This window comes from Papaver somniferum, chromosome 4, assembly GCF_003573695.1.
Source record: "Papaver somniferum cultivar HN1 chromosome 4, ASM357369v1, whole genome shotgun sequence".
Lineage (NCBI taxonomy): Eukaryota > Viridiplantae > Streptophyta > Magnoliopsida > Ranunculales > Papaveraceae > Papaver > Papaver somniferum.
In genome coordinates, this window is record NC_039361.1 from 145344719 (window position 1) to 145416807 (window position 72089).

The window sequence follows — 72089 nt, forward strand, 5'->3', positions numbered from 1 at the left end:
ATCACAGGTTGTGAGTTGTATCGATCAATTGATAAATCCAACCTTTGGTTATTGATTGAAATTGATTGATCCTTGAACATTGGTCTTTGGTACCGTTCAGGGTATTTCTCTTGTATTTAATCAGTCTCGCAGATTTCTATTTGTTTGAGTAAGGATTGAATCGAGAAATTGAGATATAACTCTTTGATATACTTTTTATTAAGATTGAGTCTGACTGTCTAGTTGATTCTCTTAAAAGTATATTGGAGTTAGTCTATACAGATTGCTAAAGGAAATATTGGGTGAGGTTGTTGTACCCCCACCTTTTCAGGTTTATATATTTCAATTGCTGATGAGATATATGTGTGTTTATACAAATATGGATAAAAAGATAAAATGAACATGGCAAAAATTCCGCAGTATTGATCTTTTTCTGATCCACTTCTATGTGAAAGCACTGTAAAGCTCCGTTAGTTTTCTTATGTAGATCGTTTCCTAATGAATTAATCTAAAGACCTCTTTTTGGTTAATCTATTTGAGTTTTCCGGATACAAATCCATGTGATTTGTTAATGTCCAAAGAAATCCTTCTTTTCTGGTAGAAGTAAGGTCGCTCTTGTTGTTCTCTTGGGAATGACATCAAATGGGGGAGAGTTCTTAAATGAACTTGTGCATAATTGCCAAATCTTTGTAGGGAGTGCGCCTGTAGAATATTGTAGGAGTTATTTTGTATCTTTATAAACTCCTTGATGAATACACTAAGTTTCGACTATGTGAAATCATCGAAACAAAGTTGATATGTTCTCTTTTAGTCATGAATTATCTCGTTGATAATTTCATTATGATCCCGTAGTTTCCGTACCTTTTCCAATTTATATTGACAAAAAGGAGAGAATTATTTAGTAGTTCACACTATATACATATGGTTTATGGATCATCATGTAAGGGGGACTGGTTTTCATTGTGAGATGGAAATATTGACTTAGGGGGAGTGATACATATCACCATGGTATAATTTCAAAGTTGTGATGCAATTGGACTTTGACTCTGTATCATAATACTATGACATTGTATTAAAATGATTGAGAAATTTTGATTTCTTATTGTTATGGCTACGGATCTTCAACAACAATGATGCTGAGTTGAACATGTTCAAAATCGCTAGAGTACTTGGAGTAGCGAAGAATTCGAGGAATGTTGTAGAGACAAGGAAATCAAGCATGATGGATGAGAAGCTACAAAGTTTATTTATTTTGTAATCCATATGTATTGATAGTTTTGTCACTAAAATTTACAAAGGGGGAGATTGTTAGAGCACTGCTCGGTCGAACTCGCAAGCGTTGCTATCTCAAGCTTGTTTTTCAAGTTTAGTTGATCAAAACCATATAATTGATTTCTAGTCTACTTATAGTTATGTCTCGGATTAGGATAGAAGGTGTAGTTGAGATTTAGACTTCACGAAGTTCACCAATTGAATACGAAGATCTACTGAGGAGCTTGGAGGAACTTCATCAACAAAATGTGGAGACTAAAACTTATGTATTGCTCAGAAGTCAATTCTATTCTATCTACTAATGAGACTAAGTCGTATATCTATATAGACTTTTACATTATACACATTTGATATTTCGAGTTGAGTGTATCTTGCTTATCTATTTCTCGAAATATGTGTTGGAAGCTTTTTGCTTTAGCTATGTTCACCATATTCTTGACGAGCGTACTTGGAAACAATTTATTGTTGGAAACTAAATATTAAGTCAAAAGAGGATCATGTGAAAATTACCTTGAACATCTTATATGATTTGTGTGAGACATTTGATGTTAGATTGGTAAGTTTCATATTGATCATTTGAAAATTACTTGAAGCTAACGGTATGTGTGACATTGCCATTGTTGTCTTCTAAGGATGTTTCAATGATTAAAATGAGAGTTTAGAACAATTAACTATGTCTGGATACAACACGGTATGCATACCTAGTATGCGAACTGTATTGTTATGATTCAGGAACACTTGTTTTCGTACCTAGTATGCGAAAGGATTTACCTGAGAAGGTCCAAAACTCCTGTTTGCGTACCTGGTATGCAAACAAATTTACCTGAATTGGGTCCAGAATAGTTGTTCGCTAACTGGGTTTGCGAACGGCTTGACTAGGTCAAGGTACGGAGCTGATGTTCGCATACCAAGTTTGCGAACACAGTGGTTAAGTTCTAAAATAGGTCATGTATGATTTTCATACTCTTGAACTAAAACATTTATGAATTAAGTAATGCAATATTTGCAAACCATGGGTTAATATGTTCATGAACTGGTTCTTGTATAAGTACTTTGTACGATTACGAATCAAACCGATTTTGTTTCAATTGGTTCATATACATTTCTATTCAATGATGAATAATTGAACAACTTTATTGGAAACATAATTAGATTCATTTGATTATCTATCATGATTGATTGATCTTCATATTTGATCTAGAAGTGTTGGATGAACAAGGCTAAGACAAAAGTATTCATATGGATAACTTCGGTTAACTATTATTGAGCCAGCTCAATATTTACGTTTAGGTACGGTTGCTCATATCTAAATATAGGTATATTTCATTGGCGTGTAACAATCTAAGACCGTCTAACAGTGGAGAGATATTTCTTAGTATCTAAGCAGACTTAGCTTGAATCTTAAATCAGGATTTCATCTAACGGTGAATATTGAATGCTTTGTTATCAAGCTAAACCTAGCTTTGATTGTAAGCAACCCTGATTTGAAAGACTATATAAGGGAGAACTCTAGCAACTGAAAGACCTAATCCCGACACTTTCATGTGTCCTAGTTACAAACTAGATTCGATTCTCCTTTAACCTAGGGTTTTCCTAAACCTCTACTAGGTTAAAGACTTGAAGACTTCATTTGGGATTCGTGAAGCCAAATCCAATTATTTTCTCTGTAGTTGTGTATTCTGATCTTACTTGTTTTATGTATTGAGTTTTATCTTCTCTAAGATTTACTCGAGATTTATCTCCGATAGGTAAGATATATAAAAGTAATCACATAAGTTCTTCGTCTCAGACTTTTGTGATTCCACAATAACTTTTCATATTAATCAGTTAGGTTATTGTTAGGTGATTGATATTTATAGGCTGCTATTCGGGATTATAAGACCGGATTATCAATTGGTTCATGTTCACCTTGATTTATCAAAAGACGGAAAAAAAAGAATAAAAGACAGACATATCTGTGGGAGACAGATTTGTCTATAAGTCTTCGACTTTGGGTCGTAGCAACTCTTAGTTTTGGGTAAGGTCATCTAAGAGAATCAAATGCGCAGAATCCAGCATGGTTCTGGAGGCGTAAGGAACACGCGGTTGTACCTTTATTGGTGTGAGACTTGGTTAGGGACCAACTACTTTCCAATCCGAAGTTAACTTGTAGTAGGCTAGTGTTTGTAACGGCTTAATACAGTGTGGTGTTTCAATATGGACTAGGTTCCGAGGGTTTTCTACTTTTGCGGTCTCCTCATTAACAAAACTTCTGGTATCTGTGTTATCTCTTTTCTGCATTATATTTGTTTATATAATTGAAATATCACTGGTTGTGCGTATTTCAATCACATTTGATAAATCCGACCTTGTTTGTTGGATATAACTTGATTGACACTTGGGCATTGGTCTTTGGTACCGTCCAAGTATTTCTTATATCAATCAGGCTCGTAGATTTCTATACGTTTGATTTGATAATTGTTTTGAGAAAAGAGATATAACTCTTTTATATCTTTCTTGATAGAGCTCGCTTTATAAGTTGGTGCTCTGGGAATAATATTGGAGTTAGTCCATACATATTGCCGAACGAAATATTGGGTGTAGTTGTTATACCCCCTCGTTTTGGGAACTATTATGTAAAGGTATATAATATCCCAAGATTCATCAATTACACTCATATTGGTAAGCTAAGAATCTAAAGTAACATGATATTGGAGCATAATAGCAATCTTCCGATAAGAGTTTTATTGGCAGCGGATGTTGGTGTCGAATGTCGAAAGGCTCTCGGTAAATGCTTCCCACAAGAAAAGATGTATTTTTGATAGACACGGCAGTGTCCATAGAAATTCAGGTGGAGTTACAGGTATCTGATGCAATTAATTGAAGTTTCCAGTCATGTCTTTGTATCTTGATGTTGCGGTTAACTTCCCGAATGATACGTGTTTACTCCTTTGTTTTTTGGCTTCATCCATAACATCAAAAGAGTCTTTAATTTTGATTGAGTCTTGAATTAGACTTCACCCTCTGCCTTTTAAGAAAGAAATGTTAAAGCTTTGCTATCACAAAAGCTACTAAAATTATAACTAAGAGATAAACTGTAATTTAATGTGTTTTATAACATAGCACTTACAACTAAAACAATAAAATGTTTTTTATAAGATAGCACTTACAAACACAAATGAAAAACTTGTAAAAATACCTTATGTTTCTTAAGCGAACTTAGGGGAGCTTAGGAAGGAATTACAGACACTACAAGTACTACTGTACCTAGGACTAGGAATGAATAACAACGCTGAAAGAAAAATTACAAAAAAATACAAAGGCACCAAGTGAAAATAAAAAAACACAGCAGAGGAGGATTATCCACTGGCTCATGAAGACATTCTTATAAGTTACACAGCTATATAGTTAAAGTGGTGGTACTAGAACTCAAAATCTTCTACCAGAATTCAGTCTTCATAATCATGTTTCTAAAGTGACAGAATGTCCTCTTGTTGATGCTGATGATCATGAGTATTTGAAGTGGTAGCCAGTCTCAATAATATGAAATTTTCATGTGTGTATTTGGTAGAATGTACCCCAGACCTCGAAGATTGCAGAACATCAGCTCAATAATTCATCATCAACGAACACAGACCAAAGGAAACCCGATAGATTATTGAAGGGTGCCACTTTGGATGGTCATACGACCCCCGATGTCATTACATCTATGAAGGATTGGAAGTTTAATTGGGGAGATGAAAGACTTAGTCGAATATGGAATAACATCTCGGTTGTTATATGCTGGTTTATATGGAAAGAGCAAAGTGCAAGAACTTTCGATAACAAAAAGAAAACTTTAGCAAGCCTCATTAGAGATATCAGATTACAAGTGTTCTTTTGGGCCGAATCGAATACAAGAATGTTAGGGCTTACGACAAATATGGTGCTTTCTATGTGATTCAATATACTGGCCTACGTAATTTTTGTGATTTTTAATTGGGTATCCAAATCCCCTTTCGGTTTCTCTTCATTTTGTTCGGTTGTAATCACTGGGTTAAAGTACCCCTTAAGTGCCTTTTTTTCAGATAAGATTTCTATTTGACCAACCAATAAAATAAAAAAGAATATACTATCTATGAACTAATTTGCTACACTTATTATAAATACAATCTTGGAGTGTATAACTTTTTTGCTTAGAAACCATGAATCCAAATTTATTCACACTCCTATATATTTCACATATGTTTATGATTGGTTGATTATTTAACTGATGGCCCCATCATCCTGTATATTTAGAATCATAACTTATGCTACATCCCTAAATTAAATCAAGGGTATAAATTGAAATGTTACGTGCACACTTGTTAAGGAGTGTGCACAAATTCGGACTCAACAACCATCTTGGTGCATATGTACACGTAGTTCAACACTTCAGTGAAGTATGAAACATTGGATGCTGAAATAGCGAAATTTATTAAAAGGATACATGACAGACGCAACGACGAAGTGACTAAATAAATGGCTAAAAGAAACATACTGATCATGGATAGATGCCATTACGACAATAGCTAATGGTTTGAGAAACAAATATTTTATTTTCTATGCTCGGTCAGAAACAAATATTCGTTCTTCTAAGAATTTGATGCATCCAAAAAAACATTCTTTCAGAATTGACTGTACGCAACATTAAGCAACAACGGAAAACTTGAGTTAAAATCTAATAAATCATACTACCTCCGTCTCAAAACGATAAGGCTTATTACATGTATAATTTGTACATGAAACGGGCCAATCTTTTTGAGACGGAAGGGTAACTAATAAATTATGGGTATCGAGACGGATCATCGATTATAGAAAACAAAATCAAAGAAATAAGAACACAAGATCTTAACGTGGTTCGGCACTAACGCCTACGTCCACGGACAAATCCCCGAGGGGAGAATTATTATTGATCTCCAGATGTTTGATCAGTCTGGGATAATTACATTTTGATTAAACTCTCTTATTTATAGTGATAAGAGATAAGAGATAAGAAGATAAACTATTCACTAATCGAATGATAAGCATATCTAGATAGATTGCACAATATCCTCCGACCCATTCTACACTTATCTTGAACGAGTCCTTCATGGTTACAAACATGACTTGGTCCTCTCTTCACGTACACACAATAACCTTGCACGAACACTTTGGTACCTTAACTCACGTAATATTCCAAGACCCCCCCCCCCCCCCCCCCCCCCCCCCCCCCCCCCCCACCCACACCCACACACACACACACAAGTTGGACACGGAGAGAATTTGAAGTGTTCAACTTGGACGATGTCTTTAAAACAACCCTGTAACATAAATCAACCATGGTTGTTTGATCTTCCATCAGATCCTCATAAGAGAGAAACGACAACAGCAAAATGATCTTCATAACTGATGCAGTCTTGATTACATCCGAGTGGACTCAAAAGGGTGAAATGAGTTCTATTAATCACAACCCACAACCTATGTTTCCTCGAACACAAAATGAGGTGATATTGGACCATATCTTTGATTTTTCTTGAAAATCCAGTAAACTGCGACAGAATCAAATAAGAAAACTAGGTAGATCAACTAGTTGTTCTCAATGTGAAACAAATGAATAGTATTGAACAACCGCAATCCATTTGTCGAAAATTGTAGAAGTACCGTAACAAAATCAAAAGTAGTTGTCACCTAGAATGAAAAACAACTAACATGACGAGATGTATGGAAATTAAGTGATGAGGCATCCTGAATTAAATGCCAAAACAGGAAAATATTTTCATAAGAGATGAGATATTCTCAAAAAAGAATGATATTCCGGAATTGATTGGATATTTCTCAGAAAATATGGAAAGATTAATGACTCAGTTGCACAAAGTTCAAAAGATTAATTACAAGGTTGTGAACCGGAGATGAATACCATTCGATTTAGGTATTGATAAATAATGAAATCTTGCAGTGAACAATATTGACAAGACAGTTTGATAGAAAAATGTTGCGGCTGGTAGTTGATAAAACACACCAACATAAACTGAATTGTTGACGATCACACTGAAGGTGAACTTTAATTTATTTTTTTTGCAGTGGTTCTAAAAAAAATGATAACTGGTAATGCCAAAACGTAAGTAAAGCCTGAATTATTTGAGAAAACAAAAAAAAAATAACTGATTTGCCATGATGTTATACGGCAACAGTTGATAGAGGAAACCTAAGTAAAGGTCTTCCATGAGAACAAAAACTGATTTGTAAATGATCAGTTTGACAATGAATGGAGGCTGATTGATCAGTTTAACAACGAAGGGAAACTGATTTGCCTATGAACCAAAGATGAGGTCTTATAGGCTAACAGTTGATAGATCATTAAAGAAGTTTTATAAGCGATCATCTGGAAAAATGAGTCAAAAAGACATTCATTGTGGAAACAAGACTTGTTCTTTGAACAGTCCACACAAATGATTATGTAGATGAGAACCATGTGGTTGAGTGAAGTAACACCACAAATAAAAGGGACGGTAAATTGTTATTGTGATTCTGCAGTACAAAATAATAACAATAACAATCGATGATATATAGTTTGATAAAATATTTGAGTCATGAAGATTATAGAAATCACGGAAATCGTGAATACTATACAACTCTCTTCACTGCTGATACCCACAATACTGATAACAAGGAAATAAAATTTTCTGAACTTCCCGTGATTCAAGATACTAACCCTAAGAAATCTGGGTAGTAGAGAAAGAATGAGCACCATGTAAACATCTCATTGACTTCAATGAATGGATAAAAACATCAAACTTAAAACAAGAAAAATGTTGATAGGTGCAAACGACTTTAATTTTGTAGCGGAAGCAAATATGAGCGGATCTCCCCGCTCTGATACCATAATAAATTATGGGTATCGAGACGGATCATCGATTATAGAAAACAAAATCAAAGAAATAAGAATACAAGATCTTAACGTAGTTCGGCACTAACGCCTACGTCCACGGACAAATCCCTGAGGGGAGAATTATTATTGATCTCCAGATATTTGATCATTCCGGGATAATTACATTTTGATTAAACTCTCTTATTTATAGTGATAAGAGATAAGAGATAAGAAGATAAACTATTCACTGACCGAATGATAAGCATATCTAGATAGATTGCACAGTATCCTCCGACCCATTCTACACTTATGTTGAACGAGTCCTTCATGATTACAAACATGACTTGGTCCTCTCTTCAGTACACACAATAACCTTAGCACGAACACTTTGGTACCTTAACTCACGTAATATTCCAAGAGTAACTAAAGTACATAGTGGATTTTAGCAGAAGCTAATAAAGTAATTAAAATCTCCCAACTTAACCAACTAGAGAGCCTAGTTGATAAGGGTTCAGAATGTTTGGAGTCGGCAAGCTAAATGTGGTGGAATTCTTCTCGTTGTATAAACCCTCATAACGTAGCGACATACCGGGCTACTACCAACTTTGTTGAACCAAGGTATTAAGCATCTAGAATGAAACGCATGCTTGCAATGTAACCTGAGAATATCGTTGCCCTTAGAAAACCCATTCATACATACTGCGCAAGTTTGTCCACGAAAGTGATTGAAATCATCCGTAAATACCATACTCCCATGAACGGCACTGAAAAGAAAAGCTCCTTTTGGGAGAAGGGTGGCCCCGTAAGGACTTTCTTCCCTCAAAATACAACTCTTACCACAAACTCTTAATGAACGCTCTGCTTCACAATCATCATCCAGATCAAATACAGATACGGTGGTGATACGTGCAAGGATGACGACTACTTTCGGCTTCGTCTCAATAAGGCTTGCTGCAATTTTTTTTGCAATACAATGATACTCGACGTTTAAAGAAATTCACAAACCTGGCAGCAAAGTGGTCGCTTTCACTGATGTACATAGATAACAGAGACTTGGCATCACAACAACGGTAGAAGACATCCTTGGCAAGTAGATCGTCAAAGTCAATCTGAAACAATCTCCATGACGATAGAAATTTGTTAATTGGTCCGGCTTTAGACGGAGATGAACCGGGAAGGTGGTTCAGAAGTAAACCACTCTTAGTGCGATACACTCGTTTTGTTGCAACCTGAACCTCGATGAAAACTTTAGTAACGGTAGAAGGATCTTCTACTTTTCCTTTGCTTAAATGTCGAATAGGATCCTTGAGATCCTTGAAATCCATACAAGGATAGATTCTCGAGAATGGCATCGTGATTTGAACCAAGATAAAGGGATGTCACTCCTAGCTAAGAAAAAAAAGTAAGAGAACAAAGCTTACAAGAAAACCAACTAGCTTGGACAAAAGGACTGCGACCAGCTTATATTTATAGCTTAACATACGGATTCAATTAGGATTATTGATGGAAAAGGAAACCGCTCATATAATTCCAATTTCGGAAACTCTTGATTACCTATGCGGGAGACCGATTCCTAAAGTGATTAAGCTTTTTCTTCCTGATTCCAAAACCCCTTTTAAGGACAAGCTTACCATATTTTACTAATCTCATTATAGCAAGATGGTACCCGTTTGCTAGTAAAGATTACAGAAGCCTAATAATCTACACTTTAATCCCTCGGCCTTATCTTCAGTACTCAATTTTACGAAAATCCAAATATCAAGCTGACTCCTAACTCTCAACAACTCTACCACTGATTCATCAAATCATCATCGAGCATATAAAAAAAAAAATAATCAAGTGCCCTGATTTAACCCAAATCGTTGGGTCACCCATTACTGATTCTAAAAACCTTAAATAAAGTAGTAATTACAGATCAGAAATCTTCTTTGATAATCAAAACCAGGTAGATGAATCTAGGATTTGTAGATGAATTGGATGCTCCTGAAAAGGGGACTAATCGTTTAAATTGAGAAATTCTAAAAATAATGAATTGAAAATTTATAGATATAGGAAACGCCAAGCAAGACGACGCCATTAATCTTGGGCAGTAAGTGGCGGAGCATGGTGGTGGTGATTGAGGATAAAAATGTTGCTGTTGGCGGCGGCTTTCGTTGGGTATTTATCAGCTTGGGAGAAGGAAATGTGATTGTTAACCATTGATTATTTGATTTTAGTTACAGCCGTTGGATTATATGAGAATATGAGAACATGTGGTGTCCTTCTCCAGAGTAGGTTGATTCTGACTTTCCAGAAGAAAGATGTAAATAAGCTTCGTATACAAGATGAGAATCAAGAAATCCTTTCAGTTTTGGGTGGATCCAAAGTAAAGATGCGACTGACCTGTAAGTTTGGCCTTCTTGCTGATAAGCGTCCAGTTTCAGTGTTGATATTTAAAGAGCAATGGATAGGACCATCCTTGCCAGATATTGAGCTGCTCTGCGAACATTAGCAAGCAATATAAATGTTCAAGTATTGGGTGAGAACATTCACGAGGAAAGCAAACCTTTTATAGCATATCTAAGAAGCCCCACAACCATGACTCAAGGGGGTCACAAGAGATGAGGGTAATTCAAAATCTTCTTTAATATCGAATGGAAATTACAATGTAGTAGGAGATAACCTGCAAAGGCAAAATGAAGTTAGATATCATACAGTCAATTGAGCGGACTTCATATAGAGCATGGCAAGCTTCCCTTCCATGATTGCCCTCTCCAAAAGCTTTGTAGGCCGTGCCATATGTCCTCCTTGAATTCCGAGGTGACCTTGCCTGCAAGGTCCTTTAAAACATCTCCACTGACTGACGGCCAACCACTGGCGGTGAACATATGGGTTTCTATTTCATTGCCAATTTTGTGAAGTCTAATTTTGTAGGGACCTTCTTGCCTTCTCCAATCACTTTATCAAAGTTTAAGTACTTTATATTCCTTCTCCTCCTCAAGAGTTTGTGTGTCATCCTTACTGTTAAAAGGCAATCAAGATTACTGGTTTATCAATATGATTTCTGTAGTATCAAAAGCATTGTGCAAATAACAGCAAAACTCGGTGTACCTATGCAAATCAACAACATCGTATTTCGCGCAAACTAAAACACCACTTTTCTTTCCTTTAGTCATCAATTAGTTCATTCCATTTATATAAATAGATATGTAGCGTTGGATGGATGACGAGAACCATATATATGCACATATATCAGAAAGGAAAATCACCATTTGTAATAAGAAATGTGCAATTTAATTTTAGATAATGCAGTCACACGTTTTTACCTGTTTCTCATTCCACCGAAAAATAGGTGCCGCAGTTGGGAATCACTTCCTACATTCATGTGTAGAACACCAGGACACATCTTAGATGCCCATTGGCGGAATTTATCTATAGCAACTTGCTGGTGCACAATGGCCAACTTCTCCATGTCTGCAAGAGCTTCTCGATTTACAAGCATTCCTTCAGTTTCCATTTTCACTAAAAGCTCGCCATATGGTCTCCAGAACTCCTCGTAGAAATTGTACATATTTCCTTTGGCACGCCCATCTAGAATCCACTCCATTGCCTGTAACTTTTTTTTCAAACTTTCAAAAAGCTTCAGGGTGCTTATTGAACCCAGGGAAGAATAACAGATCCACAGCATCCTTTCTTTCCGTTGAAGCTTTTCAACAGGACTAGTTACAATAACTTTACCCTCGGATCCATCTTTCTTTAACTTTCCCTTACCAAAAATGATCTTAAATGATATTTTTCCTTGATTGATCCCAGAAATGATCCCTACTTTCTTTTTCCTGCTCCCGCATATTTTACTGTTTTCATTCATGACTCTTGGGTCACTTGTAAGTGATTCAAGAGAATATCCATCCTCTGACCCTCTGGAAGAATCCCAAAGCCTTGCCAAATGCATGGTATCAGCATGAAATCCAGAATTTTTAAGCCCGTAGTTGTCTATGACGTGACTATCAAAGCTATAGTTGTGCCAGACCTGCAAAATGATTAGGCAATTCTTTTCATGCTTGTCTGCTGTAAAAGAAATCACCAAGTCCAATATTGTAAAGCAGAAAGATTGAATTCTAAAACATGAAAAGGTGAATTGCAAATTAGACTTCAAATAAAGCAGGTGGGAAGTGATTATGGTTCCATTTTGATCACACGAAATATTTGGTAGACAAACACAATCAAGAGCTTATACCTTCTTAATTGACGGGTCTTCAAAGAAAGGAGAAAATTCAATCATAATATCCCTACCGCCTCCATCCAGGACATCCACCCAGATACAAGACTTCCCTTTACCAAAATCCGCTCCTTCTCCGGAATAGATACAAAAGCATGTTACCTCTCCATGATCTACAGGTGTGTCTTTCTTTACGTCAATCTTGCATACCTGTAAGTAATTATACGTCAGTTAAATAAATAGACACCTTCACCTGACAAGACTACATTATAATGGGAGAAAAACAAATTTAATGATTTGAAAAAGAATAAAAACGTGCCTCAGTATTACAAGCATAGATGCGATTCCTGAGTTTAGTTAGTTGTAAGCATTTTAACAATTTCCTTTGCTGCTGGGATATTTTCAACTACAAGAACTTCATCATATATTCGACTAAGACTCTCTCGCAACTCTGCCGTACTAATAGCTTTATCTCCATTTTTTATTGGACGAGTGTAAGTAGCTTCATCTGCCGTACTGACACCGCCAGATGATCCATTGTCACTTGTAGCCAGTAATGAAATAGAAGCTTTTTGAGTTCCTATATCATCACCCAAGTATGTCCTCCCGAAAGAGCTTTGTACACCTTCATCTTTGGCAGCACTATCAAGCCCAAAATTGATTACTTTTACGACTCTTAATTTCTTTGATTCAGCAGCTCCAGTGAAAATACATGTGGAATCACCGTAATCACTGGATCTACAAAATGGAATGTCCCCAAATTTCATTTCTGATTGTCCATCAAAGCATCTATGAGCTCCTTCCTTTTCTTCATTTACTAAACTTCCTGATCTTCTTGAAACAAGCCTTCCTTCAGAAACCACAAAATTTGGGTGTTCGAAGAAAATCTTGCCTTTACACACACATGTAATCAGCCATCAGCTGTGCAGACGATTTAAAAGGGTTATATGGTTCCATAAACATTCCTTGCCTGTTACCAAAATGAGTGTAAGGTTCTCTTTCAGCAATCATGCACATACTATCTTCTTGTCCGGCGATCGCGTGAAATTACTCGATCTTCTATAGAACCGAAAAGTACTAGCCAAGATTGTAATTCTGGATGAATTGCTAGTTGCTGCCTGGAGAAAATGAAATTCCCTCCTGCCATTCAGAAGTAGCTTTTCAGCAAGCAAATAAGAATTACAATTTACAATCAAGCCAATGAGTTAATGATGAACAAAGATGTCTCTAGCATCAAAAACATATGCAACACGAACAAAGTCATTTATTGTGTTTGTTTTTCGATTTGACAAACATGTTTAGCTTTCCATTCAGTGAGCCTGCTAGATAGCGTAACTACTGCTAATTGAGATAAAGTGAAATTTTTGCAGCTTAACTCCTTTACAACCTTACACTATCATCGTGTACAAACTGGAGTGGCTCAAGGACGGTATACTGGCCGATACAGTTCTACAAACTGAAGTAGGGCCTGTTTGAGACATTATCTTGACAGGGTTAGGAAGACATGAAGACAAAGAAGGAAGGCAGTCAATGAAGTTTCCTAGTGAACACCTGAACTCCAAAATGACAAGGATTTGAGGAGATGCCACTTTGTACATAACACAAAATTTTGCAACCGGTTTATGAGCTCATACCGGTAAAAGGAAATCTTCTTTGGTTTCCTTCGCAGTGTAGGGAGCTTCAATGAATATAATTTCTACATTTTATTCAGTTAAGGGAGGGGCATTGCGGAAAATAGGCGAATCAGTAGAAAATTTGTTCCCAGATTGCTGAATAAAAGAGCTTACACTACTACCACTTAAAATCGAGCATCCTAAAGTCACCAATATCAGTATTGACTTTCCTAATTACACATGCATATTAATCCAAAACAGTAAGTAAATGAGAACCCACATTCAATCTACTCTACTACTTCACCCAAAAAGAAACATAAAAAGTAACACCATTATAAACAAGAACAAGAGATTTCAAGTAAAACCCACGAATCCAAACTAACAGACAAGGAAGAAGAGATTAATTACCTTCGGAAGCAGGAGGGTTTATAAGAAGTAGCAGTAAAAAAGGGGTAAGAAAATGGTGAAGGTTGAGAAAACCAAAGAGGTGAAGGACACCATGGTTTGAAAGGGTTTCTTTGAGTTTTTTCCATTCTGCAACTTATTCCTCATCATCTTCATAATCTCAAACAATATTACTAGTAGCAGTGATCTCTCTTAATAAAAGCAGAGCAACCCGTGAGCTAGAGGCAAGTGTGTGATAGAAGTCACTGTAGAGTGTACGAATTTAGTAGGTAAGGCCCCGCCCGAATTTAGAGTGTTACTATTTGGACATGGGCCGGTTTATAGCCCCTTATTTTGATGTATCCCTGTTACTATTCAGCATTATGTACAAAAATATATTGACATGGAAAAAGATATTAGGAGGAATTACTTATACTTCCAGGAACCTTAACTAGTTGTGTGGTCAAACTATAAAGCCTTCAAAAAAACTGGCAAAGCTTTGGTCAGGAAGTTACAGAAAATGGCTTTGATGCATCTCTAGTTGAAGAACGCAGACATCTGGTGTCTGTTACAATTTAAGTAACCCAGGTCTGTCACAAACATCTCTATTTGTCTGTATCTACCTCAGGTCTCTTGTGAGTCGTGTATAGGCAGGCATTTTACTTGAAGGAGAAGGAGTGGTAGAACTCTTGACTGTCTTGACAAAAGGTTTCTAGAACAATTAAGTAACTGAAATGATCTTATTGATTGAGTGCGTACATATGCTGGCTGGATACATCAACTGCTGCTGGACTTCCCAAGGCAGGCGACTCTGGCCAGCCAAGCAGCTAACACTATGCAGTGTTGGACATGTACTTTTCCTAGTTTTGTTGTTAAATTCATACGAAATGCTATTATGTATCCTAGTGCAATCTTTAGTACAATCCTTACGGAAAGGGCTTCTTAGGAAAAAACGCTCGAGTCCTTGGCCATTGGCATAGCAGAGCTCCATTTGGCAAGAACATCCACAGAGATGTCATCTTCTTTCTGAACACAGCTAAACACAAATGATCATGTAAAGCATATCTAGCGTAGGAGAAAACCTCCGAGGATGTCTACCGATGGATTATAATGGAAATAATCTGTTGCACACAGACATTCCGCTCCACAGCTTGGTAGTTGGTCCAGCATATTATCAGACTTAAAATTCCTATATCCACCAATGGCCATATACAGCACTTAAGTGCTATATCCATAAACTTAGCTAAACAAAACAGTGGAATATCCATATATTATGTATGTGCACAACAAGTCAGCAACAGCTATGTGCAGTATTAGTCTTTTAATACCTGATGGCTTTTGTAAAGTAGTATATATAGATTTGAAGCGCAGCAAAAGAGATGGAATCTGACAGTCCCAACTCCCAACAGCTAATAGCTCATGGAAATAATACCTCGATCGCATAGCTAGATGGATTCAATTCTGACTGCACAAGGCATACAGTTAGACGGTCGAAAAAGGCTTTTCTAAGACATTCAAGTTAAACCTGTCACTGGAATCCTCTTCTTCTATTATCCTCAACAATGGATTTTCTTCTCGGGGTTTCACCAATAATCCCCACAAGAACATTCTCCACCTTTGAAATGGTGGAATCTATGAGAATCTCTCACTACAATCTCTCTTCATGTAACCTTAGATATGAACTTGGTTGCAGTATGACAATCCCCACAAACCCGAAGATTCCTCTTGATTCTTATTACACTTTCTGGACTTGAATTCAGAATTCCAAACACAATTGCTAGCTTTTCGCTATGCAAATACAACATCTTCTCCTTCATCTCTTCTTCAACATCATGTAATAGGAAGTTCGTATCTGGTACATAACCTTCTCTGCGAATCCTTTCCATTAGTATCTCTAACTCTTTTTGTATCAGTTCTGTTTGGGGGTTTGTTTTGTCCCCAACCACAAACTTGTACATTTTATTCTTGACTTCAATAATGGTGTGACCTGCAGCCTTTTTCACACCCTTCCTTTTCATTACAGCTCTAATTCGATCCGCTTCTTCTCTCTTCCCCGTAGATTTATAAATGTTAGATAACAAAACATATCGACCTGGGTTTTCTGGATCCAATTCAAAAAGAGATTTTGCAGCAAATTCAGCAAGCTCAACATTGGAATGAATTCTACATGCACCCAACAGCGCACCCCAAACGCCAGACTCTGGTTTGATTGGCATATTATTGATGAACTCTCGAGCTTCATTTAACTGTCCAGCTCGACCCAAGAGATCAACCATACAAGCATAATGTTCAGACGTCGGTGTCAACCCAAAATCCTTGGTCATTGAATCGAAGCAACTCCAACCTTCAGCTATCAATCCAGCATGACCACAAGCCGATAGGACAGAAACAAATGTGATATGGTCGGGTTTCTCGGTTTCCTTCATCTGATTAAATACATCTAGTGCTTCTCTTCCTCGGCCATGCATGCCATAACCTGAGATAATGGTGCTCCATGATATTAAATTCTGTTTCTGCATTCTCTCAAAAACTTTTCGTGCATATTCCAAGCTCCCGCATTTCACATAAAGATCAATTAGCGCAGTTTCTAATACTAGCTCATTTTGGAACGAGCATCTAGTGATAAACCCGTGAATGAACTGAGCTTGTCGGAGTGAACCTAAACTTGAACATGCTCGAATCACGCTTAGGACAGTAACATAATCGTATTGTATCTTCTGCAGCTTCAACCGTTTGAAAAGATCCAATGCTTCGATTGGCTTATCAGCTTGAGCATAAGCTTCAATCATAGAACTCCAAGTTACTAAATCCTTGTCAGGTATCTTTTCGAAAATTCTTCTAGCAATGTCTAGTCTCCCACATTTAGAGTACATTAACATTTCAGCATTTTGAATCGACTGTTCCGAATCAAGTCTAGAATCTACTATAATTCGAGAAATTTCATCTGCATCAGCCTCACTACTGACACACGGAATTACATTCAATACTGCAACTCTATTCGGTTTAATTCTCTCACTTAACATCATCCGAAACACAGAAAATCCTTCCTTGTAAAATCCATTCTGTGCATAAGCACCAATTATCGCACTCCAGGAAACTAAACTTCTGTCAAACATTCTATCAAACACTTGTCTGGAAAGCTCAACTAGCCCGCATTTCCCATACACTGTTATAAGAGAATTACCCACGAACACATCATATTCATACCCGAACTCGATAACATCTCCATGCACCACTCGAAATAACTTAACGTCTTGGAGATGTCCACACGCCTTAACAACAAAAGGGAATGTGTAGTTATCAGGTCTGATACCATATTCTTTCATGCGACAATAAAGACGAACTGCACGATCATAACTAGAACTTTCCACGAAGCATCGGATCATAACGTTCCAGAGGAAAACATCGGACGTTTGCGTAGACGAGAAGATTGAATATGAGTGAGAAATGGAACCTAAAGAAGAGTACTGAGTAATGAGGTTGGTAGAGAAGAAGAGGTTGAGGTGAAGGTGAGAACGAATCATGGAAGCATGAAGGGATTTCAGTGATTTGATGGTCTTGCATTGTCTGATGAGTGAAATGCATGTTGATGAATTAAGGATGGGATGGATTAAGCTATTTGGATTTAGTTGTTCAGCAAGATTGTGCAAAGCACGTTGGAGTGTCTGTTTATGCATCATCAAGCGAAACCTAGAAGAAGAAAAATTGGTGCAGCACTTCACTAAGGCCGGGCATTATTGACGCACCCCCATTACACAGCAGAGACACAAAATTTCTAACCTTCAATGTGAGAGAGAGTTGAAGTCGGGTATGTGTGCAATTCAGTGTGAGTTTTTTTTTTCTTTTTTTCTTTATAACCTTATACAATTACCCTTTTCGAACGTGGGTGGTTGTACCAAGACGTTTGAGGTCAGATGTTGGAATCCCACTGCAGTGTGGTGGAAGTAGCAGGCCTCATCCTCAGGGTTTGGTTTCCTTCAACAACAAAAAGAAATTAAAAAAATAAATTAACATCTCAATCAAAAAATTTATTCAAAGGGGTTCAAATTACTTTCTCGACATGGGGAGGAGATATCAGGAGTCAGTGGACACAGTCAAACGGTAAGGGAGCAACAAAAGAGCCGGTGAACTATCAATCAAATAGGTACAGCGGTAAAACTTTTGAATTGTGTAAAACTTCAGATACTTTGAAGTGGTTCAAAATAAGGGGTTTACATAAGTCCAAATGGAATTTTGAGACTTTGTCCAAGATTGGTAATGAAATGTCAGCTGGTGAGTTCTCGAAAATTGCAATTGAAACACTGAAGCTTGAAGGTGGACAGTTTTTCAGAATTGCGGTGACTGGAGAAATCAGTAAGATTCTGGCGGTGCTGGTATCGGAGATAGGAGGGGAGAAGACTGTGATGACGGTGGAATGGGATCCGAGTTATGTGGAGAAAATCAAGCTCAATGACCAAGACTATAGTCGGGAATTGAGGAAGTTTGATTCTTCTGTTATGGAAGTTTTCAAAATTCAAAATGCCCTTAACAAAAATCTTTTGGAGCGAAATCAGGAGTTGGTTATGGAAGGTTTGGAGTCAGATGAGGAGACAGATGGTGAGTCAGTTGTTCCGGTGGATAAAGGGAATGACTCGGACGAGGCTGGGTCTAGTAAATGGACTTATATCCGGAGGTCTAACTTGTCAAGACCCGATCCAAGTCAAATGGTCGTTTATGGTCGAAAATCGACCGTTGGAGGTGGGATTTCAAATTCAAACTCAAGGTTATCTAATAACTCATTTACTGTTTTACAAGTTGAAGGAAGCAGTAATGAGGAAGAAGGTCAGTTGGTTAGGGGAAATGAAGAGGTTGTGGAGATGAATATGCTATCAGAACTTGAAAACAGTAGTGATGAAGTTGGGAGATGTTCAATGATAGGCACCTAATATTGTATATGTTCTTATCTTTTTGAAGGTGCTTACTGTATCTTGATGCACTAATTTCCTATATTTATGCCAAACTATGTATTTTGTTTTTCTTGTTCATTCCGAGTAAAAGTGTGGTGATATTCTCTGATTTTTGTAATGACAAGAGACTAAGTAGAGTCAGCAGAGAAGGGTTGAACAATGGGAAGTGGTCACACCATGATAAGCTACACATTTCAGTGAAGGGATGCAGGCGCAGCAACAAGAGATCGGAGTGTGAGAGTTGACAACCTAATGGGCCGAAGTTCAGAACTCAGATTCTTCTCATGCTTGGAAACTACATGGAAAGCAAACCAAGCCCAAAAGCCATTCTCATACCAAAGCAAGGTATTCGTGCTTTACACCAGAGTACGTCACCACGTTTCTCTTCCCGATCTCACACATGAGAAACAAACTTCTTCTCCTCCCAATTCAGTCAACCCATCTTTTCTGTCTCCCATATTTTATCGGCATATCAAATCAGTCTGTCTCGTCTTCTCTCAGATTATGAAGCTATCACCTTGACAACCCAATTTCCATACGATTGCCGGCGTCAGACTCAAACCCTTTACCTAGTTTACCCTATATTTCTCTTTCTAAACCTATTCCTCCATCGAATGTCAATCAACAATTCACAATACATAGCAAGTATGTAGGGTGGCTTATTCAGAGCACAAGAGAGGAAAATTGATTGATTCTCTATATAACATCAACAATGGCAGCTGAGAAATGGCAAAAATAAGGCGGCAGTAATGATTAAGAACTGACAGTTAGGTCTGAATTTGATTTTCTTTCAACGTCGACGGCATCCGAAATTAGTGAAGACATTACAATGACAGTGCATGATGAAGTAGGCTACATCAGTGGTGAGGTTGAAGACTACCAATTTCCTAGATTTCTGCTTGTGTAATTACTGTCAATGGGATTGAATTGTTTGGAGGAAAACTTTTTGTATAAATAGAGGAGGGGGTTGTGATGTAAAACTCAAGTCCGGACTAGCCGGTGCAAGCAAGTAGTAGTATTTAGGTTTATTTTCCAGTTCTTATAATGTTTTAATTTTTTAACTAGGGCTTAGATGAAGCTCTTAATCTAATATCAGATAATTCTAGTTACGAATTTGTTCTTGTTGTGCTTAATTTCTGAAGGGTAGATTTAATCTTTGTACTACAACATATTACTTTCACCTTGTTTTTTATATGCAACCTAGGTAGTTGGAATAATTATATGTTGTTGTGCTGCAACTCATGCTTAAATGAATTGATTTATCTTTTGATTAGTTGTGCTTTAATCAGGCAACTAATGCTTAGGATGAATACTTTAGTTGTGATTAATTATCCATCTTCAAATCACCTTGAATATGCGGCTGACTCGAATCTTCATCGTTGTTCGTTAAAAGTACAAGAGCAATTTCGGTAACTGAATTATCTAATGTAGGTTAAGTGGCGGATTCGACTGCCCTAGTACCTCTCATATAATTGTTTATCTCTGTGTTTGTTTTAATCTTGTTTGTTTAGTATAATCAATCTTAATCTTGTCGTATCGACACAAAACACCCCATGTTTGGTTACTTTTTTAAAGTGAATCAGTTGTAGTAAGGCCATAGTTTCAACTCAACACCCACCTTGTCCCTGTGGATCGACCTGTGCTTGCCCTGTGTTGTATATCGACACTGTGCACTTGCAGTTTAATATTGTAGGCATCTTCTAGTCCTACCAAGTTTTTGGCGCCGCTGCCGGGGACTCGGTAGCGGTGTAGCTAAGTTTCTGTCTTTACTTACTGACTTTTAGTTTATTGTTTGTACATATGTGTTAGATTATTTTTTTTGGGTATTATAGTGTAACTTAGTATAATCCATTTTTTCCATATCTTGCATTCTGTACTTTGAATCTAGTTAAGTTTCTTTCAGTATCTTCTATCATAATCATTTACATCATTGTCCTGCATTATAACACATCTGTAGTTTAGTTAACATCTAGTGCATCCTGCAATTTAGTTGTACATTTATTAGGATTGTTATATCATTCACCATCTCAGCTTATAGCATATCTGCAATCTAGGATTGAACAACATCCATCTTGGACTTTTTGCACTTTTCATTGTACTGACTGAATCATGAGGGGAAACAAGTGCTACATAGCTGTTGTATTGATGTAAAAAATTGTTTTTTGTATTGTGTCATCGTATTGTAGAGTAGTCTGCATTGCAGTTATAATCTGTATTTTAGTTTGCATTATTAGATGTAACTTCTCATTTTCAAGTTCGTCATTCTCTGTAACATAATTGTCTCTCAGTTTGTTTCTTGGTCCTGTATCATATCAGTTCTGTAAGTCAAGTCAGTCGCATCTAGTGGTATTCTGTAACTTAATTGTACTTCTGTTAGTTTCTTTTGTTTCGTAGTTTAAAACCATATTCCACCCGTAGATATCCATTAGTAAGTTTAGTCATGTAGGGTTGTAATGGTTAGATGTAGCTTTTTTGTTCAGTAAAATCTGTAGTTGGTTTTCAGTTGTTTTCAACCTTTTCAGTTTATAGGTTAACTTAATGCAATCTGTAATTTCTTGTTAGTTTGCATCTCATAATAGCATGCATCTGTAACTTACCAGTCCACTTGAACTACTTCAGTAGGTGAACATTTCATAGCATAACTCAACTGTTGTAGCTTTGTTCATATAAGTCACATCTGTAGGTCAAGCATTTGCATCATTTAGTAGTTCATCACCTGTAATATATCAATTTAGAAATTATTTTTCTCTTTTGAACCTTGTCTGTAATTGCACTCTGAAGCAGCTTTACCCTGTCATACTGTGAATGTGTTGTCATTGATAACTCAGCCTGTCATAGTTAACAAGAAGAATACCTCCAAATCATTATCAGACTGTAGACTCCTCTCAGCTGTTAATCGGTGTTGATACTCTCTGAATTTTCTTCACCTGTGTGATTCTAAGTCCTGATAATCTCTTTTGAGTAAACCAGGTACTTGTGAAGCTGTTAAACAAGCCAAAGAAGTGGAAAAAAAAGGAGCAGGACAGCCCGTTTATCGTGCCTAAACCCGGTTCTCTCCTGGCGGTATCACTCTCAAAACCTATCTGTGTATGAACGATATACCATGACTGTCTGTGAACTAGTGGCACTGGTACCTTTATGCATAAATATGTGATATCCGAGTAACACGTTTACTTGTTGAATCTGTTGTGTATTGTGTGCTATGTAGTTTCTGCAACATACTGTTTCTGCATTCACAACTCTAAGAATTAGGTTTGATTCTCATGAACATTATCTTCTGATATGTGCATTCGTCACTGGAACTGACTGGTATTTTCATAAGCATTTATCTGTGATATACGACAACAATTTGTTGAACTAATTGCCTTGGCATCTGTGTGCGTGAATTTGTGATACTTGAAAGCATGATTACCTCCTGAATCTGCGATGTTCTGTGAGCCATATGAATTCTGAAACATACTGAATCTGCATAATTTCTTGACTGATCAGTGCAGCATTTTTGAATCTGTGTGCATAATTTCAAAAACTAGCTTTTGATTCCCATAAACATGATTCTGTGATAGTTGAATACCATCGCTGCTCGTTGAAATTGTTGTTCCACTGTGTTTCTCTTGATCTATGAAAAATATTGTGGCGGCATACATATCCGAATCTGTTTATCGTAAGCTTCATGTTTGACCTAGCTTGGGCACTTGTTGTTAATTTTGGGTATTATAACATAGTTTTTGACTTGTATCCTAGACTGCGATAGTGACCAAACTCCAGACTAGCCGTCGTGAACACTTCCTATCTGAAATCCCAATTTTTGGACTGACCCTTAGTTCCTCAACAAGCCTAGTGTCAGTAATTTATACATTTTGTGGAAAGTACGAGCTAGCCTTCAGCAGCTTCATCTGTTATCTGAGTGAGTCATGTTAGGATGTTGGTCTGCAGTTGAAGATGAGAAATCATCGCACAAATCCATTAGACAACTTGCACAAGAACATGCTTCACGTTATGAGCCTCCCACAGACCATGATGTCAATAGTTATAGGGATTGCTATGGATATTTTCATAGTCCTGAGTCTCAATACTTGGACCCTAATAACTATTCACACATGTATTATCCACCACAGTGGGAAGTTGAACAATTTTGTACTTTCCCGACCTCTTGTAGGCAATCTGTGGGAGAAAATCACAAACTCATTGAACAAGAAAATGCTGAATTTGAATTGAATGCATTTCATAATATACCATATATCTTTGCTCCTGAATGTCCTTTCTGCAGCGACCCTCATGCTCAACCATGTATTGAATATCCATATGAAATGAGGATACCTACTGTTGAAGACTCTCCTTCCATGGAAAAAATTAATGCATACTTTTAAGATTTTGCTTTATGTACAAAAGTAGGGAAGTGAGGAATTTCATGATGAGATGTTTGTTATTCCTATTGAGGTAAGTGTTGACAATAGTGTTTATATCCCTACTCATGCAATTAATATTGAATATGGATCTAATCTAGAGGTAAATGAGTGGACTAGAGACACTATAGTTTTGAATAGGGAATGGCATTCTTGTTATGATGATGAGGATGATGATGTTATGTTAGAAGAACATGTTTATGCTGAAAATATTGTTGAGCCTTTGGGTTCAGAAACATTAGGCCTCTCTACCTCGACCTTAATGAATCATGTTTCTTCTAGTATTCCATGTACATGTGATGTTAATACTGATCTGGAGCCTGTGCAAGTATTCTGTGAAGATGAGCGTGACTTAGGAAATGTTGAATTATCTGTTAACACAAATGATCGTATGCATGAAACTATATTCGATGTGTATGATTCTCTGCCTAGGTCACAATATGATGTCTCTTTTGAATTGCCTATGCATGAGATTAAGGTTTTGAATGATGCTGATGATACTGAACTGGGGCTTGATGATTTGTTATGTGAAAATTAATATGATATGCCTGTTTCTGACTTAGGGAGAGAGTGTGAAGGTACTAATGGGCTTGTGCATAAAAACAACTTAAATGTGCCTACTTCCTTGTCTAAGTCACAAACTGAGACTCTTTCACCCAACTTAGATTTGGTTTGTAACAAAATTGTAAAACCAACTTTTCTGAGAATACCTAATCTAGGATTGGAACTGTGTGCCTCCCAAGTCCTCTTGGACTATTTTGCAGCTAAATATGATACATTTGAGGAGCCACTGTTGTAATGTTTGTCTCTGCCCGTCCCTAACATAGTTCACTTTGAACTAGACCTTGTGCATGATGTACCCTTGAAGCTGCAAAATTTTGTATCCAAAAGCATATATGTAGAAAAATTTTGGTTTGGGGGTAACTCGTGTACATCTGCAGTTGCACTCTCATGTTGTGCTTGTGTAAGGATGTTGATGTCTCTGCATGTCTTCTTTTGGGTTGATCCTCAACTCTTTAGGTTGTATGTGTATGGTGAATTTTTCTTATATATAATCCAGTAGGTAATGTTTCAGTTGAATCTTATGTTTCTTTTGTATATAGTGTGCTAATCCAATGTGATCTCAGCAAAAAAATGTTGGATTCTAGACTTGAATAATGGAGTTCAAATTTTCTTTTGCCGACATCTGGTAATGTCTTTCCCTTTTCTCAAACTCAGCATGTGTTCTCCTGGTATGTTACAATATAATTTTGTTGATCATTAGAAACATTGAGGACAATGTTTAGTTTAGGTATGAGGGTGAAAAGTAGATATCATCGACTATCACTGTACTATATTGTTAAACTGAACTCTGCAATATAAAAAAAAATAAAAAAATGAGCTCATTTACCTTGATTTGTGATACCTGTGCATGTATGATATCTTAGGGTTCTTAGTCTAGATGATGAGGCACCCCTGATTCTAGCACAATTCACATGTGATATAGAAATTTTGCACGTGCACGATCAACCAAGCGTGTATAGAGTCGGTGTTTCATAGGTTAAGTAGGCTGCCAATCATCTAGAATACTGAATGAGACTTGACTAGCTTGTTCTTTGGTTGGATGGGATAGAAGTTGGAGGATACATTAAGAAAAGCAACCATTGAATTTGACCGGGTACATTGAAAAGGGCTGCCTCTTGCTAAAAGTGTCATGTAATGTATATTTCCGTTCTTGTGTAAAGTTTGTCGTGTCAGTTTGTGTATGTATCTTTCATTTTTCCAAATCAGTTGAAAAAAAAAACTGAAAAGAACAAGAAAGAAAAGAAGTATCCATTGTCTTCAATAAAAGAGTTAAAGTTTCTCTCTTGCCTCAAATTAAGAGAGTAGTCAATGTAAATAAGAGTTATCTTTTGTTGTATGTTGTAAATAGTCTTGTAATAAGCAAGGAAGTTGTATCCATAGATGTACAACGCGGGTAAACTGAAATATCACCAACTCTTAGGTGAACATTCACAATTCTCGTAAAGCCGGAAACCTAGCTTGGCTTTGAATTCAGTTCTTAGCCTAAAAGATATCTCTTAGTAATTGGCAGTCACAACTTCCTAGAGTAAATCATTCTCTATGCATGTCTAAGGCAGATACACTTTACACTCTTATCACATGTCCTTAGTTGTTTCAGTGCTAGAATTGTACCTTGGAAATCTAGATTGACATATCCAATTGTTGTGAGCTAAAACTGAATGCAGGTATCACTTTCATGGAATCTGGGCTTATATTTTGTCCTACAACTTTTCTTAGCTTTTGTTTTACTCGAGGACGAGCAACATTGAGGTTTGGGGGTATTTGATATGCACCTAATATTGTATGTATTCTTATCTTTTTGAAGGTGTTTGTTGTATCTTGATGCACTAATTTCCTATATTTATGCCAAACTATGTATTTTGTTTTTCTTATTCATTCCGAGTAAAAGTGTGGTAATATTTTCTGATTTTTGTAATGACATGAGACTAAGTAGACTCAGCAGAGAAGGGTTGAACAATGGGAAGTGGTCACACCATGATAAGCTACACATTTCAGTAAAGGGATGCATGCGCAGCAACAAGAGATCGGAGTGTGAGAGTTGACAACCTAATGGGATGAAGTTTAGAACTCAGATTCTTCTCATGTTTGGAAACTACATGGAAAGCAAACCAAGCCCAAAACCATTCTCATACCAAAGCAAGGTATTCATGCTTTACACCAGAGTACCTTACCACTTTTCTCTTCCCGATCTCACACATGAGAAACAAACTTCTTCTCCTCCCAATTCACTCAACCTGATGTGATTTCAAATTGAGTTGTATCAAAAAGTTCGTTGAGACTTGTGAAAGCAACAAATTTTAGATTTAATTTTTAAGACTAAAAATATAGCAAACTTAAATAAAAGTGATATGAAAAATATGGAGAAGACTGGGGCTATGGAATCCACTATTTACCAAAATCAAAGTGATTTATATTCTCTAATTATAATCATGTGAATCATGCATTCAAATTGATTCTTAATATTGCAATAGTTGATTTTTTAGAAATAACAATTGTAGATCGAAAGTATGGGACATCAAAACCCTAGGCTAGCATGCTCCATCAATTGAAATGACAATTGTTTAACAAAAACCATTTTATCAATTTATTTATCTAGGCAAATAATCACATAATAATTGCATAAATTAGAGATTACCACTTTTCATTGGTGAATTAGCTTCCTCCTTCGCCCCAGAGGATGGGGTTTAGCTCATCATTAGGAAAACACACTCAAAATTCATTTCTTATTGCTCAAAGGTGGTGTACAAATGATGAAATGGGAGAAACAATGATAACCGGGTTTGCAACATTTATAAGTGTTATAAACTGGAAAGAACGATACAGAGGATGTGTCACTGTTACTGTAGCTCTAAGACTGTCGCTGAGCAGTCGCAAATACTGTAGAAAAAACGACTGCTTCTGTGGGTCAATGTTCTTCGTGTTCTTTAATGGAAGCAGCAACAACAGTTTTCTCTGGTGATCGTGTTTCGCCTCTATGATGTCCCAAAGCCTTCCCCAACTCTCCGTCGCTCTCTATGCTACCCCAGAGTCGTATTTATACTCAACAGGGCCAAGAATAACCCCTCATTACTCCACGAAATCTCCCATTATACGGCAGTGAAGAAAATGTTCTCGGGAATATTTTCTTCCCTGATTTGCCTTCTCATGCGTCTGCAGATATGTAACACACTCCAAAAAGATTATACACGCACCAGATAACATCAAACACGCCTCTACCACAAGATAACTTCCCAAAATAACGAGAAGTCCCGAAAATATTTCACAAAGAATATATGGGTCTGTTTTCTTCAAATGAGAGAATCGACCTTTCTTTTCTGAATCAAATGCAGTGATCACCCCTGTTTTAGCGTAACAGATCAATAACAATCCAGTTCAAGCCAAGAATCTCGCCAAATATTTTCATCAATCTTCACAGATTAAACGCAGGAAAACACGAGTTTTTCCTCACTCCCTGTTTTGCTTCCAAATGATTATCCAGCCCAACTGGATCGATTCCAGCGACCATACTATTCCTTTTTGGTCCAAATAGTCCCGAATCAGTGGTCGAGTCTCACTGAAACTTGTCAAAATTCCTAACAGAGTTTCCGCAGAAAGAAAACTTGAGAACCTGTTCAAGCATTAAATCCACCATTCTGGCCAATTCTGATCCAAAATACGACCATTACCAGCTCTGTTAATCCAAAAGAAACAAACCCAATGAGTTTAGGCCCTTGAATCTCCCTAGAACATGATTAAAATTCGAACCCTAATTCTGCCAGTTCAAGAACCAGTTTCCCGCCACTTTCCTTTTCAATCTGTTTGCTTCAAATCACAATTCTAGACAATGTTGATCCAATCTATCGATCATACCAGGCATGTTTAGGCTTAAGGAAGATGCCTATTCAATTTCAGCGCTTTAGTGTCGATGAAGCCACTTCAATTATCAAACCCTAAATCTGCAACCATTTTCCCGCCAAAATTCAAAATTCAAACGAAGAAGATGACTTCCCCTTATCCAATCTGGGAGTGCGAATAGCAGATGGGTGCTGAGGACAAATTTGGGTGCTGAGGATGAATTTGGGCTACGCATAACCTTGGGTGCCCCTTAGCCAAATTTGGGGTCCGTATAGCAAATGTCCTCCAGGGGTCCACAAAGCACTTTTTGAGAAACTTTTTCCACACAAGTGTATTTCTCCAAAAACACCTACACAAACATAAAAACACCATAATAAGTACAGAATCAAGCACTAGCAATAGAGACAATGAGGACAATTCAGACACAAAAATGTGTCTATCACAACCATCTTTTCTGTCTCCCATATTTTATCGGCATATCAAATCAGTCTGTCTCGTCTTCTCTCAGATTATGAAGCTATCACCTTGACAACCCAATTTCCATACGATTGCCGGCGTCAGACTCAAACCCTTTACCTAGTTTACCCTATATTTCTCTTTCTAAACCTATTCCTCCATCGAATGTCAATCAGCAATTCACAATACCTAGCAAGTATGTAGGGTGGCTTATTCAGAGCACAAGAGAGGAAAATTGATTGATTCTTTATATAACATCAACAATGGTAGCTGAGAAATGGCAAAAATAAGGCGGCAGTAATGATTAAGAACTGACAGTCTTGATTTTCTTTCAACGCCGACGGCATCCGAAATTAGTGAAGACATTACAATGACAGTGCATGATGAAGTAGGCTACATCAGTGGTGAGGTTGAAGACTACCAATTTCCTAGATTTCTGCTTGTGTAATTACTGTCAATGGGATTGAATTGTTTGGAGGAAAACTTTTTGTATAAATATAGGAGGGGGTTGTGATGTAAAACTCAAGCCCGGACTAGCCGGTGCAAGCAAGTAGTAGTATTTAGGTTTATTTTCCAGTTCTTATAATGTTCTAATTTTCTAACTAGGGCTTAGATGAAGCTCTTAATCTAATATCAGATAGTTCTGGTTATGAATTTGTTCTTGTTGTGCTTAATTTCTTAAAGGTAGATTTAATCTTTGTACTGCAACATATTACTTTCACCTTGTTTTTTATATGCAACCTAGGTAGTTGGAATAATTATATGTTGTTGTGCTGCAACTCATGCTTAAATGAATCGATTTATATTTTGATTAGTTGTGCTTTAATCAGACAACTAATGCTTAGGATGAATACTTTAGTTGTGATTAATTATCCATCTTCAGATCACCTTGAATATGCGGCTGACTCGAATCTTCATCGTTGTTCGTTAAAAGGACAAGAGTAATTTCGATAACTGAATTATGTAATGTAGGTTAAGTGGCGGATTCGACTGCCCTAGTACCTCTCATATAATTATTTATCTCTGTGTTTGTTTTAATCTTGTTTGTTTAGTATAATCAATCTTAATCTTGTCGTATCGACACAAAACACCCCATGTTTGGTTACCTTTTAAAGTGAATCAGTTATAACAAGGCCATAGTTTCAACTCAACACCTACCTTGTCCCTGTGGATAGACCTGTGCTTGCCCTGTGTTGCATATCGACACTGTGCACTTGCAGTTTAATATTATAGGCATATTCTAGTCCTACCATTCAATGTTCTCATACTGAGAGCATGGAAAAGGTGATGGAGGCGGCTGAACTAATGTTAGTTCATTGTTGTGCTTATGGTGGTGTTTGTGATGGAGATAAGCAACTATTGAAGGATGTGGTTACGAAGCAAGTGGTGAAGTATAAGGAGAGACTTAAAAAGGTGAATGAACAAAAAAATACAATGACAAGTGAAAATTTAGATGAGGATTGGGAGAAGGAATTGACACTGGTTCAAATTGAGGGTTCAGGGCCATTGGAGGTGATTAATGAGGTTCAGGCGCAAATTGAGGTTGTTAATGGATCTTAAAATAATAAGTTAGAATGTTCGAGGGCTGGACGCGTTTGATAAGATGAATGCACTGAGGAATCTTATTTTTTTTCTCAAAAGTGTGATTTGTGTCTGATTCAGGAAACCAAAATTATGAATATAGATAGGTGGTTGGTGAGGAAGTTGTGGTATGATGATGAATTTGAGTGGCTATTTTTTCCTTCAGTTGGAAGCAGTGGTCTTCTTTCAATATGGAGTACAAATATATTGGTGAAGGAAAATGAGAGGATGGGGTATAACACAATTTCAACTGTTTTTAAATCAAAGATTAATGAAATTCAATGGGATGTGTGTAATCTTTACTCTCCTTGTGGATACAATGAGAGAGCTGAATTTTGGGAAGATTTGGTTGAAGTTAGGAGTTGGTGGAGTGGTCCTTTGTGTTTTGCAGGAGATGTAAATGCTGCGAGGTCTGATGACGAAAGAAATAGAGGAGAAGGAGATAGTAGAAATAATGGTTTTCTTAACAATTTTATTTGGTCACAGGAATTGGTGGATTTAACTTTGGTGGGTGGAGCATTCACTTGGTCTGACATGCAGACAGATCCATTACTTTGCAGGTTAGACAGATTTATGTGAAGTGTAGATATGGTTTTGTTGATCCCTGATGTTGTCCAAATGGATCTCACCAGAGTCACATCTGATCATAAGCCAATTATGCTGATGACTAAGCCAAATATTAAGTGTAAACCATACTTCAAGTTTGAGAATAGTTGGCGGTTCCTAAAGATTTCTTGAGGAAGATGGAGGAGTGGTGGAATGTTTTGGTGTATCAAGGGAAGCCTAGTTTTGTATTTTTTAAGAAATTGCAGAATCTGAAGTTTTTCATGAAGGAATGGAGCAGAAAGGAGTTTGGGTCTTTGAGGAGTGAGAAGAAGGTTTTAGAAGATAAGATTGAATTGTTGGATCAAATGGAAGAAACTTTAAAGTTGACTGAGGTGCAGATTGAAGAAGATTGAGTTGTTTGTTGAAATTGAAGAATATTAATGCTATTGAGGCTAGGAAGTGGAGTTCAAGAGCAAAGCAAAATGATTTTAAATAAGGTGATTCTAACTCTTCTTATTTCCACAGAATTTCTAATGCGAAGAAGAAAAGGAACACAATAGTGAAACTGGATATTGAAAGTGTGGAGTGCTTTGATCAGGATAGCATTAAGGTGGAGATGAAGAATTATTTTGAAGACTTGTTTACTGAAAAGTGTGATGTGGCTTTTTCTTTAGAGAATCTACATTTTCCTGGAATTGATGAAGAAGACAGAGATGGAATGGATAAGGAGTTTTCGGAAGATGAAGTGTTTAATGTCATAAATCATTTTGGTGCAAACAAATCTCCAGGACCAGATGGGTTCTCCATGGATTTTTATAAACATTGTTGGCATATTATTAAGAATGATGTCATGAGGCTGTTTGAGGAATTTCATAAGAATGGTTCATGGGATTGGAGAATGAATTGCTCTTTTATTTCTCTAATTCCAAAAAAGGAAGATTCATGTTCTCCAAGAGATTTTAGACCACTGAGTTTGTTAGGGAGTGCCTATAAGATTCTTTCTAAGGTGATAGCTAATAGGCTTAAGAAGGTGATGAACAAGTTGGTCTCTGATTATCAAGGTGCATTTGTTAAAGAAAAAAAATTCTAGATGGTGTGCTGATATCTAATGAGTGCATTGATAACAGATTGAAGAACAAGAAGCCAGGGGCTATTTGCAAAATTGATATAGAGAAGGCATTTAATAATGTGAAGTGGGAGTCTTTGATGAGGATTTTAGATAAGCATGGTTTAGGCAGGAGATGGATTGGCTGGATGAATTGGTGTATTTCTACATCTAATATCTCTATTTTGGTGAATGGAAGGTCCACATTAAAGTTTAAGCCTTCTGAAGGGTTAAGAAAGGGAGATTCCTTGTCACCTTTCTTATTTCTTATGGTGGTTGAGGTTCTTTGTAAGTTGATTGACGATGTTGTGGTTAGGAATAAATTACATGGGTTTCAGGTTGCAGAAGGTGGTTTAATGATATCTCATTTGCAGTTCGCAGATAACACTTTGTTATTTGTTGATGCAAATGCAGATGAGATAAGAATATTACTTCTTATTCTTACTTCTTTTGAAGCTTTGACAGGTATGAAGTTAAATTTGGAAAAAATATCTATGATTAGTGTTGGTGCTGACAACATAGTGAAGGATCTTACATTGGAGATGGGGTTGTAAGGTTGAGAAGCTGCCTATTAAATATTTAGGATTGCCAGTTGGTGCTACAGCTAGATGCATTTCAGTATGGGATGATGTTATTAGAAGGATGGAGGAAAACTAGCTACTTGGAAGAGGAAGTTTTTATCTAAAGCTGGTAGGTTGGTGCTTATAAGAAGCGGTTTATCAAGTCTGCCAATTTATTTTATTTCTTTGATTCATATGCCTGCTATAGTGGAGTTGAAGCTTACTAGATTGAAATTTTTTATGGGATTCTACTGAGATTAAAAGGAATATGTGTTGGGTTTCTTTCTTGAAAATTTGTAGACCCAAACATATGGGGGGTTCAGGGGTTAAGGATATGAGATGCACAAGTAGAGCACTGAAGGAAAAATGGATTTGGAGGTATGTAAGAGAAAAAAGGATCTTTATGGAGAAGGGTTGTTCAACAGAAGTTTCAAAACAATGAGGAGGTGCATATGCCATCTGATGATGCATCTAATCAAGGAAGAAGTATGTGGAAGAATATTCTTAATTGTTCAAAAATTTTACAGGAGAAGGTGAAGTTGAAGCTGAACAATGGAATGGCTACAAGATTCTGGCTTGATAACTGGACCTTTCTTGGTCCAATCAAAAATAGATACCCTGTAGTGTATAAGGCTATTAGAAATAAAACTGCATCTGTTTTTGATATGATCTCAGATGGCAAGCTTCTCTGTAATAGCAAGAGAAGGTTTACTCAACTGGAACAGATGGAATGGGACATGCTTTGCATTGAGTTGGGTCTTGTGCATAGTTTGAACAATGAAGAGGATCAGATTGATATCATGGAAGGTTTTAGTGTTAATAAGTGATATGACTGGTAGATAGAAGATGACAGTTTGGGACTTTGAGAAGTTCCTTTGGAACAAAACATTCCAACAAAAGTTAGCTTTATGTTATGAGCCAATTTTCATGAGTCATTGCCAACAAGAAGTATACTTAGGCATATAAGAGTACAAGTTCAGGATGATAAATGCTAATTTTGCAGGAATGAAGAGGAAACTGCAGATCATATTTTTGTGCACTTATGGAGGTTTGGAATTACTTCATAAAGGCTTTTAGAGTGTCTTGGGTGATTTCAAATTCAGTGAGAAGTCACTTTGAAGCCTGGAGGTCCAATAATCTGGCTGGCAAATGTAAAATTGTATGATGGAAAGTGTTTTATGTTGTTATGTGGCATTTGTGGAAGGAAAGAGGTAATAGAGCGTTTGGAGGCAGGGCGAAAGATGCAGAAGAACTAGTTATGCTGATTAAACAATCACTTATGCTTTGGTTGTCAAATGAGAAGGTGTTGAAGGATTACACTGTAAATCAAATTATTTTCCAATGGAATACAGTTCTTCACACATAGTTTGTGAATTGTTCCTAGGCTTGTAAATTGTGTACATATCTTTTTTTTTTAATATAACCTTCCTTTTTCAAAAAAAAAAAAAAAACAATCAAAAAATTGAACCTTCACATTAAACCCGGTATAGGGGCTGAACGAATTATTAGAGGGACTGAATCATTGATAATAATGTCCCTCTAGTTGGTTAGGGGGTGTCCTATTGGTATAACAAAATGACTAGATTACCGTTTTCACCTTAAATGGATAAATTTACCCTTACTTTTTTAGTTAAAAAGACTTAATTGTCCTCTCCTACTTTTAAATCTAATGAATAGAAAAAGCCAAAACAATTTTTTTTTCATCTTCATCTTGTCTTCTCCTCCTCCCATCAACCGTAACCTCCGTTAAAACTGAAATTTTCATCGTCCTCGATTAATCGGTGATTTGAAAAATTGATAATCGTTGATTGAAAACTATATTAGAGATGCCGAAGAAAAAGGTTGACAAAGAGTGTAGCCGTTCTAATCAAACACATCCTCCAATAGGTCAAAAACATCAATTTGAAACTCCTCAATCGTCAAAATCAACTGGAATAACTTATTTGAGGTATGTTTCGAAAAATCCAATTAGGGTTTAGTTTATTGTGTTGGATTAAAGTTAGTTTTGTATCAAAAATTAGGGTTTTGTATAAAAATTGAAATTGAAATTTCTGGTTGCATGTGAGTTACGGTTGGTAATAACTCAAATACGAACTGTAACTGTAGATTGGGTTGATGTTACAGTTGGTTTTAACTCAAATACCAACCGTATGTTCTTAGTTTTGAGAAATATGTTGACTTACATTTTTTATTTTCAACCGTAAATAGACTTACGGTTGGTGTCGACACTTGAATTACAAACTGTAATTCTTCCTGCATGTTTCAAAGTTTGTTTTACGGTTTGTATTTGCATCACATTTATCAACTGTAATTGAGTTATGATTTGTAACTGGAACAACCTTACCGAAACGGAAAATAATGATTTGCATCACATTTATCATCATGTGTCTTAAGAATTTAACAAATAATGATTTACGGTTCAAAAGTTAAGTTGACATACCAACCGTAGGGTAGTTACGGTTGGTCTCGATTCATTAGTTATCAACTGTAATTAGTTACGGTTGCTATATGTTGTATCTTTCAAACCGTAAATCATAATGCTCACCAAAAATTTTTGTTTGTTGTTTTCTATATTGTTTGTTCTGCCCTTAGTATATCAATCAATTGTAATGCTTATGTAGGAATCCTGATAGGGTGAATAATAAGAGAGGAAATAACTTAACCCTGATTGAGTATATGCCCACCCTTCGCGGTGACAAGAATTTAGCGGTAGATAATAGAGGTATCCACAAGAATGAGAAGAGGAAGAATAAATTTGAAATTAGGTTGAGAGAACCACTTGTGGCTGAATCTGGAGTTGATTTAGAAAGGAGTGGAACATAATGATCAAGAAGAGGTCGAAGTCAAAACTAACCGTGAAGGCAACGAAAATGAAATTGTAAAAGAAGAATCTAATTATGATGAAGAAGAGGAGAAAGAGGAAGCAAATGATGAAGAGGAGGAAGAGGAAGAAAATGATGAAGAGGGAGAAAATGCCAAGGGAAAAGAGGTTGTTGTAGCTGCACCTCCAATGAAAGAAAATAAGCCGAGAAAGGATCCTGCACCGAAAGGGATGCATATTCCTAAAGGAAAAGAGTTGTTATTGCCACCGAAGAAGAATAGAAAATCTTAGGGCGAGTCCCCAAATAAGTCTTCAATCTTATTTGGTAATACTGGTTCATGGGCCGCAAAAGTCTGTGAGACTAGGGTATGATTTTCCTTACTTTTCTTAAACATTGAATTTATAACTTATTTTGATTCAATTTGTTTGTTTATTTCAGTTCACCAAAATATGCTTCAATTTGAAATTCTATTTTTGTATATTTGTTTTTTTAGGACCATGCAAGGGCGAAAAAATTGATCAAGCGTCAAAGGGCTATACATTGGCCATTAAGTGACGAACGTGATTTTGTTCACAATCTAGTGGTTAGTACATGATTAGGGCCTAGAATTCTTCATTCCCAATCAGAGTATGATAGTGTTGTGGTCTCTGCCTTCAGGGAACGATATTGGCTTGAAACCGATATGTTTCATCTTCCATTTGGAGAGATGACAATACTACCAGACGATGTGAAGAAAATTCTTGACCTAGAAGTTGAAGAACAATCTATGGCCGAAGGTTTTGACAACAACATGTCTTGGACTGACCTTTACATCCTTATTCAAGAAACACTTGGGTGGGAGAAAGACGAAACCGAGATGGAGTCTCGGTTGGCTGCTGGTTATGACCCAAGTGAACCACATAAGCAACCTATCATTAGAAAGTTAGTGTTGAAGAATATGAAGACAAAGTTTGGAGGAACGCTCGTAAAGGAAAGGGCAGGTGAGGTGAAGGATGAAACAAGAGTTAGGCGTACATCCACAACGTATTTGTCGTATTCTCTTGGGACAGTATTCTTGCCTGATAACTCGGGAAATAGGGTGAATGTTCATTACCTACAATTGTTGAAGAATTTGGACAAGATCAAAGATTATTCATGGGGAACTACCACCCTTGCATATTTACTTGATAGCCTAAGAAAGGCCTCGAGGGTTGGAGCTACTGAAATTGCCGGGAATGTCGTGCTTCTAATGGTAAGTTTGGTTACATATAATAGTTTGTTATACTTTTTATTTTTAGTCATGTGACAATAGTTTAAATTAATTTTCTTTTTTTTAGGCATGGGTGTATGACCACTTTCCGAGGCTGAGACCTAGTACTGAATGGGAAGAACATGATCATGGTCCCTACATGAAAGAAGTTTAAGTTCACTGGTAGACAACAAAGGAACAAAGAGGAGAAGCTCATTCGAGTGAGTCAGTAAATAGATGCTTTCACTGTTGAAGATGTTATCTTTGACCCTTATTTGAGGATCCAAAATGGAGTTGATGTTCGTCAGCTCACTGAGACCGCAGGCTACAACTGACCATTGTATCATCCCACAGGTTACGTTATGACCAATCCTCGTCGAACTCTACGCCAAATTGGTCATATTCAAGAAAGGGTTATCAAGGAAAACTTCAAATTATCCAAGGAAGGATCCGAGAAAAAAGGCCCCACCATTGTACTCAACTACCTCCCAACTCCGACGGTTGATGCTTGGAACAACCGCCATCAAGAAAGATAACAACTCGCAGCGGGAGAGGCAAGGGCTTGTAACAACACGGAAGAAGCTTCTGATGATTACATGGATTGGTATTATCATTTTGATCATCCACATGTTATCAATAATGATCCGGAGTCACCCATATATTCAAAAGTCTCTAGCACAAAGGAAGGAGGTCGAGGATACCAAAGAGAAAAAGAGTATATTGGTCCGACTTGGAAGAAGCTATATTTCATGTCGGTACGTAATTTTGTTATCCTCATGGCTTTGGATTTTAAGATTAATGTATATTATGAAATAATCTCTTAACAATTTTTTTGATATGTGAATAGAAAGAGCGAGGACAAGCTTTGGAAGATAGCATGACTTCATGCATCCGTAGTAATGGTGTGATTAAAGCTCCTCAACAAAAGATCTTACAGGAGCAAATAAAGAACATGCATAATCCAAACATGAAAGAATTGTATGAGGGGTTGGTCACAGAAGAAAGAGGCTTAAAGAGGAGTAGAAACTCTCTTGGAGGTGCGACTACTAGCCATAGTCAACCTTCACCTAGAAGTGAAGAGACAAATTTTGAAGAGGAGGTGCACGGTGTGGGTACTAGCCAAAGAGGTGGTCGTGGTCGCGGTGGTCGTCGTGATGGTCCTAAAACTCGTGGTGGTGGTGGTAGCACCAACAAAAGGGGTCGTGGTGGTTGTCGTAGTTAGTTATGGTTGTGTGTTAGTTATGGATATGTGTTAGTTGTGTGTGGTTAGGTATGAATTTCAACTTATGGATATTATGACAAACTAATAGTTGTGTGTTAGTTATGGATTTTAGCTTATGGATATTATCTATGAATTTATAACTTATTTGTGTTAGTTATGGATTTGAACTTATGGATATGTGTGTTAGTTATGGATTTGAACTTATGGATATGGGTGTTAGTTAAGGATTTTAGCCTATGGATATTATCTATGAATTTGAAGTTATGGATATGTGTGTTTGTTTATAATAGTTTTGGATTTAGAAGGATATCGAGTCAATTACGGTTCATAACAAAATCTCGAGATGAACCATAACTATAGTTACGGTTGGTTACTAATTGAATTTACGAACCATAAATAACCCTGTAATTCAGAATTTTCAGATGTGAGTAATTACAGTTGGTTTGGATTTTTCTAACCAACCTTAACTCCTTAGCCAATTTTTTTGCATAGTTATGGTTGATAACCTTAGCCATTTAGTAAGTGTGACTCTGGAATTCAAATTTCTCCAGAGTTACGGTTCGTAGATTCGAAATTCATACAAACCATAACTCTGGAATTGAAAATTCTTCAGAGTTATGGTTCATTTCGTGATTGTAGTTACCAACCGTAACTGTGCTTTTCCAACAAAAAAATAAATGTTTGCACTGACATGTCCTTGTTTGATGTGAAAATATAGCCGCTAAAACCTTCAACAACTTCATCTTCAAAAAATAGATTCGTTACATAGTACACAATGTTTTTTGTTATATATATATATATGCTTATCCTCCTTACTAGAAGTTACACCTCCACATGAATCATCTCCTACCTTAAACTAGATTATGGCTCAAAACCAGGATTTTACTTTGGAAGAAGATTTATGTATTTGCCGCAACTATGTTCTATGCTATCCAAAAAGAGGAGAAGAACGACGTTAAGGTGGTTTTGTGAGTACAAGTTATTTGAGAACCATTTTTGAAATTTTTTGTTCCGAAACAGGTAAACCTTATAACCGCCATGGAATTATGTTGTATGTTCGATATGGAAGGATTCGGGATAACGTTAAAGAATTTCTGGCATTAGTTCGTATTATGGGTCAAATACGATTAACGGGTGAAATTGACGCTGAAGTTTTAGAGAGCTCTATTCAAGAATGGAGACGATGGAAAAGGTCGAATTTTCAATACTTACCTCATTTCTACATCCTTAAAGACTTCTATTGCACTCGTAGACCTAAATATTAGTATCCTTTTAAGTCGCATGAATGAATGAGTTGTATTGGTATCCTTTTAAGTCGCATGAATGAATGAGTTGTAATGTCATTTATACTTGTAATGGTTTAATGGTTGTAATGTTGGTTTAGTAATGAAGATGGTTTAATGGTTTTAAATGACTTATATCTGCTTGATCTTAGTTTTTAGTGTTAGTTGCGCTTGGTAACTAGATTATCATAACCAACCGTAAATGACAACGACAGTTAATTTTTTTTTGAAGGTACTTAAGGTTGGTGTCGACACTTGAATTACGAACCGTAATTCTTCCTGCATGTTTCAAAGTTTTTATACGGTTTGTATTTGCATCACATTTATCAATTGTAATTGAGTTACGGTTTGTAACTCAGACAACCTTACCAATCGTAAATAACCCTGAGACCTGGAATTCTACTCAAATTAGCTCAATCTACTTGGATTTTTTGTTAAGAACAATATAAATTGAACAAAATACTTCATTCATAACGTGATATTGTCACTTTTAATCACAACATATTTAGTCAAAATACCAAAACACAAAATATAAAATGTATTTCACCACCCTTCACAACATTTACACATCTGAATCATCGGTCATAACTATGAATTGGGTTGGCCTCAATAACATTATGGCCTTCCATAATTCAATCATTTCCTCAAATCGATTGCACCAAGACTTGGGGAATTCACCGTCACAATCAAATTCCATCCTCAATGGAGGTAATGGGATTCCTTCTTTCAATCAGAGGCCGATGTAATGATTTCCTTGCACGTGCCCAATGACAACTGTTTTTGTTGTTGACAGATATTCGTAAAACGGTATTCTTGTTGGTACAAATGTATGATAAACGCATTTATGTGTCTAATTTGTCATCAATGTTCCGTATTGTTAGTACTCGATTTCATACTTATTATGGTGTTTTGTGTGTTTGTAGGTATTTTTTTTTTGGAAATAAATATTGTTGGAAAATTCGACTCGAAAAATTACCTGGGGCACCTTGAAGGACATTTGCTAAACGGACCTTTATTTTGGATAAGGGGCACCCAATTACTAAGGGGCACGCTACCTGCTATTTGCACCCCCAGAGCGCCACCTGCTATTCGCACCCTTGGTTTGGCAAGGGGGACACCTTCTCCTTTGTTTTAAAAAAAAAATTTGGCGGGAAAACTTTGTAGTGAACTGGCAGATTTTAATCAAGATTTTGACGATGTTCTATAGAGACTAAATGGCTAAAACTTCGTGGGTAGTTGTGATTTTTCATAAACGGCATGTTATGGGTGTTCGTTTGGATCAGAATTGGCTGAATCGTGTCATGTAGCAAAACAAGGGAGTACGTGCAAAGGGGGAAGATTTTCACGCGTCTGCTGTTGCTGAGAGAGTTTGGAATGTGCTGGGAGAATGCTAGAGGCGTGTAAGAGTTAAACAAGGAGAATTTGCAGCTGTAAAACGCGTAAGGAGCTAAAACAGTAAAGAAAATATCCGAAAATATTTTCTTTCACTGCCGAGAATTTGTGAAGTTATGGAGGAGATTCGATGCATCTTTCGGGTATAAATAGAGTCCCTTGGGGTCATATAAGAGGATAGGGAGTTTGGGAAGGATTTGGAACATCACAGAGGCGAAATACGATCACCAGAGAAACCTGCTGCTGCCATTAAAGAACACGAAGAACATAAGACCTCGAGAAGCAGTCTTATTTTATATAGTATTTGCGACTGTTCAGTGACAGTCTTAGAGCTACAGTAACAGTGACACATCCTCTGTGTCGTTCTTTGGTTTGTAACAAATATAATTGTTACAAACTCGGTTTGAATTATTTATCCCTTTTCATCTTTTATAAACCATTTTTGAGCAATGAAATAGAATTCTGAGCGTGTTTCCAACATGATGAGAAGCTAAATTTTCGCTTAACGAAGGCAATGGGTAAAGCTATTTACACATGAATAATGGGTAACTATTTCATTTTCTCTAATTTTTAATTACGATTCACTCAATCACTGCTTTTGCAGAGTTTTTAATTGTTTACATAATTTTCTTAATTACTTGTGATTCAATTTCATAGATTATACTTTGATTAATAAATTGATAGTCTATGCTTAGGGAATACAATTAATATTTGAGAATATGTGTGATTATTTGTGAATTAAGAAATAAGGGACTTAAAAGATAATTAGAGTTTTGGATTATTTTCCATAATTTATTCATGTGTAATAGTGGAATCTAGTGTCTTGGTTACTTTTAATGTCTTGAAATCAATTTTGCAAAAAGTTTTATATTTTTAAGTTTTATAAGTCTAAAATCTTTTGCTTTCACAAATCTCAACGAACTTATTACTACAACTCAATTGAAAATCACATCAATTTTTGGCGCCGCCGACGCGGATTTGTCTTTAGGCTAGAGTTTTTAGATCTATTTATTTTTTTAGTTTTTTTTTATTTGTTTGTTTTACTTTACGTTTTTGGGTTTTTGTCTTTTTACTACATATTCTGGAATTTGGAGCGAAAGAAAAATTTGCCAAAGCTTTTGGTGAATACTTAAAGATTTGGAGTTAAAGAAAAAGCGAAAAGAGCGAAAGAAAAAAAATAATAAAAAAAAGAGAGAGAGACATTTTTTTTTAGATTATCTTTTTCTTTTGCACTTTATTTTTGGACTTTGGACTGTGGACTTTGGGACTTTATTTTTTTTTAAAACCCTACGGAAGGGTAGTTTAAATATAAACTGTTTTGAGAGAAGGATTGCGATTACTATATCACCTCGGCCTCTCGGGTACGTACATGACATAGGAGTTGTGGCCCGAGTTGACTTCATCGGTTCATCCCCCGTCCGGTACGGGAGGTAAGTTTTTCGAAACACCCGCCAATCCCATGTCAGCGGGATTACTGTATTCCTTCGTTTGAATATACGCTGAGTCATTGAAAATGACTGCTTTAATTTCCTAGTAAAGGGCAAGGACTGGCCATACAAGATAAGGGTTCAGAATTGATCGCCGTTCTCTTCTTGCCCGCCTTTGGAAAACGAAACCAAACGTGAATCTAAGCCTAAAATTTTGACTAGAACGAGACCTATAGGGTGACGAGCTGAATAGGAAAGTCGTTCGAAAAATATTGGTTACTCTTTTGAGCATACTTTGAAGTTCATGATGGTTTCTGTGAGTTGAATATGCCGCCTTGTAATGCCGGTGAGGCCTTGGGTATCAAAGCTCCATGCAGCTTCCCTCGCCTCTATTCAACTTATTTTTACTCGGATTGATTCCAGAGAGGTTTGCTCAGATTGTAACGAGTTCCTTTTTGAAAGAATAGAAGCTGGTCTAGAAATAATCTAAGTGGAGCCATCATGCTTTTTGTTTGCTAGAAATCTTTAGGTTTGCTTTGGTGGAGTCAGCCTGCTTTGTGTTTGCTTAGAACCTCCCTTCCTTAAGGATTCTTTTATTTCTTTTTTTTTTGTTTTTCTAGTGTATGCACGAGGTCATTAGAAAACGGGCTTAGAAAAGAGATAATCAAGGTCAATTGATTAGTGAAAAAACTAGTAGTTCTTCTTGTGGAAGCGGGGAGTGATGAGTGCCAAATATTGTATATTTTTATCCCTTTTTGTTGGCAATTAACTCATCTTTTGTGCATTAATTCTACATTTTATCCCATATTCTGTATTTTCATTGTTTTCAAGAATAAATATTTTTCTTACTTAATTTTGCATTTTTTAGGTAATAAATAAAGTCTGGATGACTTGCGGAGCGGAAAAGAGCAGAAAAGTAGTGAAAAGCCGGAAGAAATTACGCAAGGAAGCCGCAAAGAATGGAGCGCACGTCCAAAAAGCTAGGAATGGGCTCAAGAAGGAAGAATTGTTCTTAAAGAAGATATGGGCTTGGCATACCCAAGGCCCAAAACCATTACCCAAACCCATTTTCTATATCCATACCCGCTTCCATTCTCATCCGTTAGATGGGATTACATCGAAATCCTACGGTCGCTCCTTCGTAGATCATCAAAATCTGAAGTCTCTGACAAACACCACAGCGCCTAAATTCCAAGCCTTCAGATTAGATTGTAGTTGAATCCAACGATCGCTTCTTTGCCTGCGCATCAAACCCAGATACTTCCGCTTAACACTACAACACCTAACTTCATCTGGTTTCGTCAATTTTGTTGTATCTCATAATCCAACGGTCACCACATACCTCTCCATCGTAGCCGTTCGATTCAATCTATATGGGATCATCCAACGCTCTTTACTTGCTGGTCATCAAAGTTCTCTACACCCGCTCAACACCCGAGTACCCAGAACCCTATACCCTAAACCAAACAACACCTAATCTCTTCTCCATCGACTCCATCTTCCCTCACCTCCGTCTGCAACAGCCTCACCTCCACCACCTTCTCCCTGCCGCGCCACCAAACGCCCTGCCACAACCACCTCGAGCTCACACACTGCCACCCTATCATCCTACACGCGATTGATAGCTTCCCCCATCCTTCTAGCCCTTTATCCCATCAACTTATTACCTAACCTAAACCCTAGGTTATGGGTTGATGGATTAACGTGTGCTAGAGAGAAATTGAAGGCATGGAGAGGTAGAGGAGGACAAATAGAAGCATGGGTCGACATCAAATTGGAGTGGTTGTGTCAAATTGGGTGAGTAATCCCTAACCCTAGCCTCAACTGTTTTGGGGGGGAAATTGGGGGAAAATGTGTAGAACTATAAATTGAGCGCTGGGGTGTTGAAGAAAACTTTTCTTGGACTAGCCAAGTTACCAATTAGGTTTAATTTCAATTTTAGGTTTAATTCCAATTTCAATTTCAACTGTTAAAATTTTAGGGTTCTTAATTTAATTCAATTTCAATTTTTTTGTGCTTTGCTGTTAGTTCAATTTACCTTATGTTAATTTCATGTTCATTGCATTTCATTTCAATTCCAATTTCATGCTCAATGTCTGTTTAGTTTTAATGTCTGTTAGTATAATGCAAGTGACTGTTAGTTTTAGGTTTACAATGTTCAAATGACATGTTTTGTTCACTGTTAGTGGTAGAAGTTTAGTTTAGAATCCATGGAAGTTGAGCTCATTGAGAAATGGGGGGAATTTAGTGTCCACTGTTGCTTGTGATTGACTGTTGGTAGGCTTCTAAAAGATCCTAAAAATTATCCCCGGCCAAAAACTTGGTGGGCCCGGAGATATGTATAAAATGAAGCGCAATAAAAACACGGTCCTACAGTAATACCGCAAGTGCACGGTCGTCAGTTGTAGCTCGTGCAAGTACGGGTCGATCCACAGAGATCGGGTGTGTTTGGAGTGTTTAGCTATTTGGGCTCTAAATTTGCTAATGGGCTTTGAATACCAAAGGGTCTTGAAGTGCACTAGGCTTTGGGACTTTGAGTTGAACTGAGCCTTGGACTCAGTTGGTCTTAAAATGAATTGAACTGGGCCTTAATAATGAACTTGGGCTTTGGTTAAGTTCAATGGACTGATGGGCTTTTGGTCTTAGAAACTGGGCTTGGCTTAGCTAGGCCTTTGGGCTTGCCTTAACCTGGGCTTTTAGCCTTTGGTTTCACTGAATTGAACTTGGGCTCAGGAGTGAAGTGAGCTTTGGGCTCAGTTGCAGCAGCAGTAACAGCAGAAGCAACACAGAGAAGGCACCAGCAGCAGCAGGGGAAAGAAAAGGCAGCTGCAGCAGCAAAGAAAAGAAAGCAGCAGCAACATCTGCACAAGCAATGGAAGGGAGGCAACAACAGTGCAAAAGCAACAGCACAAGGGCTTCTGACTTAGTAGCAAAAGAGGAATGTAAACAGTGGCTCTAGGCCAAATTGGAAGCAAACCAGAGAACAAAAGAATGGCAAAAACAGCAAAGATTAAACAGACTAAAAACTAAACAGCAAAAGAAAGATGACAATGAAGAAAACAGTGTGAACAAGATAAATGAACCAAGGCCTAAGGCCAAGGGCAGGGATGTGGAGAAGAAGTAACAAAGCAAAGCTAAGGCATTCAAAAAGAATGGGAAGAGAATTAGCTTGCTATGAGCACTAATTTCTCCCAATGCTCAATCAAATCAGTGCAACCTAAGCATACAAAAATGGAATGGCAAGATAATCAGCTTGCTATGAGCACTGATTTCTTCCATTACTCAATCAATTCAGTGCTTCAAAGGTTTCTAGCCTAGCATTCCATCAAACTAACATTACATGACAGTGAATTAATCCTAACAGTGAGCATTTAAACTAACATTAACAGTGAACTAACATGGAATTAAACCTAAACAGGATACTAACAGGATTATGCAAACTTAACTAAATTAAAACACTAAAATTAACCTAAAAATAATTCATACTAAAACACTAACAGGGATTCACAAAACAGAATGTAACATAAAATTGAAAATGAAATTAACATGAAATTAAAACTAACATAAACCTAGAATTGGACTATAACAGCATGGATTAAACAAAACAACAAGCATTAAACATGACATGAAATTAAAGAAAACAGCAAATTTAAACATTAACATTAACTTTAAACTGAATGAGAAATTAGAACATCAAATTATAAGAAACCCTAAAATTAAACAGTTGAAATTGAAATTAAAATTAAACCTAAAATTTAAATTAAAACTGAAATTTAACCCTAATTGGTTACTTGGTTAATCCAAGAACACTTTTCTACAACACCCCATCTCTCAATTTATAGTTCTATACATTTTTCCCCAAATTTCCCCAAAAACAGTTGAGGCTAGGGTTTGAGATTACTCACCCAATTTGACACAACCACTCCAGTTTGATGTCGACCCATGCTTCTATTTGTCCTCCTCTACCTCTCCATGCCTTCAATTTCTCTCTAGCACAGTTAATCCATCAACCCATAACCTAGGGTTTAGGTTAGGTAATAAGTTGATGGGATAAAGGGCTAGAAGGATGGGGGAAGCTATCAATCACGTGTAGGATGATAGGGTGGCAGTGTGTGAGCTCGAGGTGGTTGTGGCAGGGCGTTTGGTGGTTGCAGAGGGAGGTGAGAAAGAAGTCGATGGAAAGAAGGAGGGGAGTGTTTGGCGATGGGTATAGGGTTAGGTTTCTCGGGTGTTGGGCGGTTGTAGCAAATTGGATGAACAGCGAGGATGAGCCGTGGGATGTGGAGCTGGTAGGTAGATCGGATGGTGATGCGGAGGCAAGCGAGGAGCGACCGTCGGATGAAGTGATACAACGAAACGAACGGTGCTAGATTAGGTTAGGTGCTGTAGTGTAAGGCGGAGATATCAAACTTTGATGAACAGCAAAGGAGCAACCGTTGGATTCAACTACCATCTAATCTGAAGGCTTGGAATTTCAGCGCTGTGGTGCTTGGCAGAGACTTCAGATTTTGATGCTCTATGAAGGAGCGACCGTCGGATGCTTCTGAGAACTGATCTGATGGCTGAGAACGGAGGCGTTTTTGTGTGTAGAAAATGAGGTTGTGCGCACCATTCTTCGCGGCTTCCTTGCGTGATTTCTCCCGGCTTTTCACTACTTCTTTGCTCTTTTTGCTCCGCAAGTCATCCAGACTTTATTTATTACCTAAAAATGCAAAATTAATTAAGAAAAATATTTATTCTTGAAAACAATGAAAATACAGAATATGGGATAAAATGTAGAATTAATGCACAAAAGATGAGTTAAATGCCAACAAAAAGGGATAAATATATACAATATTTGGCACTCATCAAATACCCCCAAACCTGAATTTTACTTGTCCTCAAGTAAAACAAAACTAAGGAAATCCTAACTATACCATTGTCGCTGGTCTCTCGAATGCATTTAGCGTATGCACTAAGCCTTTTAAACCACTAAGTGTCCCTAGTGGACGAGTTAAGTCTCGTGAAGGTTTACCAGAGGTGTGCCTACAAAACCTAAGGACAAAATATAAGCTCATATTCCATCAAATGTGACATGTGCAAAACAGTTTAAGCTCACAACAAAATGGAGATGTCAATCTAGCTATCGAAGGCACAATCCTAGCACTGATAACAAAAAAAGACATGTGATAAGAGTGTAAAGTGTATCTACACATGTGTAAAGAAAGATCTGAAGTTATGACTACTAATCACCAAGAGATAGTTTCTCAGGCTAAGAACCAAGGTCGAAATCTAGCTAGCTGTCCGGACTTTACGAGAATTGTGAATGAGTTGGAGGTATTTCACAATTACTCGCGTTGTACATCAATGGCGTACACCCTCCTTTCTTATTACAAAAAACAAAAAAATGACAATTTACATGACTCTTATTTACATTGACTACTCTCTTTTTATTTTTGGAACAAGAGATGATGGAATTGATAAATACTTGATTTTTTTTTTTTTTTTTGAAGAACTAAGAAACACTTTTGATACATATACAAAAGGAAACAAAAATTACATGACACTTTGCAAGAGGTAGCCCTTTTTGATGCACCCAGTTAAATTCGATGGTTGTCTTTCTTAATGTAACCTCCACCTTCTATCCCAACCAACCAAAGAACAAGCTAGTCAAGTTTCGTTCAGTATTCTAAAGTGATTGGCAATCGTAACTTCCTATCAAACACCTTGAAGATCGAGGCCATACATGTATTGGTAGATCGTGCGCGTGCAAATTTCTTATCACTATGTGAATTGTGCTAGAATCAGGGTGCCTAAATATCTAGACTAAGACTCCTAATAAAAATACATATTTGCACAAGAGTCAACATTTCAAGGTAAATGAGCTCCATTTTTATGTTTTTTTTTTCAATTTTTTTGAATTTTGAATTTTTTTGGAATTTTTCAATTTATTCAAAAAGAAGAAGGAGTTCGTTTTCAATTATGGCAAATTATCATGGTATCTACTCTATACCCCCAAACCTAAACTAAACATTGTCCTCAATGTTTCAAAATATGGAAAGAATTAAAATGCAACATATGGAAAGGGACATGCTGAGTAGAGTAAAAGGAGAGAGAATACCCGATTTCGGCGAAAGCAGAATTAAAACTCCGTTATTCAAGGCAAAAATCCAACATATTTCAGCCGAGATCATATTGGATTAGCAAAATATATACAAAAGGAACAAAAGGGTTTTTAAGAAATTTTATCTACTGGATTATATACAAAAAAAATTCACCATACACCAAAAGTCTAAAGAGTTGAGGATCAACCCAAAAGACAAAGTGTAGACATTTCAACAGCTTCACACATATATAACAGGAAAGAAACGCAAGTGAAACTGTGAAACAAAATGAGCTACCCCCAAACCTGGATTTTACAGAAGATATAATTTTGAAAACAAAATCGCGCAGTTTCGGGGGTTCATCATGCAAAAGGTCTAGCTCGAAATGAACTGTGCTAGGGACGGGCAAACATGCAATTTCCAACTGTGGTTCCTCAAAGATATTATACTTAGAAGCAAAATAGTCCAAAAGGACTTGGGAAGCATACAGTTCCAATCCTAGATTAGGAATTTTCAGAAAAATTGGTTTTACAATATTGGTACAAACCAAATCTAGGTTGGGTGGAAGGCCAACAGATTGTGACTCATGTAGGAGAATAGGTGCGTCATTATTAATCAAATCAAAATCTCCTAAATCATCTACACATGTCACATCATGCTCACAATCATCAATCAGTTTAGCAAGTTCACACTCAGAATCATCAACATCATCAACAAATTTTCTCATGCATCGGCAAATCAGGAGAAATATCACAATGTGACCTAGGTAGAGAATCAGACACATCAAATATATTTTCATGCATATTAGTGTCTACAGAAGATTCAACTATTCCTATGTCATGCTCATCTTCAAAGAATAATGGTACGAATCCCATGTCAATAATCAAAATCATATGAATTACAATGAGTATTAGAAAAAACAACATTCAGAAGGTCGAGGAGAGAAGCCATAGTTTTTGAACCACAGGTTCCACAATATTTCATGTTCTTCTAACATATCATCATAATCATCATAATCATCATCATGGTAGCATGCATTGGTCCTCATTAACAGTGGTGGTGTCATCAGTCGATTCATGTTCCTCTAAATTAGGTTCATATTCAACATTATTTACATGAATGGGACTAGACACTTCATTAGGGACAACATACATTTCCTCATGAATTTCCTCCTTTTGTCGGTGAAGCAAAATCTGATCTAAATGTGCATGAATTCGTGCTGTAGATCTATCATAGTCTTGCTTACAGAGTCTTAAAGCTTATGTGGTGGAGTCTAAATTCATGGGAGTACAAAATTCTTCATGTTCAAATTGTGGTGAATGGTACATGTGTGCATGGTCATTAGGGTTTACAAAATATTGATCGCAACCCTCAAAGGATTGATTATGGTCCCAATGACTACCATTCTCACAATTTATGGGCATTTCATACATTGGATTTTCTCTAGATTGCCTGAAATTATGCAAAATATGACAATGCTCAACAGGGTGGTCTAAACTACCACATGCGGGACATGCATAGATTTCAGGTTGCCTAAGAAAATTAGATGTGAAAGATTCCTCATGTGATTGCATTTCTAAAGCTGTGATTCGAGCCTCTATTTGATCCATAAGTGATGATTGTGTGAGTGAGGCACTAGCAAAATGTTCATTTTCACGTTGCGATGAATGATGCATGTATGAATAGTCATTAGGGTTCATGTATTGCGGCTCGGGACTTTGAAAATGTCCATAATAATTCCTATGACTATTGACATCATGGTCCGTGGAAGGTTCATAACGTGGCACATTCCCATAAGCAAGTTCTCTAAGAGTTTTATTTCCATCCCCAGGAGCAGACCAAAATCCAGACATGATTGGCTCAAAAGCTAAGTAAAGAATGTACAAAGCTAAGAATTTGGTTTTTAAAGGGTTTGGATTTTTGGGAAAAATTTGGTTTTGGTGGGAGACATTTGGTTTTGAAATGGGAGTAAGTAAAATTTGGTTTTTTTGAATGGGATTTTTTTTTTTTTTTTTTTTTTTTTAAATTGAAAATAAAATTTGGTTTTTGAATGGGAGCAAGCCCACTGTTTGTTTTGCGTCTGCTTTGGCTCCGCTTGGTTGAAAACTTTTGGTGGAACTGAGTCCAAAATCTCGGCCTAGAATTTGGGTACTCGGCCCACTAACGAGTTCAACTAGCGTGATCAGTTACAAGCTCAGCTGGGTTTAAAAACCCAGAATACAAAATACAAGTCCAAATTAAACAAGCTCACAAAAATTAAATACAAGCCCACAAATTAAACAAATAAGCCCACAAATAAATTATTACAAACCCAACAGAAAATAAGAGAAGCCCAAAAATTGGCTTTAATATTACATGCCCACAATTAAAAAAATTGGAAGCCCACAATTCGGGTTCTCTTAAATGGGTTACCTTTTAAGCACAGCCCAGCTGCTCTGATATTGTTGCAAAAACCCAGTTGGGCTTTGGTTCTTTTCCTTGGTGGCGTCCCAGCAGAGGAAAAACAGGTTCAGAACAGCAGGTCCAACAGCAAATGAAGTGAAGCAGATGCATATGCAAATGCTATGCAGTGAGATGCAAAAATAGCTAATAAAAACACACGAAAAACACAGCACCAATCCCCGGCAGCGGCGCCAAAAACTTGGTAGGCTTCTAAAAGATCCTAAAAATTATCCCCGGCCAAAAACTTGGTGGGCCCGGAGATATGTATAAAATGAAGCGCAATAAAAACGCGGGCCTACAGTAATACCGCAAGTGCACGGTCGTCAGTTGTAGCTCGTGCAAGTACGGGTCGATCCACAGAGATCGTGTGTGTTTGGAGTGTTTAGCTATTTGGGCTCTAAATTTGCTAATGGGCTTTGAATACCAAAGGGTCTTGAAGTGCACTAGGCTTTGGGCCTTTGAGTTGAACTGAGCCTTGGACTCAGTTGGTCTTAAAATGAATTGAACTGGGCCTTAATAATGAATTTGGGCTTTGGTTAAGTTCAATGGACTGATGGGCTTTTGGTCTTAGAAACTGGGCTTGGCTTAGCTAGGCCTTTGGGCTTGCCTTAACCTGGGCTTTTAGCCTTTGGTTTCACTGAATTGAACTTGCGCTCAGGAGTGAAGTGAGCTTTGGGCTCAGTTGCAGCAGCAGTAACAGCAGAAGCAACACAGAGAAGGCACCAGCAGCAGCAGGGGAAAGAAAAGGCAGCTGCAGCAGCAAAGAAAAGAAAGCAGCAGCAACAGCAGCACAACAGCTGCACAAGCAATGGAAGGGAGGCAACAACAGTGCAAAAGCAACAGCACAAGGGCTTCTGACTTAGTAGCAAAAGAGGAATGTAAACAGTGGCTCTAGGCCAAATTGGAAGCAAACCAGAGAACAAAAGAATGGCAAAAACAGCAAAGATTAAACAGACTAAAAACTAAACAGCAAAAGAAAGATGACAATGAAGAAAACAGTGTGAACAAGATAAATGAACCAAGGCCTAAGGCCAAGGGCAGGGATGTGGAGAAGAAGTAACAAAGCAAAGCTAAGGCATTCAAAAAGAATGGGAAGAGAATTAGCTTGCTATGAGCACTAATTTCTCCCAATGCTCAATCAAATCAGTGCAACCTAAGCATACAAAAATGGAATGGCAAGATAATCAGCTTGCTATGAGCACTGATTTCTTCCATTACTCAATCAATTCAGTGCTTCAAAGGTTTCTAGCCTAGCATTCCATCAAACTAACATTACATGACAGTGAATTAATCCTAACAGTGAGCATTTAAACTAACATTAACAGTGAACTAACATGGAATTAAACCTAAACAGGATACTAACAGGATTATGCAAACTTAACTAAATTAAAACACTAAAATTAACCTAACAATAATTCATACTAAAACACTAACAGGGATTCACAAAACAGAATGTAACATAAAATTGAAAATGAAATTAACATGAAATTAAAACTAACATAAACCTAGAATTGGACTATAACAGCATGGATTAAACAAAACAACAAGCATTAAACATGACATGAAATTAAAGAAAACAGCAAATTTAAACATTAACATTAACTTTAAACTGAATGAGAAATTAGAACATCAAATTATAAGAAACCCTAAAATTAAACAGTTGAAATTGAAATTAAAATTAAACCTAAAATTTAAATTAAAACTGAAATTTAACCCTAATTGGTTACTTGGTTAATCCAAGAACACTTTTCTACAACACCCCATCTCTCAATTTATAGTTCTATACATTTTTCCCCAAATTTCCCCCAAAACAGTTGAGGCTAGGGTTTGAGATTACTCACCCAATTTGACACAACCACTCCAGTTTGATGTCGACCCATGCTTCTATTTGTCCTCCTCTACCTCTCCATGCCTTCAATTTCTCTCTAGCACAGTTAATCCATCAACCCATAACCTAGGGTTTAGGTTAGGTAATAAGTTGATGGGATAAAGGGCTAGAAGGATGGGGGAAGCTATCAATCACGTGTAGGATGATAGGGTGGCAGTGTGTGAGCTCGAGGTGGTTGTGGAAGGGCGTTTGGTGGTTGCAGAGGGAGGTGAGAAAGAAGTCGATGGAAAGAAGGAGGGGAGTGTTTGGCGATGGGTATAGGGTTAGGTTGCTCGGGTGTTGGGCGGTTGTAGCAAATTGGATGAACAGCGAGGATGAGCCGTGGTATGTGGAGCTGGTAGGTAGATCGGATGGTGATGCGGAGGCAAGCGAGGAGCGACCGTCGGATGAAGTGATACAACGAAACGAACGGTGCTAGATTAGGTTAGGTGCTGTAGTGTAAGGCGGAGATATCAAACTTTGATGAACAGCAAAGGAGCAACCGTTGGATTCAACTACCATCTAATCTGAAGGCTTGGAATTTCAGCGCTGTGGTGCTTGGCAGAGACTTCAGATTTTGATGCTCTATGAAGGAGCGACCGTCGGATGCTTCTGAGAACTGATCTAATGGCTGAGAACGGAGGCGTTTTTGTGTGTAGAAAATGAGGTTGTGCGCACCATTCTTCGCGGCTTCCTTGCGTGATTTCTCCCGGCTTTTCACTACTTCTTTGCTCTTTTTGCTCCGCAAGTCATCCAGACTTTATTTATTACCTAAAAATGCAAAATTAATTAAGAAAAATATTTATTCTTGAAAACAATGAAAATACAGAATATGGGATAAAATGTAGAATTAATGCACAAAAGATGAGTTAAATGCCAACAAAAAGGGATAAATATATACAATATTTGGCACTCATCAACTGTGCTGTTAAAAGACAGTCAATTCTAGGAGCAAAACAGTGGACAAGCTTCTTCTCCTCCCATTCCATTTGTATGTCTAGGATCTTGCCATTTTATTTTTGTATCTTGTTCTTTCTTTACTCTTTGCCTTAGGCTAACTGCCTTTGTGCCATCATTTCCCACTGCCTTTGGCCATTGGTCATTGTTTTTGCTCTAATTTTCCACTGTTTTCTTCCCCTTGGCTTGCTGCCTCCTTTCTCCTGCTGTGCCAGCACCACCACTGCTGCAACCTGGTTTCCACTGCTGCTGCTGCAACTGAGCTTGGCTCACAGCACAAGCCCAGCTCATCATTAGGTTACCAATCCCAGTTCTCAGTCATTACAAAGGCCCAGGTCACTTTTAAAGTAAAATCCTGATTCAATCAAAGCCTGAACTCAATTAAAGGCCCAGTCCAATTCAGGTTTAAGGCAAAAGCCTAATTCAGTCCACCAAAGGCCCAGTTCACTGTCAAGGGTACTCAAAGCCCATTGACATTCAAAGCCCGGTGCACTTCAAAGGCCAAGCCTAGTGCACTTCAAGACCAACTGAGCCCAAGCTCAGTTCACTTCATTATCAAACAAGCCTATAATCCAAAGGTACCGTAAGCCCAAAGCCCAAAAGGCTTCATAGTTAACCAACAACAATTTAGGAGCCCAAAACAGCTACACACTCCAAAACACACCCAGTCTCTGTGGATCGACCCGTACTTGCACGAGCTATAACTGACGACCGTGCACTTGCGGTATTACTGTAGGCTCGCGTTTTATTACGCTTAATTTTCACACATCTCCGGGCCCACCAAGTTTTTGGCGCCGCTGCCGGGGAATCGGTAGCGGCGAAATTGCTTTTTCTTTCTTTGCTTTTGCTCTTGCTTGTTGATTCTTCTCTTCTGAAACCAACAGGTGCACTGCCTTGCTGCTTGCTGAAACTCCTGTTGGGCTGTTACTATTAGGCATTGTTGCTGCACTGAACTGGTGCTGTTTCTCTTGCTTGCAGGTGCTGTTGGAGCTGGTGCTAGGAGAAGCTGCCTAACCCTGGTGCAGCTGCTGTTGCTGCTGAATTGCTCCTGTTGCTGAAGCTTTTGCCCCTGCTGTTGTTGCTGTGACCTTGCTGTGAGGCTGAGAACAAACCTCTGGTGCTGATGTGCTGCTGTGAAGCCCAAATAGAGCTGAGCTGCTTCTCCTGTTGCTGCTCCTGATCCTGCTGCTGCTCCTGGTCCTGCTACTGTGCCTCAGCTGTTGCTGCTGTGCAAAGGCAAGCTGCTGCTACCCCCTGCTGGTCCTGATCCAAAGCCCAACTGGGCTGATTCCAAGCAGCTGAAAAAGAACAAAGCCCAACTGGGCTTTGCAACTGAAATACCCAACTGGGCCACAGAAAAGCCAAAGCTTAGGATGATCCAAAGCCCAACTGGGCTTTTGCAACCTAACTGAGCAGCTGGGCTGTGCTTAAGCAAGTAAGCCTAAACCCATTAAGAGAACCCAACCTGTGGGCTTCCATTTTTAATTTGTGGGCTTGTAATAATTTTTGTTTTTCTTTATTTTTTATTTGGGCTTGTAATAATTTTTCTTTTTCTTCTTTTTCTTCTTTTTCTTTCTTTTATGGGTTTGTAATTATTATTGTTGTTTTTATTTTCTTTTATGGGTTGTGCTAATTTATGCTAGGATAAGTTCAAAAAAAAAAAAAAAAAAATTACTTGCTCCCAGATTTTAAAACCAAATTTTATTTTGCTCCCACATTAACAACCAAATTTTTTTTTTTCTTTTATCCCACCAAAACCAAATTTTTCCCAAAAATCCAAACCCTTTAAAAACCAAATTCTGAGCTTTGTACATTCTTTACTTAGCTTTTGAGCCAATCATGAATAGATCTTTTTCTACAGTTGGGGAGTACAACAAATCCCTTAGAGAACTTGCGTGTGGACATACTTCACGTTATGAACCTCCCATAGACCATGATGTCAATAGTCATAGGAATTATTATGGACATTTTCAAAGTCCCGAGCCTCAATACTTGAACCCTAATGACTATTCACACATGCATCATTCGCCACAACGTGAAAATGAACATTTTGCTAGTGCCTCACTCACACAATCATCTCTTGTGGATCAATTAGACGCTCGAATCGCAGCTTTAGAAATGCAATCACATGAGGAATCTGTCACATTTAATTTTCTTAGGCAACCTGAAATCTATGCATGTCCCGCATGTGGTAGTTTAGACCACCCTGTTGAGAATTGTCATAGTTTGCATGATTTTAGGCAATCTAGAGAAAATCCAAGGTATGAAATGCCCATAAATTGTGAGAATGGTAGTCATTGGGACCATAATCAATCCTTTGAGGGTTGCGATCAATCTTTTATAAACCCTAATGACCATGCACACATGTACCAATCACCACAATTTGAACATGAAGAATTTTGTACTCCCATGAATTTAGACTCCACCACAGAAGCTTTCAGACTCAGTGAGCAAAACTTCGATAGATCTACATCACGAATTCAGGCATATTTAGATCAGATTTTGCTTCACCTACAAAAGGAGGAAATTCATGAGGAAATGTATGTTGTCCCTAATGAAGTGTCTAGTCCCATTCATGTAAATGATGTTGAATATGAACCTAATTTAGAGGAACATGAATCGACTAATGACACCACCACTTTTAATGAGGACCAATATGCATGCTACCATGATGATGATTATGATGATGATGATATGTTAGAAGAACATGAAAATATTGTGGAACCTGTTGGTTCAATAACATATGGCTTCTCGCCCTCGACCTTCATGAATGTTGTTTTTTCTAATACTCATTGTAATTCATATGATTTTGATATTGACATGGGATTCGTACAATTATTCTGTGAAGATGAGCATGACATAGGAATAGTTGAATCTTCTGTAGACACTAATTATTATGCATGAAATATAAGTGTGTGTCTGATTCTCTACCTAGGTCACATTGTGATATTTCCATTGAATTGCCGATGCATGAGGACAAATCTGTTGATGATGTTGATGATTCTGAGTGTGAACTTGCTAATTTGATTGATGATTGTGAGCATGATGTGACATGTGTAGATGATTTAGGAGATTTTGATTTGATTGATAATGACGCACCTATTCTCCTACATGAGTCACAATCTGATGGCCTTCCACCCAACCTAGATTTGGTTTGTACCAAATTGTAAAACCAATTTTTCTGAGAATGCCTAATCTAGGTTTGGAACTGTGTGCTTCCCAAGTCCTCTTGGACATTTTGTATTTAAATATAATATCTTTGAGGAACCACAGTTGGAAATTGCATGTTTGCCCGTCCATAGCAAAGTTCACTTTGAGTTAGATCTTGTGCATGATGAACCCCCAAACTGCGCGATTTTGTTTTCAAAATTATATCTTCTGTAAAATCCAGGTTTGGGGTAGCTCATTTGTTTCACAGCTTCATGCTTTTCTTTCATGTGTGAAGTTGTTGAAACCGCTACACTTTGTCTTTTGGGTTGATCCTCAACTCTTTAGATTGTTAGTGTATGGTGAATTTTTTTGTATATAATCCAGTAGATAAAATTTCTTAAAACCCTTTTGTTCCTTTTGTATATATTTTGCTAATCCAATATGATCTCGGCTGAAATATGTTGGATTTTGCCTTGAATAACGGAGTTTTAATTCTGCTTTCGCCGAAATCGGGTATTCTCTCTCCTTTTACTCTACTCAGCATGTCCCTTTCCATATGTTGCATTTTAATTCTTTCCATATTTTGAAACATTGAGGACAATGTTTAGTTTAGGTTTGGGGGTATAGAGTAGATACCATGATAATATGCTATAATTGAAAACGAACTCCTTCTTTTTTGAAAAAATCAAAAAATTCAAAAAAATTAAAAAAAATGAAAAAAAATCATAAAAATGGAGCTCATTTACCTTGAAATGTTGACTCTTGTGCAAATATGTAATTATTAGGAGTCTTAGTCTAGATATTTAGGCACCCTGATTCTAGCACAATTCACATAGTGATAAGAAATTTGCACGCGCACGATCTACCAATACATGTATGGCCTCGATCTTCAAGGTGTTTGATAGGAAGTTACGATTGCCAATCACTTTAGAATACTGAACGAAACTTGACTAGCTTGTTCTTTGGTTGGTTGGGATAGAAGGTGGAGGTTACATTAAGAAAGACAACCATCGAATTAACTGGGTGCATCAAAAAGGGCTACCTCTTGCAAAGTGTCATGTACTTTTGGTTTCTTTTGTATTTGTATCAAAAGTGTTTCCTAATTCAAAAAAAAAAAAAAAAAAAAGACGATGTATATATTCAGAAAAAAAAAATAAAAAAAAAATCAAGTATTTATCAATTCCATCCTCTCTTGTTCCAAAAATAAAAGAGAGTAGTCAATGTAAATAAGAGTCATGTAAATAGTCATTTTGTTGTTTCATTGTAATAAGCAAGGAGGGTGTATGCCATTGATGTACAACGCGAGTAATTGTGAAATACCTCCAACTCATTCACAATTCTCGTAAAGTCCGGACAGCTAGCTAGATTTCGACCTTGGTTCTTAGCCTGAGAAACTATCTCTTGGTGATTAGTAGTCATAACTTCAGATCTTTCTTTACACATGTGTAGATACACTTTACACTCTTATCACATGTCTTTTTTTGTTATCAGTGCTAGGATTGTGCCTTACATAGCTAGATTGACATCTCCATTTTGCTGTGAGCTTAAACTGACTTGCACATGTCACATTTGATGGAATCTGAGCTTATATTTTGACCTAGAACTTTGTAGGTACGTTCTAAGCAAACCTTCACGAGACTTCAACTCGTCCACTAGGGACACTTAGTGGTTTAAAAGGCTTAGTGCATACGCTAAATGCATTCGAGAGACCAGCGACAGTGGTATAGGTAGGATTTCCTTAGTTTTGTTTTACTTGAGGACAAGTAAAATTCAGGTTTGGGGGTATTTGATGAGTGCCAAATATGGTGGGATAAAAGAAAAAAAAAAAAAAAAAAATTTACTTGCTCCTAGATTTTAAAACCAAATTTTATTTTGCTCCCACATTAACAACCAAATTTTATTTTGCTCCCACATTAACAACCAAACAATTAGCATCGACCCATGTCTTCTCTGCTTCCCTTGCGTAATTCCCATGCTTCAATTTCATCTCTAGGTCACCTACTTCATCAACCTCTCACGCTTAGGGTTTCAGGGAAGAAACGTGAGATATTGAGGGAATAGGGGGATAGATAGTTAGGGGGTGATGATGGGTTGGTAGTTTAGGGATGGTGTGAGACAGGTAGAGGTGGTGATGGATTCAGAGCAGGTGGAGAAGGTGGTGGTGGCTCTGCAACTGTCGGGGTAGGGGAGAAAGAGGGAGAAGAAGAAAGAGAAGAGAATGGTCGATGTTTTTAGGTTAATAGGTATAGGTTGCTAGTGTGTGAGGCGGGATATCAAAGTTCGATGTTGGCGAATCTGAGTCACTGGATGCGAAGCTGGTAGGTGAATCGGATGGCTACCCCTGAAGAGGCTGGTAGCGACCGTCGGATGCTTTGATACAACAAAGTTATCGGCGAAGATCGAGGTTAGGTGTTGTAGTGTAAAGCGGGAGTATCTAATTTTGATGAACAGGCATAGGAGCGACCGTTGGATTCAAATACAATCTAATCTGAAGGCTTGGAATTTAAGCGCTGTGGTGTTTTGCAGAGACTTCAGATTTTGATGCTCTACGAAGGAGCGACCGTAGGATTTCGATGTAGTCCCATCTAACGGCTGATAATGGAGGCGGTTATGTATATAGAAAATGGGTTTGGGTAAGGGTTTTGGGCCTTGGGTATGCCAAGCCCATATCATCTTTAAGAACAATTCTTCCTTCTTGAGCCCATTCCTAGCTCTTTGGACTTGTGCGCACCATTCTTTGCGGTTTCCTTGCGTAATTTCTTCCGGCTTTTCACAACTCTTCAGCTCTTTTCCGCTCCGCAAGTCATCCAGACTTTATTTATTACCTAAAAATGCAAAATTAAGTAAGAAAAATATTTATTCTTGAAAACAATGAAAATACAGAATATGGGATAAAATGTAGAATTAATGCACAAAAGATGAGTTAATTGCCAACAAAAAGGGATAAAAATATACAATATTTGGCACTCATCAGGGAGCTCGAAGACTCTTCTTTTGAGAGCCCTGTTTTTGAAAACTTTAGTTTTGAGAATTTGTCTCTTCGTAAGGAAAATACCCCTAATACTTCAGTAGTGCGAGCGATGGCAACTTTGAAAGATTACATGTTTCCAACTAGGTCCACTCGATCTTCGTGCATTAAATTGCCAGCCACTACCGCTAATTTCGAGATAAAACCTAGTATTCTTCTGATAATCCCTATATTCTTAGGGAAAGATGATGAGAACCCTTACTTTCATATTAGGGACTTTGAGGAAATTTGTGGGACAATTAGAAAAAAAGACCTTACTGATGAAGTCTTGAAACTTAAGATGTTTCCCTTTTCCTTGAGTGATAAAGCCAAGACCTGGATGAACAACCTACCATCTGAATCCATTGAAACATGGCAGGAATTTATTGCTGCTTTCTATATGAAATTCTACCCTAAGCATAAAACTGCGTCTGTTAGGCAGAAAATTAGTGCTAGTGTGCAACAAGAGGGAGAGTCTCTTTATAGGTTTTTAGAGAGATTCAATAATCTCCTTTCCCAGTGTTCTCACCATGGATTTGATAAGATGAGACTCTTTGAGATTATTTATGATGTTTTAGACTATTCAACCAAAGCCATGGTTGAGTCTATGTGCGCTGGTAAGTTCACTAGTAAAAGTGTTGATGATGCTTTTACCTTCTTAGGAGCTGTCGCTGAAAAATCCCAACAGTGGGAGTCTTGTGTTGAACCCTCCAAAAGACTCTTGGTCAATAGAAGTAGCACCAATGTGGTAGATACAAGCTTCGGGTCAGATGCTAAGTTTGTTGTTTTGACTAGAAGGTTAGAAGCCTTGGAATTGAATCATCCTAAACATAGGTCTCTTGTTGAACCCGATGATAGGTTTAGAGCTTCTCAAGTGTCTAGTTGTGGAGCAGAACCCAATAACTCATTTTGGGAAGGTCATGTTAGTGAAGAGCAAGCCCATGCTATCTATAACAATGCTAGGTTTGAGAACTGTCAAAAGTTTGACCCTTACTCAGAGACTTACAACCCTGGTTGGAGAAACCATCCTAATTTTTCTTGGTCTAAGGGTCAGAATCAAGTACAGCCTAGTAATTCTCAGCCTCCCCCAGGTTTTGGTTATGCTAAGAACTCTTCAGGTCAACCCCAGTTTCCAAATGAGAAAAATATCTCCACCTTAGAAGAAACCCTTACTATGTTAGCAAAGAACCATGAGATGTTATCAAAGAACCATTATGGTTTTCAAGAAGAAACCAGGCAGAATTTTAAGAATAATTCCCAGTCTCTTGCTAACTTAGAACTTCAAATCGGCCAAATAGCTAAGTTTCTTAGTGAAAGAGAAGATGGAAGGTTCGCTATTCAAACTGATCCTAACCCCGAAGGAGAGAAATCGTACAATCATGTGAATTCTATTACAACCCTTAGGAGTGGAAATAAAGTTGACAATAAGGTTGCCATGCTTGATAGTGAACATGTTGTATTTTACCCTTCTGAGCCAGAAAATGAGGAGACTGATAGAGTCTCCAAAGAGACCAATGAGGGTCCTGTTGATCCCGGATTTGTTCCCAGAGTCCCGTTCCCCCAGCTGCTAGTTCCAACTAAGAGGGAGTCCAACTTAATGATATATTGGAGGTTTTTAAGCAGGTTACTATCAATCTCCCATTGTTAGATGCGATTAAGCATATTCCCTCTTATGCCAAGTTTTTTAAGGATATGTGTACGCGAAAGCTAAAACTTAATGTCCAGAAGAAAGCCTTCCTAGCTAGTCATATGAGTTCTATTATCCAGAATACCACTACTCCTAAGTATAAAGACCCAAGGTACCCTAATATTTCTTGCACAATAGGTAAATACCGTGTCAAGAAAGTTTTTCTTGACTTAGGAGCCAGTGTGAACTTACTCCCATACCATGTGTACCTTAAGCTAGGACTTGGTGAGATGAAACCTACCCAGATGACACTTTAGATAGCTGATAGGTCCGTTAAAATTCCTCGTGGTGTGATCGAGGACGTTCTTATTGAGGTCAACAAGTTTATTCATCCAGTGGATTTTGTTATCCTAGATACCCAACCTGTCCCTGACCCAGAGAACCAAATACCAGTGATTTTAGGTCGCTCGTTTTTAGCTACATCCAATGCGATCATTAACTGTCGAAATGGTATTATGAATTTTTCTTTTGGTAATATGACTATTGAGCTGAAATTTTTTAATATTAGTAAGCTACCCTCTGAACTAGATGACTCGAGCATAGAAGAGGTGAACATGATAGGAACATTAGTCTAGGAGTCATTACCAAACACTTTGTTAGAAATTCCATTAGAGAAATGTCTAGCCCACTTTGGGATTGATTTTGATGATGACTATGTAATTAATGAGGTGAATGATTTGTTAGATTCAACCCCTTTGATAGACACTAGTAATGGCTGGAAACCTAAGTTCGAACCTCTACCCTTTTCTAAGTCTACCCTAGTTCATTCGTAAGAAAAGCCTCATAAGTTGGACCTTAAACCATTACCAGATTCCCTGAAGTATGTGTTTTTAGGCCCATCTGAAACTTTACCTGTGATTATAGCATCCGACTTGGATAGTGATCAGGAAAGTAGGCTACTGACCGTCCTTCAGAATAACAAGGAAGCTTTAGGTTTGACCATAGAAGACATTAAGGGTATAAGTCCTACTGATTGTATGCATCATATCTATTTATAGAGTGACCCCAAACCTTCTAGGGAGATGCAACGTCGACTGAACCCTAATATGAAAGAAGTAGTTCGAACCGAGGTTCTTAAGCTGTTAGATGCAGGCATTATCTACCCCCATTTCAGAAAGTAAGTGGGTCACCCCCGTTCAGGTTGTTCCCAAGAAATCCGGTATTACTGTAGTCCAGAATGATAACAATGAGTTAATCCCAACCCGGGTGACCACGGGTTGGCGTGTATGTATTGACTATAGGAAATTGAACAAGGTCACTAGGAAGGACCACTTTCCCCTTCCCTTCATCGACCAAATGCTAGAGAGATTAGCCGGACGTAACTATTATTGCTTTTTATATGGATACTGCGGTTATAATCAGGTCGTCATAGCCCCAGAAGACCAAGAGAAAACCAATTTTACCTGTCCTTTTGGTACCTTTGCTTATAGACGCATGCCTTTCGGGCTATGCAATGCTCCTGCGACCTTTCAGCGTTGTATGATGAGCATATTTTCTGACATGGTAGAACGGTTCTTAAAGGTCTTTATGGATGATTTTTCAGTGTTTGGTTCGTCTTTCGATGAGTTCTTGTATCATTTGTCATCAGTTTTGACTAGGTGTAAGGAAAAGAATTTAGTGCATAATTGGGAGAAGTCACTTCATGGTTCGTTCAGGAATTGTTTTAGGGCATATCGTATCTTCGAAGGTTATAGAGGTAGATAGAGCCAAAGTTGACCTTATTAAAACTTTACAGGTCCCAAAAACCGTAAGAGATATTAGGTCATTCTTAGGGCATGCAGGTTTTTATTGTCGATTCATTAAGGATTTTAGCTTGATTTCCAGACCTCTTTGCAATTTGCTTGCAAAATACGTTAAGTTTGTCTTTGATGATGCTTGTTTAGAGGCTTTTGAGAAGATTAAGACTTTACTCACTACCGCCCCCATAGTCCAGGCACCCAACTGGAACCTACCCTTTGAGATCATGTGTGATGCTTCAGATTATGCTATTGGTGTTGTGCTAGGTCAGCGAGAAAACAAATTACTTCATGTGATTTACTATGCTAGCAAAACTCTGAATGATGCCCAGTTGAACTATACCACTACCGAGAAGGAACTGTTAGCCATTGTGTTTGCCTTAGATAAGTTTAGACCCTATCTCTTAGGTTCTAAGATCGTAATATATACCGATCATGCTGCTTTGAAATATCTTCTGTCTAAAAAGGATACGAAACCTAGATTGATTAGGTGGATCCTTTTGTTGCAAGATTTTTCTCAAGACATTAGAGACAAAAAGGGTGCCGAAAATGTAGTAACAGACCACTTTCCTAGGCTAGTTGTTGATTCTCCTGATGATCCCCTTCCTATAAGGGATAACTTTCCTGATAAACAACTGTTATTTGTTACCCAATTACCTTGGTATGCGAATATAGTGAATTATCTTGTTACTGGTCGAATGCCCCATCATTGGGGTAAACAAGATCGTTCTAGGTTTTTAGCCGAGGTTAAGCACTTATTTTGGGATGATCCTTATTTATTTAAGTATTGTCCCGACCAGATTATTAGGAGATGTATACCTGAGAATGACCAGTCTAGTATTATTTCCTTTTTCCATGATCATGCTTGTGGGGGTCACTTTAGTGCTAAAAAGACTGCTGCTAAGATATTGCAGTGTGGATTCTATTGGCCTTCGTTGTTTAAAGACTCCCACAGTTACTGTGTTACTTGTGAACGTTGCCAGAAATTAGGAATCATTTCCCATAGGAACATGATGCCATTGAACCCTATTTTAGTTGTTGAAGTCTTTGATGTGTGGGGTATTGACTTTATGGGTCCGTTTCCTAATTCTTTTGGTAACTTATGCATCCTTGTCACTGTAGACTATGTATCTAAGTGGATTGAAGCAGTTGCGTGTAAAACAAATGACCATAGGGTTGTGGTTGAGTTCTTGAAAGATAATATACTTACACGTTTTGGTACACCGCGTGCTACAATTAGTGATGGATGGTCGCACTTTTGTAATTGACCTTTTAGGCTTTTGATAAATAAATATGGTATTACACATAATGTAGCTACCCTGTATCGTCCACAGACTAGTGGTCAAGTAGAGGTTTCCAATAGGTAGATAAAACGTATATTAGAGAAAACAGTTAATCCTAATCGGAAATACTGGTCGTCTAGGCTTACTGATGCCTTATGGGCTTATCGTACTGCGTTTAAGACCCCCATTGAAATGTCACCTTATCGACTTGTGTATGGCAAGGTATGTCACTTACCTGTTGAGTTAGAACATAGAGCATATTGGGCTGTTAAGCAGCTAAATTTTTCACTAGACCAGGAAGGATCCCATAGGAAACTCCAGCTCAATGAGTTGAAAGAGATTCGTAGAGATGCATACGATAGTGCTAAGGAGTATAAGAACAAAATGAAACTTGTGCATGATAAGAATATTTTAAGAAATTCATTTTCTCCAAGTCAAAAAGTTCTTCTGTATGATACCCGCTTGCATATTTTCCCTGGGCAGTTACGTTCTCGGTGGACGGGTCCTTTTATTGTTCGCACTGTTTTTCCTCATGGAGCTGTTGAGATCGAGACACCGGATGGTAGTAGTTCTTCGAAGGTTAACGGTCAGAGATTGAAATCCTTTTTAGAGCCCTTTCCTACAGGTGATGTTGAGGAGGTCCCTCTGGAGGACCATGTTTACCCTTGATTGACCATCGAGACGATTGCATGTTGTATATTAGTTTTTGATTTCTATCTTCACCCAGGTACTATCTTTCCGACTTCTCTCTTTACTGATTCCTCATGTTACTTTAATTTTTGGTATTGATATTTCATTAGAAACATTGAGGACAATGTTAGATTTAAGTTTGGGGGTGGGGAAGAAACTTTTTGTTAGATTTTAGTTGCAATAAAAAACTCCAGAGCCTAGAAATTTATGCTTATTAAGGTTGGCACTAACCAATCTAAGTGGATGGGAACATCTTGGTTGTAGGAGTTGAGGAACCAATCTGATTAGATGGAAACATCTAAAGAGTTTATTCATAAAAGCACAGAGCTCAGGTGTTAAAATTAAAAAAAAGCATGGTAGTTTCGCCATATCTTGTTGAATCCTAATCCATTCTGTTTTTATTTCTTAAGTGATTTGGTGGGGCACACGATTCAAGTTGTTACCATTGCTAGGTGAAGTAGAGTGATTGAGATACAAAAAAAAAATTGAGACCAGACCATCAGACCAACCGGAATAAATTCAATAAAGTCGACCACTGGTGCCCTTGTATATGCCAGTTGTGTTGACCTAGAGTTATGTTTATCGACTCCTGGTGCCCTTATATTTGCCAGTTGTGTTGATATTAGTCAGACCGATATCTCATTCCATTAGGATAGGTTCATCTTGGTAGAGGCCTTCAGACAGATATGGGAAACACCGTTCACTTTAAACCACCTATTTTTCTCTTTATCCATCTTCTTAATCTTTCCATGTGATTGGTTGACTCCGGTTATGATGTCTAGAAACTATATGAGTAGAACTCTGTCACTTATATATGAATTTTAGTATGTTGAGTGCAAACTCGTGTACAATAACTGGTATTTCGCATCAGGGTACTTCCTCCTATAGTCAATGATTGTATGCCAACCAAGGATATTCTTTAGTGCTTCCAAGGTTCTGCGTAGATAGATAGGGTCTGGAGTAATGGTTTTGTGGGTACACCTCTGGTAAACCCTCCCGAGATTATATCTCGGTCGCTAGGGCCACCTAGCGAGTTAGGATTTTATTTTTCTAGATTAATTTTGCTCGAGGACTAGCAAATAATAAGTTTGGGGGTAATTGATAGACGCATTTATGTGTCTAATTTGTCCTCAATGTTACGTATTGTTAGTACTCGATTTCATACTTATTATGGTGTTTTGTGTGTTTGTAGGTATTTTTTTTGGAAATAAATATTGTTGGAAAATTCGGCTCGAAAAATTACCCAGGGCATCTTGAAGGACATTTGCTAAATGGACCTCTACTTTGGATAAGGGGCACCCAATTACTAAGGGGCACACTATCTGCTATTTGCACCCCCAGAGCGCCACCTGCTATTCGCACCCCTGGTTTGGTTAGGGGGACACCTTCTCCTTCGTTTAAAAAAAAAATGGCGGGAAAACGTTGTATTGAACTGGCAGATTTTAATCAAGATTTTGACGATGTTCTACAGAGACTAAATGGCTGAAACTTCGTGGGTAGTTGTGATTTTTCATAACAGGCCTGTTATGGTTGTTCGTTTGGATCAGAATTGGCTGAATCGTGTCATGGAGCAAAACAGGGGAGTACGTGCAAAGGAGGAAGATTTTCACGCGTCTCTGTTGTTGGGAGAGTTTGGAATGTGCTGAGAGAATGCTAGAGGCGTGTAAGAGTTAAACAAGGAGAGTTTGCAGCTGTAAAACGTGTAAGGAGCTAAAATAGGAAAGAAAATATCCAAAAATATTTTCTTTCACTACCGAGAATTTGTGAAGTTATGGAGGATATTCGATGCATCTTTCGGGTATAAATAGAGTCCCTTGGGGTCATATAGGAGGATAAAGAGTTTGGGAAGGATTTTGAACATCACAGAGGCGAAATACGATCACCAGAGAAACCTGCTGCTGCTGCTGCCATTGAAGAACACGAAGAACATAAGACCTCGAGAAGCAGTCTTATTTTTCTATAGTATTTGCGACTGTTCAGTGACAGTCTTAGAGCTATAGTAACAGTGACACATCCTCTGTATCGTTCTTTGGTTTGTAACAAATATAATTGTTACAAACCCGGTTTGAATTATTTCTCTCTTTTCATATTTTGTAAACCATTTTTGAGCAATGAAATCGAATTCTGAGCGTGTTTCCAACATGATGAGAGGCTAAATTCTCGCTTAACCAAGGCAATGGGTGAAGCTATTTACACATGAATAATGGGTAACTATTTCATTTTCTCTAATTTTTAATTATAATTCACTCAATCACTGCTTTTACAGAGTTTTTAATTGTTTACATAATTTTCTTAATTACTTGTGATTCAATTTCATAGATTATACTTTGATTAATCAATTGATAGTCTATGCTTAGGGAATACAATTAATATTTGAGAATATGTGTGACTATTTGTGAATTAAGAAATAAGGGACTTAAAAAGATAATTAGAGTTTTGGATTATTTTCCATAATTTATTCATGTGTAATAGTGGAATCTAGTGTCTTGGTTACTTTTAATATCTTGAAATCAATTTTGCAACAAGTTTTCTATTTTTAAGTTTTATAAGTCTAAAATCTTTTGCTTTCACAAATCTCAACGAACTTATTACTACAACTCAATTGAAAATCATATCAATGTATAGCTCATGTCTCTGGAGATTAAATGAATTACAAAATAGAATGCGCTGGCGAGTAGTTGGCCACAAATAGGCATGTGCATCCGATATTTGCTTGTCAAACATATATTTCCAATTAACCGCCTTTCCCATTCCGCAAAGCTCTCATTTAACACCTCACCAGTTTCATCTCTTTCAACTCTCATCATTGGCTTATAGAAGCCGCGGTGACCACGTAGTTCCATTAAGCATTTTTGCCTTATATACGTAACTTGGTCACAAACCCACTCTTTCGCGTCTCCAAAGGGTCCAAGTTGATCCACAACGACGTGGTAACCACAATTCCCATCACCATGAACATCATCCGTGGCCTTGATATAATCACGAATACAGTCGGGAAAAAAAAGAAGGTAACTTATATAGACAATGTAATAGTTCCGGATATATCGACTATTCTCATCTCTAGGTGGTGTCTTAGGCACTCCTTTTATACGAAGCGTCACCTTCTCCTTCTCACCACTTGATGAAATGTTTTCAACCATCGGACTCTTTCCATCGTGCCTTGCTAATTGTTTAAGACCAACTTTACCAACAAGTCTTTTTATTGAACTATCTTGGAGGAAACCTCGGAACCGACATAGGAACCTTTACCCTTTAACTCCGTCATCTTTTTTTCCACTTTCTTTGCAACCATTTCCTTTAACAATAACTTTACTTCTTTGTTGTTCTTTGTAGCGAAATACCGGACCTTTTTCTTTAACATCAGTTTTGCTTGTTGCACTTTCTTGAGTAGGAAGATCGATACATTTTTCTTGTACATTTCGACGACTTGGTTCTCCTTTATCCGCTTGACCTCTTTTTCGTTTGTTTCTACCTTGAACATCCACTTCCATCTCATCCTACGCTTCATATTCATTTCTCAACTTTTCATAACCCGAAGGATCTCTTTTCTTTGATTCTTCCGCCAATTCCCTTTCTTTTTTATTTCTTACGTACCTCCTTTTTTTCCGTAGGAGGCCTCCCCTTACTCTTTCCCTTTGGTGGTTCCTTGATATCATACCTAAATTGTGGATATACAAAATATCTCAAGTTACTCAACCATATTTTCCTTTGGCCCCGGCTTAGTGTAGCATATTTCTCGGCTAGCGCTTTTCCAATATCGGTATCAGAAGACGTTCCTCCAAAATCTTGCCAAAAAGGATCAACATCTTGAATCGGGATCACTTTGTCTTGGTATGTGGCTATAACATGTCGACATGGAAGTCCCAAACTTGTCATGTTTTGGAAAAACACACTCTTCTTCATAATCCCCCAATTCAAAATGTTGTACTTCATACATTATCTTATCAATTGCGCGGTGCGAAACTTTAAATGTAATTCCCCTTAGCCAAGAATTGTCTAACCATTTGGTGTGTTTGTTACTTCGTCTTTTTTCAAAAGACTCTGTAACTCTGTCGTGATCACGACGGAAATACGCATTCATGGATTCGAATATCGTAACTAACCCACCATTAGAACTATGAAGTTTCTTCTTCAACCGGTTGTGAGATGACTCTGCCGTACTTGTAGGTTGGTTGTCAAAGTGCATATATTGGTTAGTGAACGCCGCTACAAACTTCTCTTTGTGCGCATCCAACCAATTATTCAACAAATACTTCACAACACTTGGAGAACTTCTTTTCCAATGAGCCACTAACATACGAGCTCTATACTCATATTCATCCATGGTGATAGAATGTGTCAAGTCTCTCCACTCCATTTTGAAACTATCCCATTTTAGTTCAGCCAACTTGTCATCCTTCTTTAATTTCTCTTTGGCATCCTCTTGTTGATGTAACGGTAGTTTCATTATTATATCCATTTTTCTTTTTTTTTTGGTTGGACGGACAATGCGCATGCACTTATTTTCAACACTATTCCACAAGTGGAACGTGCAAAGAAGGTTATGAACTTTCGGGAAAACCCTCTTTATTGCATTCAACAAAGCTTGTTCCTTGTCGGTAATAATCACCTTTGGAGTATATCCCTCTACGTAGAATAACTTCACTTGTTTTACTGCCCACACATAGCTCTCTTCAATCTCATTTTTCAAGAAGCAAAAACCAACACTAAAAGGAGCATTGGTAGAAGTTTGCCCGACAATGTTCAACAACGGCATCTCAAACTTGTTGGTTTTGTATGTGCAATCCATTAAAAGCACTTGATGAGAGCACCGTGCCAACTTGACAAACTCAGGATGAGCCAATAAAATATGTTTTATTTTTCCTTTCTCATCTTCATCATGGAAAACCGAATAATTATGTGTCTCCCCCAAATGCTTTAATTGTTGCATTTTGTTCCTTGTTCCTATTTCTTATTCTTCAGTTTTGTTCTTGCATTCGTTGTAGATGTTATCCAAAGTAGAATCATTTTGTGGGTTTCTTTGCTTTATTATGAGGATATCAATGGGCTTCATACGATTTCGGGTCATTGACTCTACGATCTTCTCTTCTTCTTCAGTAAGGCGTCCAGCATAAGGGTGTGTTAGCAAACTCTCTGGTATATGGTGATTATGACTACCGCATACAACTCTCTCCAAAAACCACATTTTTTCCGCGTTCCTTCTTAATTGAAGCTTGAAGGGGCATCGGGTCTTCTTAGTGAAAGTAGTATTCCTCCTCTTTGTCTTTGCTTCATGCACGATACCTTTTTTTGCGTGACTTTTATGTTGTCCACTACACTCGCAAACCATTTGAAAGGTGTTGTCATTAGTGAAAACATTACAAACTATGATACAAATAATCAACTTGCCTCGTTCTCCAGACCAATTCTTGCATCATCTTTTTCCTCCCATATCTCCTTGGTTAAATAGTGAAATCTAGAATCTTCGGTGAGAAGTTCATTTGCTAGAGGTTGTTCATCCATTAGGGGAGGTACATCCACGACTTGGACAAAAATATACTCAAATTAGTGTAAACGAGGCAATAAAACTAAAACATATATGGAGGTATGGATGGTAACGAAATAGGAGAAACAAACCGTAACAGTGTTACGGTTGGTTACTACAATCCTATATGAATCGTAATAAAACTACGGTTGGTAATGGTCATCTACTAACAAATCGTAAATACATCAAAAGTAATTCGAAAACATACAAAGTGATTTACGGTTGGAAAAAAAATTCTATAATAAACTGTAATGTAAGTTACGGTTGGTATTGATTTACATCTTACCAACTGTAAATAGTGTAGTAAATACTGGCATGCACATGATGGGTTACGGTTGCTAACTACTTAAGGATATAAAAAAATCGTAACTAAGTTGCGGTTTCGCATCGACAAATTATTTATCAACCGTAACTGGTATTACGATTGGGTTTTCCCCAAATTTAACCAGTTACGGTTGGTATTTCATCTTTTACTAGCAAAATTCCAACCGTAAGTTCTTCTGAAAATGTAAAAGTTTTGATATTTTTACGTACTTTAAATAATTTTGAGAAACTAAAATCTAATGAGAAGTAATTTAGAAGTATACCTGGTCATTTTCAGTGTTTGGTTCTTCATTTTGGTTAATTTCTTCAATTTATTGAGATTGACCTTCACTTTGGGTTACCATCTAACAAATACTCCATATCCGGATTTCCATCAAGAGGTATGTAGCATTTGTTTTCTCTATCATATAGAGATTCACCCATCTCTAATTTGTCACTGGAATCACACTCATTTTGGTTGAGTGAATCAAAACCTAGGGTTTCACAAATATCACAAAAGTTTTTCTTTTCTTCTCCTCGAAACTTTTATTTTTTTTAACTCTAAAAATCTGATTTTGTTTTGATTTAGAGTTAATACAAGTGAAAGTTAATCATTAAAACTAAACTATGTAAGGGTTAATTAGTCATTTTCAGTTTTTGTTGGATATGGGGCACTTGAAATTATCATGTAATAACCCTTTTTGTCCTATTAGGTTCAGTCCCTCTTATAATTCCTTCAGCCCCTATAACAGGATTCCTTCGCAGAGTGTTACAGAGGAGGTCAGTGCTAAAGCCTAAAGAGGTCAGTGCTAAAGCCCCTTAGAAAATCACGTGCAGGTGTATCGGTTTCGTTTTTTTACGTTTCATCTGAATTTTTGGAAGACCCCTTAAGATCCCAACAATATCCGTAAAAAACTACTAAGTTTTGATATTCTTATTGTATATAAATAAATAGTCTTACTATATATTGTTTTCCATATTACATATTAGATATGTTCTCTTATCTATCTTTTCTCTAGGAATTGTAAAATCCGATACTGCAAATTTGTATCTTGGTATCTGATGATCCTTTCAGGATAAAGAATTATCTCGTGAATATTCACCCATATTTTTCTTGCACCAGGTACCGGTTGAAAATATCTTTGAAAATATCTTTGATATGATTGTTGATTAAAATGTTGGATTCGAATGTCTTGTTAATTCTTGATTATGTCCTTGAAATAAGGATTTCTTTTGGCTTAATGTAAGCATGTGTCTAGGTTCTCTGTTTTCAGTGTTCTATTAGGTATGCTATAAATAATATAGGTAAATATTAAATAACTAAAAAATAGGCGAATATGGAATTTGGGAATAACGAACTATGAAATTATAACAAGCAAAAATTTACTGGCATTCTACCGCTGAAACTGCGGATCAACAATAATGTAAAGAAAACAAAAGAATTAGCCACTTATTTTCCATCTGATCTCGCAAAAAAAGAAAATGAAAAAGAAAAAAATGTGATCATCTTTATGAGCAATCCTCATAAAAATCCTAAGATTTCCATTTTGCCTCACAGACGGACAACTTTTGAGTCAACCTAAATTGACGGATAAAATCGGTTGTCCGTCCATAAAGTTTAAGTTTCGATTTTATTCTTCACTTTGGACCCTCAATCATAGTTAATAAATGCGGACCATGGTTAATCCTTGAAACAGT

The 72089-nt window shown here is 37.4% G+C and overlaps 2 protein-coding genes across 2 annotated transcripts; both read right to left on the reverse strand.

Annotated features, from left to right (window-relative positions):
* Positions 1–8853: 8853 nt before the first annotated feature.
* On the reverse strand, positions 8854–13307 carry LOC113273247 (DNA polymerase I B, mitochondrial-like). Its single transcript, XM_026522997.1, has 7 exons — positions 13274–13307; positions 12707–13188; positions 12315–12506; positions 11404–12107; positions 10793–11098; positions 10481–10576; positions 8854–10379 (listed from the first exon to the last, which is right to left on the reverse strand). Exons 1-5 carry the CDS (start codon positions 13305–13307, stop codon positions 11041–11043), a joined length of 1470 nt encoding a protein of 489 aa, XP_026378782.1. The 3' UTR covers positions 8854–10379; positions 10481–10576; positions 10793–11040.
* Positions 13308–15941: 2634 nt separating this feature from the next.
* LOC113271485 (putative pentatricopeptide repeat-containing protein At3g49142) lies at positions 15942–18183 on the reverse strand. Its single transcript, XM_026521366.1, has one exon. The coding sequence runs from the start codon at positions 17971–17973 to the stop codon at positions 15955–15957; it is 2019 nt and encodes a 672-aa protein (XP_026377151.1). The 5' UTR covers positions 17974–18183; the 3' UTR covers positions 15942–15954.
* Positions 18184–72089: the final 53906 nt, after the last annotated feature.

What these genes read in the sequence shown, in the direction of transcription:
- LOC113273247 (XM_026522997.1), bottom strand. Translation starts at nt 13,307, where the DNA reads ATGATTGCTGAAAGAGAACCTTACACTCATTTTG. An exon ending in AGAACCTTACACTCATTTTG is followed by an intron (nt 13,189 to 13,273) that starts GTAACAGGCAAG and finishes GTGTGTGTAAAG; the next exon opens with GCAAGATTTTCTTCGAACAC. An exon ending in GAATATATGATGAAGTTCTT is followed by an intron (nt 12,507 to 12,706) that starts GTAGTTGAAAAT and finishes AATTACTTACAG; the next exon opens with GTATGCAAGATTGACGTAAA.
- LOC113271485 (XM_026521366.1), bottom strand. Translation starts at nt 17,973, where the DNA reads ATGATGCATAAACAGACACTCCAACGTGCTTTGCACAATCTTGCTGAA.